Raw genomic sequence first — 68,030 nt, 5'->3', positions numbered from 1 at the left:
ATCCAGATGAGAGAAAAAAGAGGTCATTTGAGCACAAGGAGACAAGTTTGAAAATTATCAGAGTAGTTGTCCCTTATGTTTTTATGCATGATTAACAGTAGTGTAGTAGCTGCCATCCAAAGGCCAAGTCTAGCCCGCCTCTATATTTTAAATAAAGTTTTATTAACACATACTCATGTTTCATTCCTATGTTGCCCATGACTGTCTTTTCACCACAATGCAGAATTGAGTGTTTGATACAGAGATAACTCCAAACTTTTAACTTTCTGATATTCCACAGGAAAAATAGTTTGCTGACCCCAAGGTAAAATGATCATGGATATGCTTTTATTATGACAGACACTCAATGTTTTTAAAATTCTTGGGGTCAGTGAGATGACTCAGTAGGTGAGCACTTATTGTGCAAGTCTGGTTATCTGAGTTCCATCTCTGAAACCCACTTAAAGGTAGAAGGAGAAAACCTGAATCCACAAAGCTGTCTTCTGACCTCCATATATATGCCATGGCATATATGTGCTTACCCACACATCACACAAACACAAACATACATACATACACACACATACATACACACACACTAATAATAATAATAATAATAATAATAAATAAAAGAGTTTTAAAAATCATATTGGGTTGGCATTCCAAATTGAAATGTAGCCAAATAGAAAGATAGTTCATATAAGATTTGATTTATAATATTTTATGAAAAACATTGCCATGTTTTATAAATGGATGCTTGGATTATAGCAAAAACTTTAGAAGTAAAATGAAAGTTGTAACTTAAAAAAAAAGAAGATTATAGTCACTATCTTTTCTAAATAGGGAAAAACCTCTGCCAATGAATAAAGAAAACTAATTAAACAACAGTGTCCCAAGAAGGGACCATCTGTGGGTAACAGCAGCCCTGAGTATCCATGAAAATCTTCCTAGGAACTGATAGTAGTCACCTCAGCTGGTTGTGATGTCTGTAAAGCTAAACTCCACAAACAGCTGAAGATTTTCAGTGTGGACACTCCCAAAGAAATGGCTGCAGGTTTGACCACAACATACCGTATGTATGCTGGAGAAAACATTTGTAGGCTTTCTAGCTTTTTGGCTTTTAGAGAACTAGAACTCACTCCTGCCTTTTGTGTTTTCCCCTTGCTATTCAGGTGATTGACATTTCAATGATCCTGGCTGAAGCCATTCGAAGAACCCACAATGGAGAATCCGTGTCCTACTTGTTCAGCCACGTCCCACTGTAGTCCGGATTGGGATGTTGAAGGTGGAGCAAGCCTCCTCCAACTTCCTGCTGTCTTTGTCTGCCTGCTGTTTTAGTGTTAGGACTCAGCAATTCTAGGATGATCACTGGTGAAAGCATCTGATCTATGTACACTCTGAGATTCCTTGTCTCCCCTTCTAAAGTTCATGACTACTTCTTCTCAGTTTTGTGGGGGCAGGGGAAGGTGGTGGTTACTTGGTCTTTAAGTGAACTGTGGTCAATGAGAACTAGTATTCTCCCTCATTCTTTTTAGTACTTTGAGGCAGCAACTTTTAAGCCTAAAATCCCATTGTGGAAATTTGTCATATATATCTATTTTGAGGTTGCCAAAGGTGACTTCAAATAAAAGCCTTCTGTGTAAATATATAATGATAATGCTTGTGGACATTTGGGTAAAATCCTAAATAGCCTTTACTTCAGAGTGAACCTCAGAAAATTTATGGTATCATGCATTTTGAATTTTTGTTTCTTGTTTTTTAGGGAAAAATGATAACTGATTTTATTTTATTATAGCCCTTAATTGGGACTGAATTTTATTGAGCCTAAGATGGTTACTGATATATTGACTTTTCATAGTAAACATTTGACATATTGAAGACAACATAAGGCTATCAATTTTAATTTCCACTTTGAGGAAATGTCATAACTCTTAACTTACCTGAAACTCCCAAATGATGATCAGTGATCACTGTGATTTGGATACCACTTCAGGATGTAGTCAGTGAGTTCATGGTCACATTGATGTGCATCTTTGTTTATCCCAGAGGAATTATTATTATTTAGGATGCACCTCATGTCCTATCATCTTATTCCCAGACTTTTAGCACTGGCTTTTACTTTTCATTTTTTCCAATAATTTCTTGGTGTAGATATCCACCAAAAGAAAAACTCCTTGAAATCACCTCACATTTTTTTAGGCTGTTTATTTTATTTTATTTTATTTTTTGGTTTTTCACATAAATAAAATGGGAAAGTTTTAAGAGTGCCACCAAATGTATTTATTCAAACACTGTTTAATGAGCTCGGATTAAATGCTCTTGGCCCTTTGTAAGCAGAAGTACTAAATCTCTAATGGTTGATTATCATCTCTAAAGTTGTTAAAATGTAGAGATAGAGGAGGCCTGTAAAACAACAGATGCAAAAGTAAATAGGAGCTTCTTCAAAAAAAATGGTTCAAAAAGCATCGTGAAAAATTTCACTGAGGGTGGCATTCTTGATAAAATTGTCTTTTAGCAAGGTTTAGAGGTTTATGCCTATAATCCTAGCACTCAGAAAACTGAAGCAGGAAGATTACCACAAGTTTGAGGCCAGCCTAGGCTACATAGTGAGTTCAAACTCAACCTGAGCCCATGTGTCATGAAACAAAAGGCAGTCTTTAAAAAGGCATCATTTAAAGTGGCAAAGGTCACCCATTCACTGACTGATTATATGCATGTTGGTGGACAACCTATCAAATTTGCCTGACCCCAAAGAAAAGGATTTGCCTGTGTAACTAAAGATTTGGAATGCTAAACAATCTCTCTCCCTTGCTGAATCTTAAAAGTGGTAAATAAATTCCTAGCCCTAAATTTTTTGGGTAGAAAAATCCTATCCATCTGAGCAACATACTTGACCAGCACTCTAGAATATCAAACTTGAGGGCAGCAGAAGTCAAATCAATGTTAGAAAGTATCATTTATGTTATTATGGAAACTAGCATTTTGACAATACTTTATTTGTAACTGTTCTAAAGAAAGTGGTCCAATCACCTGGAATGCTCAGATCTATGGTACAAACTGTAAAGTCTTGACTAGACATGTGTAAAAACCCTATTTGACACTATGCAACTGTTATTTTTGATAAATGTGTGACGTCTGTATTTCTTGGGGTTCATGTCTGTGCTGAATGAAGACATCCCTGTGCACATCCACATGGAGACAGCTTGATATGTGTGTGCACATGTCTCAAAGTATTGGCATGACAAAAGCCAGTTGGTAATCATTTTATCTAAGGCATTTAAAGCTTAGGAGTGTATACAGTGGATCTTGCAATAATGATCTTCAGATTTAATCCCCTATATAAAAGTCTGCCTGGCTGTCCTCTGAATTGAGAACTGATGGTTTCTGGCTTTACTTGGCCTGAGGAGGTGTTTTAAAGGACCTCTGAATACACTAATGAACTGATTAGACTGAATCGAGCCTTATACAATGGAAATACAGATTTTAAATTTGTGATTGTTCTAGTTTGGCCAAAATGACAAAAGCTGACTCGTGAGCAGTCTAGACCCAGGACTTCCCTGTTCCTTGCTGCTTGCAGTAAGGAAACAAAGGGGAAATCACCAGCAGATCAGCTCTGTCCAGCTCCACAACAGGAGGGCCAGAAAGGGGAGTCAGGGAAACAGAAATATACCAAAGTTGTTTAGCCTCCAGCTAAAATTTTCTTAGTCAACTGGTAGATGTTCATATGCTGACTTTCCTTTGTTAGAGACAATGTCAACTAAGTTCAGGAGTCTGTTCTTTGCAGTGCTTGCCCTGGTTTTAGAGACTAGAGAATTTTGAGATCCTGTGACATTTACTAAGGCATTTCAATAAAATCATGCTGACTACTTTGTTTCATAGTTCCTATTATGATTTTAGAATAATTTGTTTTTTGACGAAGTGACCTGTTGATGAAGTAGCTGAGAATGTGTGTTACTATATCATTAAGACCAGGTTTGCAAAATTAAAGGAAAGCCAGAAGTTAATTAGTTAATTAAAGTGTACTCTTCATCATTTTGAAGGCTGTGCTTTGAGAAAGACTCATTAGCTATCTTCTTTCAGAAAAGCATCATAGTTCCTCCGCATAATGATCATTCTAGATATTAACATTTCAAAGTAAAGACCAAGATTGGTGAGATGGTAAGTGCCACCAAGCGACCTGAATTCAATCCCTGGGAGCCACATGGTGGAAGGAGAGAATTGTCCTCTGACCACCACATGCAAACTGTGGCATGAAAACGTCTACCCCCACATGCATAACCATAATCATGACAATGTATTATGCATCAAAGTAGTGAAATTCAGTACCCATGTATTGGAGCAGTCCAAACAAGTACAGACTACGTAGAAGTTGTTCACGTGCTTTGTTTTAAAGAATGCCAGAAAGGGTTCCTGTCCCTTTAGAACACGCCATCTGCTTCAGTGATGGTTTAAATTATGCTTGTGGGGACAAAATAACTGCATGTCTGTGTTGTGTGAGTGTGTGTGAGAATGGATGTGAACACTAGAGGTTGACATTGGGTATCTTCAGTTGTTCTCTGCCTCTTTTTTTTGTTTGTTTGGTTGGTTGGTTTGGTGGTTTTTGTTTTGTTTTGTTTTTGAGATAGCATCTCTCACTGAACCTGGAACTCACTGGTTTGGTGGGACTAGCTGGTCAATGAGCTTCAGGGATCTTCCTGTCTCCATCTCCGCAGCACTGGGATTACAAGCAACTGCTGCCATGCCCTGCTTTTTACATGGGTCCTGGAGACACAAACTCAGGTCTTAATGCTTTGGAGCAGCAAGAACTTTTTAGGCTGAGCTACTTCTCTAGCCCCAGGACAAGATATATCCACAATTATTCTCTTGTAGTGAAGCCCAGCTTTAAAGTATGGAAAACACTGCATGAGAGTGACAACCAGAGGCTTTAAAATCCCCATGCAGCCAGGCATGGTGGCACATGCCCTTAGTTCAGGCACTCAGGAGACAAAGGCATGTGGTTCTCCAAAGTTTAAGGCCAGCTTGGTGTACATAGTAAGCTCCAGGCCAGCCAGAGCTACACAGTGGAACCTGGTCTCATACCCATACAGACATGCACCAAAAAAAATCACCATGAAATGTCAAGAACTTCAATGGGTCTGAGGAAACTGAGGAAGAACACAATAGGAATGCTGGGATTACTTGAAAGGAGGAGTGGAGCAAAGGAGAAGTACAAACAACACACCGGCTTCACGGTGGCACCTGATAATGCTGTCCCCTCTTGGAAGTGGTTCTTTTCTCATGTTTGTCCCCTCTAATTCACCCATTAACCACATGCACCAGGCCAAGTGGGGAAGAGAAAGATGAAGGCTGAGAAATTCAGAGCATTGAATCCACAGGAGCCCACAAAGATCTTAGTGGAGGGACCACTGCTAGAGGTGATAATTTACCACAGAATTTTCCAGAATGTAACAGCCATCCTCCAGCACATACTTTTTGGTCCATCATATGTTAGAAGGAGGGCAGTCAGTGTAGATGGGGGATTGGGATAGAAACATCACCATATCCTTCATCTAAATGGTGTTCATAAATCATCAGGTTACCTAGAACTGGTCACTTGTGGGGCTTTCGGGGCTAGGGAGATGGCTCAGCAGGGAAAACTGGTGCTCGGCAAACAAAAACCCAAGTTCAAATTCCCAGCTCATATATTAAAAGTCAGAGGTGGCTGTTTACATGTCTATAAGCCCAGCACTCTGAGGAGTGGATACTGGGCTTGCTGGCTGCCGGCCCAGCTCTAGCTCCAGATTCAGTGAGAGACACTAGAGACACTGTCTGGAATAAAGAGGAATGATACAGCAGGACACTTGATCTCTCTCTCTCTCTCTCTCTCTCTCTCTCTCTCTCTCTCTCTCTCTCTCTCTCACACACACACACACACACACACACACACACACACACACACAAACACACACACCACACCATACCACACCACACCACACAAATGATCAGCATATGTGCCAACTTTAAATCTTAGAGCAGCCATTTTAAGTATGCCTTTCAAATGGCTGTAAGCCAGGAAGACACAAGACAGTCATGAGTTTTGCAGGTGTTCAGCCTTAAGGGGGATACAACCTCTTTGCCTACTACTGTAGAAAGAGTAAGTACATGTTCTTTGCACATGCCTGTCTGAGTCAAAGGTAGCACTGAGGCAATAACACACAGATGCATGTAGGACATACTCCGAAGTGGGCTGCAGAAATGGCAGGTAGGAATGAATGCCTCATGGCCATGGAGATGTTGCTCCACTGAGGGCTTGTTGGGCTCCAGCCCTCCACTACAGTCCCATCAGAAAGTGGTGCCCAGTTGAGTTCTGTGGCCAAAAGATAAACCAGCTGAAGTCATTTTAAATTTTAAGGGCACGATAAAATGGGAAATGAGAATGCCCCAAAATGGAAAGCAGTGGGAAGTGCCCTCAATCAGGAATGTGGCAATCTGGAGTCTGGTCCTGACATGCTATAAGCACATTGTGACCTCATGACAAATGTCTGTACTTCTGTGAAATTTAAATGTCTCTGCAAAATTCACATAAGAGAAAATAGTTACTGTACCAGGCTTTTTCTTTTGGGCCACCAACCCACGCCCAAATCATGTCACAGAAATGTATTATTAGTTTTGAATCCTTGGCCTTAGCTTAGCTCTTATTTTATTCTGTTTCTTTTTATCTATGTTTTGCCTTGGGGCTTTTTATTTTTCTTTCCTTCTGTATGTCTTACTTTCCTGCTGTCTCCATGACTGGCTTCTTTCTCCCTCATTCTCTTCTCCTTTCTTCTCTCTGCCTAGATTTATCTTCCTACTTATTCTCTCTGCCCACCAGCCCCACCTATCCCTCTCCTGCCAACTATTGGTAGTTCAGCTCTTTATTAGACCAACCAGGTGTCTTAGGCAGGCAAGGTGAAACAAATGCAACACATCTTTTCATAATTAAACAAAATGCAACAGAAACAAATAAAACACATCTTTCCACAGTTAAAGTAATATTCCACAGCATAAACAAATATAACACACTTTTCACTAGTTAAAATAATATCCCACAACAGGCTATCAATGTTCCAGCAATTTTATCATTCTATATTTACCTGAAATAGTTGGACCCGTTGCTGACTTTGGTTCCAATGAGGGAATAATAGAAAGCTGCTTCTCTATCTTCCTCTATTGAGTGGCCAACTTATTTTGGTTTGTCTGGGCCTTTTTTTTTGTTTTGTTTTGTTTTTTTGTTTTTCAAGAAAGGGTTTCTCTGTGTAGTTTTGTGCCTTTCTTGGAATTCACTTTGTAGACCAGGCTGGCTTGATCTCACGAGATTCACCTGCCTCTGCCCAGCAACTGAAACTTATTCTTAGTCTCAAAAGTGGAGGTCTGAGCTGGGCGGTGGTGGTGCAAACCTTTAATTCCAGCACTCAGGAGGCAGAGGCAGGTGAATCTCTGTGAGTTTGAGGCCAGCCTGGTCTACAGAGCAAGTTCTAGGACAGCCAGAGCTACGCAGAGAAACTCTATCAGAAAGGAAGAGAGAAAGAAAGAAAGAAAGAAAGAAAGAAAGAAAGAAAGAAAGAAAGAAAGAAAGAAAGAAAGAAAGAAAGAAAGAAAGAAAGAAAGAAAGAAAGAAAGAAAGAAAGAAAGAAAGAAAGAAAGAAAGAAAAAGAAAAATGGAGGTCTGACCTCTGGAAACTCTTCAATCCTGATCAACCAGGGATAACCATAGTTCCTGGCCCTATTGTTCGGATCTGGAAGTACATGTAGCTGATGCAGATGGAAGCTGGAGGGGATTCTAAAGTTGCTAGGTGCGTTGGTTGCAAGTGAAGGAATTAGGTTGTCAAATGCTCAGTTACAAGGAGTGAGCGTGTGTGTGTGTGTGTGTGTGTGTGTGTGTGTGTGAATTTGAAAAAGGAGTCTGAGGTCACCAAACTCTCCTATGTTTGCATGGCTCAGTAGTAGGCCTTGTGGTGGTTTGAATGAGAATGGCCCCCATAGGCTTATGTATTTGAATGCTTGGTCCCCAGGTAGTGGAACTGTTTAGGAAGGAAGAAAAGCTGTGGCTCGCTCTCTCTCTCTCTCTCTCTCTCTCTCTCTCTCTCTCTCTCTCTCTCTCTCTCTCTCTCTCTCTCCTGCCTATATAATGGTCATGGACTCACCTCAGGACCTGTAGGCTCCCATTAAATACTTTCTTTTACAAGACGCCTTGATCATGATGTCTCTTCACAGCAATAAAATAGTAACTGAAACAGCTTTCAGTAATCATATTTTAATAAATTTGAGGAAAATAATGTAATAAATGAGCAATATTAGCAGTGACAAAGAGTGATTTATATTGAGATGAATACTTGTTCTAGAGCTTTTTCTTTCTTAGCATATTATGCTTTTTAATGCCATTTAATATTCTAAAACTATGGACTGTAGTATTGTTCAATTGGTAGGTGTTTGCCTAACATGCACAAAGCCTTGGGTTGAATCTCTATAACTACACAATCAGGTACAATAGGACATGGGAAATGCTTTTAATCACAGCACTTAGGAGGCTAATAAGGGGGTTAAGTTCAAGGTCATTTTTGCTTACATAGGAAGTTTGAGGTAAGCCCGGACTACATGAAACCTTGTCTCAAAAAAAAAAAAAAATTCTAATAACACAATATTTAGAACTGTAGTATTCTTAAAAAGAAAAAAAAAATCTACATAGCAAGTTCCAGGATATCCAGGGCTACATAGAAAGACCCAGTCTCCAAAAAATAAAAATAATAAAGTTCAGTTTTATATGTATGTGTGAGTGCCTGCAAATATGTGTGTGCATCAGCTGCCTGATGGCCTTGGAGGCCCGAAGAGCTCATCAGATCCCCTGGAACTGGAGTGAGGGGCAGTTTTGAGCTGCCTGATGTGGGTGCTGGAAGTTATACCCAGATCTTCAGCAAGTGCTCTTAACCACCAAGCAATCTGTCCAGTCCCTCCACAGTATTCTCTGCTTTATTTTGTTGTTTCCTGAGAAAATGTCTCACTATGTAGTCGAGGCTAGATGTGGACTAGTTAACTTCCTTTCTCTGCCCAGCAGAGGCTTCATGATGTTTGCAAGCCAACATCCTTCAAAGAATCAGAAACAAACAAACAAAAAAAAAAAGAATCAGAAACAACAGATCTTGACCGACTGATTCCTTTACAAGGACATTGTAGTAACCCCAAGAGATGTGTTATTACCTGCATGTCTTCTAATAGACTATGCTTCTCAGTCATTGTGGACTGCCTTTCCATGGTGAGTTTGGCCTTGGGCAACAAATGAAACACTAGCAAGAATGAGGCAAGCAAAGACTTAGAATGTACTGGTCTACCAGAGATGGTTGCTCTTGAAATGCTTGCTGTTAGGACTAGCCACCATAAAAAGAAGTCCAGTTAAATCACATGGAAAAAAGAAAAGTGATCATGTAGCCCAAGCAGGCCTTAAACGCAAGTAGCTGGAACTTCAGGTCTGCCCCACCAAGCCCATCTCCTTGCTTTTCAAACTCCTGCACAGAGGCAATAGATAGAAGCAAAACCATCTGATTGACAGCCTTGTGGGAGAAGGTCTCCTGAAAGACCACAGATGTGAACAACTGAGAAGCTCCCCAGCAGAACTGTAGCCAACCGTTTGCTAGCATTAACAGCAAACTGGTGCTGTGTTAAAGACACTAAGGTTTGTGTTGGTTTTTACACAGCAATAGATAAGCAAAACATGACAGTATCTAATATGAGTAGAAACATCAAATATGGGGCAGAAATCCTTAAACTCATAACTCAGGATATATCAAGTTGCTAAAAATCCTGGCTGATTCCATAACTTATAGTAAAATATGAGGGTGAGCAGTTTCAAGACTTGAGGTCCTGGAGAGATGGCTCAACACTGAAGAGCACATATGGTCTTGCAGAGGGTCTTGGCTGGGTGCCCGACATCACTCTTGGTGGCTCACAACCACATGTAACTCCACTTCCAAGGGATCAAATGCTCTCTCCTGGCCTTTACACATACTGCACTCATGTGCACAAACTTGACATATATTCATATATACACATATTTAAATATAGAAAAGAAGCTAGGCATGGTGGCACACCTTTACTCCCAGTCCTGGGGAGGCAGAGGCAGGCAGATCTTTGTGACTTCAAAGCCAGCCTGGTCTACAGAGTGAGTTCCAAGAGAGCCAGGGCTGTTACCCTGCCTCAAAATAAATAAATAAATAAAATTTAAAATGCCAGGAGTATGACTTAGTAATAAATATATGATTCTTCAAGGGTTAGCTCCCTTGTGGGTAAATTAAGTTTAATATAGCTGCCTCCCAGGTATTCTGTTGTTAGATTTACATGGGTGATGATACCTCTAATTCCATGGAGTTGTCAACAGAATAAACGCATTGCTTGAAAGGCAAACTGAGGCATGACAAAATTTTCAAAGTGTTTATGTCACCAAACAGGATTTTGTTCATCAGAAGCTCCAAACCAAAGTGACTCAGGAATGTAGATGAATTTCTAAACAGTCTTAGTAAATAAGAAACACAGAGCCAAATACGGGGGTAATAGGCAAAGAGATCAGAGCAAGAGCCACAACTACCTTATTTTAACACCAGCAGTAGCTTCCTCAGAGAGAGAGCTTCTTCCTGTCTGACGACTTTTTATTGCCTTTCTGTTCTGCCTTCTCATTCGCTCTAAACCCAACCACATGACTTCCTCGTCACTGCCTGTCTATACAGACCTCCAGGTCTCTATGGTTGGTACTGGGATTAAAGGTTCCTTTCACCACACTTGGCTGTGTCCTTGACCACACAGAGACTCTGCCTGGAATGTGATCAGATTAAGGGCGTGTGTTACCACTGCCTGACTCTGCTTATAGCTTGCTATGACCTCTGAACTCCAGGCAATTTTATTTATTAACATACAAATAAAAACACATTTTGGCACAAATAAAATATCACCATACAGGAACTCTGCTGAGGAAACACAAAGAAAAGACGAACCTTCTACAGGATGGCCACCAAAGGAAAGGGAAGCAATGGTTGACTGCTTATAACAATGCATTAGCAAGCCCTTGCATTAATTAGAAATGTGTTGACTACTTCTGACTGTATGAGCTTAAGTTCTGAGTTTGGGGATTGTGGCTTTGAAGAATAAAATCCATATCCATTTCCATGTTAGACAATTGCTCTGTCACTGAGCTATGGCCCCAGCTCCTGATTTTTTTTTTTAATATATGCATTTTCAAAAACTGGCAGCTAAGTTTCACCTGTTTGTGATTTCATCTCAAAATGGCCTTTCCTTTCTTTGAAACCAAGTCATCTACCCTATGATTTGGATCAAGGGCCTTCTTTCCAAACATTTGCCCCTTCCGACTCATATGGTGAATTCCAGTGTGTATTTTGGACCAGCCTTCAGCCCTAAAGAAGATGTGTGTCGCATTAATTTGCATGCTCTGCCACAGTTGTCTTCACAGCACTTTCATTTCATAGTAAAATGAAACTTACAGAAGAACTAAGCAGCAGGGTATTTCATATCTCAGTTTAAAGGGGGAATGAAAAACAAAAGAAAAAGTTAATTATGACAGTGGGGCTTTACAATGCTAAAAATGCATTATACACAAAGACTTTCATAGTTTGTGGGTTTTTTCCATATGCCAGCTGCAAAGAGAATGTATCTGCAAATATATCACATAAAAGATTGTTATGTTTTAAATGTCCAAAGTTGTATCTAACTAAAGAGGTCAAAACTCTGGAACTGTTATGAAAACACTGTGATGTGTGTTTTTGTTTGTTGTTATAGATAGACCCTCACATTGAAACTCAGGCTGGTTTGAGCACACTATGTTGAAATTAGAGGAGAGCATCCTCATGCCCAGGTATTTGTCACCAAACATCTGGCTTATATCATCAGAGAGTAGAAACAACTGCAGGAATGGCAGATCATTAAGAATGTTACCTGCCTCTCACAGGCTTTCCCAAATCAGGCAAGGAGTGTGTGTGTGTGTGTGTGTGTGTGTGTGTGTGTGTGTGTGTGTGAGAGAGAGAGAGAGAGAGAGAGAGAGAGAGAGAGAGAGAGAGAGAGAGAGAGAGAGGTATCCTATACATTGGACCACAGCATTGAATGAACTTGAGCAATTCAATTAGCAAATTTATGTAGTTTAACATCAGTAAAGAATTTCTCTAGCTTTAAGAAAGCATGTATCATGGTAGCTCCTTTCTTTCTTTTTCAAAATAATTTTTAATTATATTATACAACATATTCTCCTTCCTTTTCCTCCCTCCAGCTCCTCCATGAACCCCCTCTTGTTTTCTCTCAGATGCAGAGTCTATTTAAAATTCTTGTTACATATATACCTAAATACATAAATACAACCTGCTCAGTCTATAATGTTACCTCTATGTATATAATCTCAGGGCTAGCCACTTGATATTGGATAACCAATTGGGAGGTTTTTCCTTGGGGAAGACCATTTTTCCCACTCTTAGCGTTCCCCAGTTGCCCATAGTTTTTGACCTAGGGTTGAGGCTCCAGAGTTTTCTCCTTTCCGTATTAGCATGTCTATTGGTAGCATCGTAGTTGTTTAGGACTTATTTTCATCTCTCTCTCTTCCATCCAATGACTTCTTTTGAGTTAACTTCACTGCAGAGGGCTCAGCCAATGATACAGAACCCATCATCGCCGGGCGGTGGTGGCGCACGCCTTTAATCCCAGCACTCAGGAGGCAGAGGCAGGCGGATCTCTGTGAGTTCGAGGCCAGCCTGGTCTCTAAAGCGAGTTCCAGGAAAGGTGCAAAGCTACACAGAGAAACCCTGTCTTGAAAAACAAAACAAACAAACAAACACACACAAAAAAAAGATATGAGAACCCATCATCATTCAAACTAGGGGCACCAGCTCACTCTCCAGAAGGATTTTTGTTGCTGCTGTGAACTCTGTCTTCCAGACATGACATGTCTGCTGCTGTCTTGAAATCAGAGCAGATGTAAATACCCACATGATGTTCTCAGAAGACTAAATCCATTGTAATTCCCTCATCAGGGAGGGAGGTTCATGGGATACACAAGGCACTATCCTCCTCAAGGACCTGTAAGTGACTAACAATTGCTGGAGGAGGGAGACACTGTAGCTGGAAATTTTCTGTGTCCCACCCAGTCCACAGCTGCTCAGACCCAAGTGAGCACACAGAGACTTGTATTAATTAAAACTGCTCAACCATTAACTCAGGCTAATTACTGACTATCTCTTACACTTAAACTCAGCCCATTTCTGTTAATCTATATGTTGCCCACGTGTTTCTGTGGATTTACCTGTGTGCCATTTCATACTGTTCCCTGGATGGCAGGATGGCATCTACTGACTCAGCCTTCCTCTTCTCATAATTTTCCTTGTCTGCTTATCCCGCCTATACTTCCTGCCTGGATACTGGCCAATCAGCGTTTTATTAAACCCATGTACAAAAGCATTATTCTACAGCATTTCCCCTTTTCTGTTCATTTAAAAGGGAAAGTTTTAACTTTAACATAGTAAAATTATATATAACAAAACAGTTATCAAGCAAGAATTACAGTTACAATATCTAGTCTCTTCATATTTGGCAAAATTAAAAAATATATCTTATTTATCATATATTTGTGAGTCCAAGGTTTCATATCTACTTTATCTCTTATCATAACCAAGGAAAACCATAATTATAACTATCTAGTCTTCAACTACATCAAAGACCTCAGAAGGATATGATATTACCTAAGTAAACAGGAAGAGCATTGTAAGCAACTTTCAAAACTCTGCAAATGACAGAGACAGCTGCCAGCCTAGACAGTCATCCAAAGTTCCTCTGCAGTATTGGGGCATCCATCTTCAGCCCATAAGCCTAAAGTCTCTCAGTCACTTTTCTCTGTGTCCTGTAGAATGTCTGGCAGTTTCTTCTGCAAAGCAGAAACCTGAAGAACCATTTTGCCTTGCAAAGTTCAGTGGTCACCTTTCTATGGTTCCTGCATGTACAATCGATACAACAGTTTTTCAAGTAGTCCAGGCAAGAACAGTTTCTTGCCCAAATGGCTGTTTTTGACAAGAAGAAAATAAAGTCCATATAGAGTGTCTTTGATGCCCCTCTTTCTCTCTGAAGTAAATTGATGCTGCCAGGAGCAGACATGTCTCATTGTCCAGGAAAGTCTAAGTTTTTAAAACATTTTAAATACCATATTCTGTAGGTCTTTGAAGTGTTTGAAGACTGCCTATCTAACTGAAATCAATCTATATATACCTAGAAAACTTAACTAACATGACTATAAGTTTGATTATCATAGATGACTAATTATTAATCTGTATTTCTCAACTATACACTGCAATTTCAAATGAGTTGCACAAAGAAAATACTTTAAACAAGAGTAGAAATATACATACAGTATAACAAATTAACTTTAAACTTGTATCAATAAACTAAAATCTATACCAATGTAAAACATTTTAAATAAGTTGCTCTTTAAATGTAGGTTCAATAATCCACCCTTTTATCCTATCCTATCTATATTCTATATTTTCATATCATATCCCCCTTTCTTTTTTAGAAAGAGATTGACTGTGACCAATAACAATTTGTAACCAACAACTCAAAAAAAGGCAAACATCCATAATCTATCTTTTGGGGTGTGGTATAGGCATAGTTTTCTAGACTATTTCCTGCTGATAGAGGGTGCTGGTAGTCTTATGGGGATCCTGAGAAAATTAAGAATTTTGGTCAAGTACTTACTGGAATAGTCCGTGAGGCTGTATTGTCTGAGCCAGTTGCCTTGAAACCGTTCTGGATGTTGGATCATCTGGGCCATGGTGTCATCAGAGACCTTTCAGGGGGGCTTGGCTGGTCAAGCCTGATTCATCTTAATGTGGAACAAATCCATAGCTTCCTGTGGAAACAAAAGCAGAGCCTCCTTTCCAAAGCAACATATCCTTAGATCCAAATTTTGAAGTCAAGATATCTTTAAAATATACATATTGGTTTAACTGAGCAGGCTTTACAATCAAATGTTTCTCTGTAGTTAAAAATCCCAAAAACAATATAATCCAGACTCTCTGTGTGATTTCCATCTTTATATGGCTTATTTTTATAATACTTTTACTGCCTCTTTAAAGACTTTATTTTTTTTTAAACTATTTCTTTATATAACTGTCTTTATTCATTTTCTTCTCTCTTCCAAGCCTACATACATTTTTACATACACTGTAAACTATTCCATCTTAATCTGTCTTATTGTGAACCCATTGCTTTAAACTGCAGTATTACTAGGACTGAAATGGCAGCTTTGGCTGCTGGTTGCACCTACCTCAGCTTTCCAACATGGCAGAACTAGTTTACCACCAGCTCTGGCAACCAGGCTCACAGATGACTATGGGACGCAGTGGATCTATGCTTCCATCTAGCAGCGTGTAGCCCAGAAACGTCTTTTTTTTTTCTTTTCTTTTTTTTCTGTACTAGCAAAAGCTAAATCTGTCATAACTCAGTACACTGTGCAGCTTGGAGATGCCACTGTGTACCATGGCAGAAATCTGCCATGCACACTCAAACCCACATGCCACTGCGAACCCACCATACTGTAGCTCATGGCTGGCCTGAGAGACACAACTAGGAAGCTGTGTTTAGCTCTGTTTTAGAATCTTCTTTTTTTTTAAGGTTTCTCAGGTTTTAGGTCCCATGTTTTGGCACCAAGACACTTCTTCAGTAGTATAACTAGAAGATGCCTGTGCTCTAGTAAGAAACTCCTAACCCATGTTCCTGTAAGTAACCCATTACACTTATTCATTCACCAGGGTGGACTTGATTTCAGTGGTTGTTTTGGTCTGTCATCAGTGCCCTATCTGGAGTGGCTAAACTTTTGTGCCTAGCTCCCCAAGAAAAGTCATGTGATAATTGTACTATGTGATTTGTAATACCAATGATAATTAACTATCTGCTCTAGTTCCTTTTCTGTTGCTGTGATAAAACATTGTGACCAATAGTGAGTTAGGGGAGGACAGGGTTTATTTGGCTTAAACTTCCAGACCACAATCCATCACTGAAGGATGACAGGGGAGGAACTCAAGAAAGTATTTGAAGCAGAAACCATGCAAGAATGCTGCTTGCTGTGCTCTCTCAGGCTTGTAGCTAGCTTTCTTATATTTGCCCAGGACCACAAGCCCAGGGAAGGGTGCTGCTTACAGTGTCCTGGTCCCTCAAACATCAATTAATAATGAAGGCAATATTCCACAGACATGCCCACAAGACAATCTTATCTTTAAAAAAAATCAGTAGAAACTCCCTTCTCAGATAACTCTAGGGTGTCACGTTGACAGTCAAAGTTAACTAGAACACTACCCATATGGCCATACTAGAGAAAACATGAATTATACCGTGGACTATTCACGCCAAGGAATATTTGGTGGCTGTGAGGAAAGGCTATATAAAATCTGCAGTGTAGATGCACTCCAGATTGAAGTATGAAAGGCGTTTCAACTACAAAGCCAAGAACAGAACCAAGTATGTATTAACAAATACGGTTTCTAGGAGAAATGGAGATAGGAATACATCCGAGGGGCTGGAGAGATAATGGTTCAGCGGGTAAGAGGGCTTGCTCTGCAAACACAAGGACATGGGCTTGAAGCTCCATCACCTATGTAAAAATTCAGGCCTGGCTGACATGTCCATACCTGCAGAAATATGGGACAGAGATAGGCAAGTTCCAAGAGCTCCCTGGGCAGCCTGATAAGCTGAAATGGTGAGCTTCAGGTTCAGTGCCTTATCTCAGAGAGATATGGCAAAGGGAAACTGAGGATAACAGCCCGTGTCCTGGTCTGGCCTCTGTGAAAAAGGTCATTGCCTTCTTTTTTGCCAAAAGGTCCCATTCAATCTAGTGTTCTTTCTGTCTCTCGTTTCTTTTTTATTGTTTATTTACTTAAATATTTAACTGATGTATTTATTATAAAAGAGTTTTTATGACTATTTTCTATTAAAACAGACACAGACCAATAGAATAGAATGGGAGACTCAGAAATAAAGCCATACAGCTACGACCACCTGATTTTGGACAATTATACCAAATATATGTGGTTAAAAAATACCTCTCCCACAGATGGTGCTGGGAAAGCTAGATCTCTATCTCTCACCTTGTGCAAAAATCAACTCCAAATGGGCCAAAGACCTTCATGTAAGAGCAAAAATTAAAACTGGTAGACAAAAAAGCGAGGGAAAAGTGATTAAAACATCTTATTGTTTTGTTTGTTTTGATTTTCAAGACAGGGTTTCTCTGTGTAAAAGTCCTGGTTGTCCTGGAACTCACTCTGTAGACCAGGCTGGCCTTGAACTCAGAGATCTGCCTGCCTCGGCCTCTCAAGTGCTGGGATTAAAGGTGTATACCACCACCGCCCAGCTTAAAACATCTTTGTAGTCAAGAAAATGACAGAGTGGTTCAGAGCACTGGCTGGGCTTTCAGAGGATCCAGGTTCAATTCCCAGCACCCACATGGCAGCTGCCAACCATCTGTAACTCCAATCCAGGGGAATCAGACACTCTCTTCTAGACTCTGTAGCCACCAGGCATGCATGAAGTGTACAGACATATAGGTAGACAAGACACATACATACAATAAAAATAACTTTTAAAAAAGACCTTTCTGAGTAGAATTCCAGTTGATCAAGAAATAGAGCCAACAACTGATAAACAGGAACTTGTGGAATTAAAAAAAAACTGCACAGCAAATGAAATAATGAAAAGACAAGGCAGCTCACAGAACAGGGAGAAATCTTTGCAAGCTAAACATCTGACAGAGGATTACTATCCAGAATACACATAGAACAAGAACTCAAACAAGCCAGGAAATAAGTGCACTAATTAAATGAGAATACAGTTCTTAAGAGCTGGGGTGCAAACGGCCAATCAAGGTATTTTTTGAAAAAGTGCTAACCTTTGCTAGCCACCAAACCACCCCCCACCAAAAAAAAAAAAAACACATGGGATCCCATCTCACACCTGCCAGAGCAGTGATTAGCAAGAAAACAAATAAGAGCAAATAGTAGGGAGAAGAAGGGCAAAAGGGGACCATTATATATTGCTGACGGGGATGTAAACTAATACGATCACTATGGTAGTCACTACGGAGATTTCTCAAAATACACTAACTAGAACTATCATGGGGTCCAGCTATACCACTCACTCCTGGATATTTAGCCAAAAGACTTCAAATCAACATATTATGGAGATACTAGAACATCCGCACTTACTGCAGTACTGTTCATAATGGCCAAGTTACACAATCAATCAACATGTCCAAACAATAGAGGAGTGAATGGGTAAAGGAAGCACGGTATATATGCACAGTGGGACTTTTTGAATCATAAAGAAGAATGGAGTTATGTTATTTGCAGAAAACTGGATGCAACTGGAGATCACCATATTAAGGAAATTATATCAGCATCAGAAAGATAATTATTGCTTGTTTTCTCTCCCTTGTGGGTCCTAGACTTTATGGACACACAAAATTGCATGTGTACAGATGACTGAAATGTAGAAGTGAAACTATCTGAGGAACAAGGGGAATAACAGGAGGGGGAGGAAGAAGAAAGGGGATGGTGATGGAGGGTGAGGGTGAGTATGATCAAAGTACCTTACACATTCGCACCAGAAGTGAAGAAGAAAATAGAGGCCTTACTGATTATGAATGAGTCATAAGGCTTCACTTGACTCAACTAGTTAATTCAACCAGGTAGTGACTCCAAGAAGATTACTGGCTACTTCAATGAATGAATCTGTCTAATGCTCTTCTGCTCAAAATTCACCTAATTAATTGAATTGTTTTGATTTTCACGGTCACTTCCATCATTAATAAAGAGAAAGTTCTTAAGTACCCACAATGAACAAGATTTGGGGTTCTACAATGCCATTTGGTTAACTAAGAGATGTGAATCAAGGAGAAATAACAATACAAGAAAGCAGAATATAATATCATAATCTCTCATGACCTTGGCATGTAAGTCCTAAACACACCTTTTCTGATTGTATGTCATTATCCTTCCCTTTGTAGATAAGAAATTAGATTTGATTTTTAGTCATTTATGGAGTCATTTTTCCTTCCTTCCTTTCTTCCTTCTCTCTGGTTTCATTTTTATTTTATTTTATTATTTTATGTGTATGAGTGTTTTGCCCACATGCACATATGTGCACCACATGTATGTCTGGTGCCTGAATAGGTAAGAGAAAAGCACTCTGGATGCCCTGGGACTGGAGTTACAGATAGTTGTGAGCTGCCATATGATTACAGAGAATCAAACCCAGGACCCCTGAAAGAGCAGCCAGTGCTTTGAATCACTGAGCCAACTCTCTAGCCCTCCCTATGGTTTCTTTCAACACTCTCAGTGTGCTGTGTCTTATGTTTTGGATTCTAAGAAAGTAATTTGAATGTGATAAATATCTTTACTGTTTTCTAAACTCCAAGCCAGTTGCCCAAGATTATTTGAGTTATCCCTTTTGCCACTGAAGTGACTTTCATATCCCTATGAGTGTTTTTTACCTAATTCTGACTGTTCTGTTTCCTTACTAAGTTTAGTGTCATGCTGCTTCAGGATTGCAGCATTATGGAAATACATTCATAGATCTAGGGGAGAAGCTTTTGCCTTGACCCTTTTTCATTCACAATTACCTGGCTGTTCGCAAAAGTGATCTTACCCTATCAGATTCAATGCAGAGCACTCGCTAATATGCCCTTCATTATTCAAAAGCAGATGACATTCATGGATAATGCTGCCCCATATTATTGAATAAATAAGAAGGCTTGATTTCCCAAATGTCCCCATTTCAAGTCAATCTGGCAAGTTTCTCATGAAATCCTGTTGGTATTTGACTGAGATTGCATAGCAACTACAAATCAATTTAAACAAACTTACATTTTTTTACAGTGCTGTTGCCACTGTCTCCAACACCAATATATTTCATGTCACGTAAGTGTTTTCAGCTTCCACAGCTCTGACAGGAAACAGATACCACGCTCATCTTAGAAACTGATGAGTTCAGCATAGTGGGTGTATATTTGGACTGGATTTAAGGAAATCAAAGGGATGACACAGCACTTCAGGGAAGAGCATTCCACAGTTTGAGCCCAAAGGGGGAAGGGAAAGGAACAATCACTAGAATTCAGTGGGGACAATACCACCAGAGGGACCAGAGCGTCAGTAAATAAGAGTTATAACCAATGCCAGCCAAACAAAGGGAGGAAGCCACAGGGAGAAAGACTCTACCTTCCTATGCACAACCAGGGCCTCTCTTTGCCCAAACCCAACCAGAAGGCATCAGCTAGCAAGGTGATGTTATTTGTATGGCCCAGGCTCCAACTCCCCAAAGCCAGATAGAAAGGCTGGGAGACTGTACTGGGGGTGCAGGGTAAATAAACATTATTGTAAGTCTATATTGCAGTAAGCACTTTGTCACACCACCCGAGTCCCTTGCATTTCCTGTCAGTTTTTTTTTCCTCATCCACTTTAGAATCTACTGTTTCAATGGCTTCCCCCTTCCAGAGCCAGTTCAGATCAGTTACTGTTTCTATGTGAGACAGCTGTTAATTTTTATATATTGTTTTCTAAGGGGGCATTTACTTCTTATTGCTTGCATGGTTATCCCTTGCTGTATGATCTGAATCAAGTCCACTGTTTTTCTTGTACTAATTCCAGAGTTGTAAGAAATAGGCTGTGAGGACTTTGCTTCAAGGATTGGAGAGACAGCTCCGTGGTTAAAAGTACTTGAAGGAGATCAGGGTTTGATTCCCAGCATACATGGGTTTCGATTCCCAGCACCCATGTGGCAGCTCACAACTGTCCATAACTCCAATTTTAGGGGATTACTACTACTTATCTCAGTTGACAAGGTCTCCTGTTTTGCAGGCATTATTGGTTGCCTGGGATTTTGAAGCTGATTTATCAGTTTTATATAGCCACAAATTAGAAAGTGGATCAGAGGAAGATACCCCGGGGAGATTAGAAAGTACATATCATCCAAATGAATGTGGACTAGTTGATTCTCCCTTGCAGTGCCTACTCTACTTCTCAGTAATTCAGAGTAATTGGAAACAATCAAGTGCAACTTTCCTCTGACCCCTTGTTAGGAGTCACAGTCACCTAAAAAAAAATTTTAATCCCTTCACATTTTCTTAATTTCCAGCATTGTTCATGAAAAGCAGAAGCAGAGGGTGCCATCTGGGTTGTTTCCATGGTAAATTTATTTCTGATTCTACAGGCATGCTACAGCAAATGAAGAAGAACCCAGTAGCCTTACCAGAAGTCAGAATTTGTATAGCAAACCCTCAGTCTCAAGATCTCAGCTTCTTGTCCCAGTAGCTTGAACAATACAACTTGGCTCCTCATCACCACCTGTGAGGACAACTATAGTGACAAAGGATTCAATGTCCTCTTCTGAGTTCCTCAAGTAGCAGGCATGCACATCATATATAGACAATGCGTTTGAGCAAAACAATAACACATAGTAAATAAATAAATAAATAAATAAAAATTAAAGACATTTGCATCATTATTTTCAGTATTTAATGACAGAAATATGAACCAATTACAACTGCATGTTTTGATATAATGATCCCTCAGAAAATATGGTCTACTTGTAGTTAATGTTTTCTCAGCTAACTTGGGGTACCAATGCATGCCAGCATATTAACCCTGAACATTATTAGCTGATTCTCGCATATTAATCTCTGCATCTTCTTTCTTGATGAAATAGGTATATTAAATAACTTTAAACACAGCTACAATAATTTAAGTGTGTCCACAAAGGGCTCCCATAAACAGTAAAAAAGGAAATACTTCTGTTGGGGACCACACTTTGAGAAGCAAGTCTTTCTTTATATGACTCCTACTGCAAGTATGGCTGACATTTGGAAACTAAAGTGAGTGACCCAACTGGTATCCTTTCTACCAGTATCCCTTCAAACTGGGCCAAAGACAAAGCAAATTTAGACTTGTTTTGAAGATATCTATAAAGCAATGTTTCTCAACCCAAAACACACAGCATGCTGGGGCATACTCTACAATCTCTGAAGACATCTGTGGTTGTCACAAGTGGAAGGAGGCAGTGCCAATGGTATCAAGTGAGATAAGGCAAAATGCCACCAAGTAGCCTACAATGTAACAAAGAATGATTCAGTCAAAAATGTCAATATCGAGCTGGGGAGATGGCTCAGTAGATAAGACCACATGCAGCACAAGCCTAAGGACATGAATTTGAATTTCCAGAACCCTATTAATGTGGTGATTATGGCATAACTTCTCTAATCTCAGCATTGTGGGGGTGGGGACAGGAGGATTTCTAGGATTAGCTGACCCCAGCCTAGCTTTGGATTCCGTAAGAGACTGTCTCAAGAAGGTGAGGTAGAGATTGATAGGGTGGGACATTGAAGTCCTCCCCCGGCCTCTTCATGGATCTGTACTTTCACACATACATTAACACACACACACACACACACACACACACACACACACACACACACACACCAATCAACAGTGGCAAAGTTGAAAATCCCTGTTATAAAAGAAGAGAAAGATTTGTATAAAAGGTTGTTTGGATTTAAAGATGTTGCCCCGAGTCTGGTGATAGAAATAAGAGGAACCTAGTGTTTCTGCAAACCTCGTGTGTGGGGTGGCTTAAAAAGTCATGCTCCTTCCTGCCCCCCTCCTACTACCCAGGCTCAATTTCATACTTGGTAATCCCAGGACCTGCAGGTCAGAGGTTCTGTCCGTCTGAGCTTCCTGTTGCCTTCTCTCTGTCTCAGAGAACTCCACATAGAGAACCACTCCATGCCACCAAGAAAGGTATTTTAAGCATTGGGATACATTGGATAATTTAAGTAAGTAGACGTATGTACTATTGCAAGAGAGTGGGGGAGGGGAGGGAAGGAAGCCAAGTCATATGCAAAAACCGCTTTAGAATGAAAGAAACTAATACTGTAGTCTAAAATGTTGATTCCTCAAAGACAGACTTGGTAAGATTGGAAACGGTCTCCTGGAGTCTGTCCTTGTATCTAACTTCAACGAAATAAATACTCTAAGTATTCTCAACATCACATTTGTAAAACAACGGACCCAGCATGTCTTTAAACTACTATATTTCTTGCTGCCTTTGAAATGTCACATTTGATGTCTCTGTTTCTCACAGCTGATGCCACTGGGTCCCTCTCAGGCTGTTCCTGGTCTAGCTCAGGCTCGGCTCTCCTCCACATTTTGAAAGAAAACTGAAAATGGTAAGAACAGCTAATGGAGCCCGAATTTGTCACTGGTAATCTTCGTGGTAAGAACTAACATCAGTTGGGGAAAATAATATTTGAGAATTTTTCAGGGGTGGAGATGGAGCTCAGCAGTGAAACGCTTGCCAAGAGTACATACTCCCCTAGATTCCCTCCCCAGAGAGTCCTTTCCTAGGAGAAACTGCTTTGTGATATTTCATAAGCAAGATGAATCAAGGTAGTATTTCATAATTTCAGATTAGTCATTGCTTGCTCTGTCCAACTTCCTATACAAGTTAAACACATACTATAGCAAGCAAAAGTAGATGTTGAAAGTGAGGATTTCAGTTTTTGGTTCTCTAGTTTGATCTGTAAAGACATCTAGGTCGCTGAAGTAACTTAATGCAATGCTTTTCCTACCATATGTTGTGATTGTCCCAGATCTGAGTGACTATACAGAAGAGGTGGAGCCAGGAGACACATCTATCTAGGATTTGGGGGACCCCATGCTCTACTGCTGTCAAAGATGCCCAGAGTTTGTGATTAGGTGAAATGGGATTCTCAGGATCAGCACACCAGGGGAAGAAGCTTCAGGATGCACCTGAACTCAACTCTGAACACAGCCAGAACAAGCAGGCTTTTAAAGCAAAGAGTGGGTGGCAGTCAGTGGATAGAAAATTACTAAGAGGAAACTTCAGGCATGTGGGGGATTCTAGCTAAAGCAGCCTGACAGAGTTCTTGTTGGAGTTAGGCCTGAATGGTGCACCATTTCCTGGAGAATGAGTAGGGTGAGGAATGCCATGAGAGACAATGGGGGCTGGGGCATGGAAGATGGAGGGAGTTTGGGGGTGGGGGATGATCCTAAACCAAGGTAGGATTCTCAATACGATGACTTAGCAAGACCCCTTCTCAAGGCAAAGCAAAGATGGACACAAAGACCCACACCAAGGCCTAGGGCTTAGAGAAGCCTGATTGAAATGCAGTCAAAGCGAGTCTGACCACGCCTAGCTGAGAAATTATGTACATTGCACCTCAGTCTGCTGGAACTCACTTTCTTTGACCATGTGAGCGCTATGCTATCTTTATAGTCATCTTACAGAGCCACGGGGAAATAACCATACATTTATGCAAAACCTTTGCAAGTGGTAATGAGGTAGACCAAAACTAAATCAGGAAAAGCTTCTTTTGAAAATGTTTTTTTCACCCATGCTAGACTCTATAAAGGAGTGTTCATATTAGCAGCACACTGTGATTTCCAGATCATCACGTTGGCCCCAAGCTCAATTTCTAAGGTCTACTGAAGCATTACCCACGGGACCACACTACTGCAAAGGAAGCAACTGTTTTGAGTTTCATTTCCTAGAAACCCAGATGTCTATTTTAATGCACACACATGTCCACATCTGTCTTTGCCCCCTAAGGATGGCATGCTAGAAGGATGGTGAAAAAGAGAGTCGAATTTATTGGCCACTTATGTAAGTCAAGTCTCATGCCTCTATTTTGGCTCCAAAGCTGGTCCGAGGCACAGATAAAGAAGCTGGGGCTTGAGAGGTTAAAGAGCTTGAGGACATGGTCCCTGCAGACCAACTCCTGAAGCCTCTAAGACTCTCTGAAGCCTCTAAGACTGCTCTGTTCTTCCATGCCAAGCTAACACTCAACAAATGTGAGCTTCATTGTGATAACAGTCTGTTTAAGAACTAAGAGGAAATCAGTGTACTTGGACATGAAAAATCGTAAAAGCAATTTTCAAAAGAAATACAAAAGGCCCAAAAGAACAGAGAAAATATCCAGTCTTGGCAATAGTCATGTCATATGTCTTAATCTGGAAATTCCACTTCAAGAATCTCTAGTTAAAGATGACCACGTGGGTAGTGAACTATTTGCCAAAATAGTATATGGAACAAGACAAAGGAAACAGCTCATGTCCCATGAGAGGGGAAGTTTGTTACAGAACCACCGAGTCATGTTTTAAACAAAGAGTATTTAAAAATATATAGTGTAAGGTTAATTGAAAGAAAAGGCAAAGTAGAAATCAGTATGGGCTGTGTGTTTTCTGATATTTTTAATGCACATACTAGACAAGTGCTGGATGCTTACCAAACACTGGAAAATCTATGGTTATGATTTATACAAATAAGTGTATTATATACTTTATTTTCACAAAACAGCCCGGAATTGTAATTATTCTAAGGATTTACTTTATTTAAGTATTATTTATTTATGTGAGTGTGTGTGGACCTGTGTGAGTCTATGTGTATTATGTGCATGCAGGTGCATGTTGAGGCAAGAACAGGCAGTGGTACCCACTAGAATTGGAGATATAGGTAGTTGTGAGCCATCTGGTGTGGGTGCTGGGAACTGAACTCTGCAGTAAGTGCTCTTAACAGCTGAGCCATTTCTTCAGCTCCCATTATAACTGTTTTACAAGTGGGCAGTTATAGGTAAAGTGATACCATAAAGCCAGAGTTCTTACATGGCAGACTAAGGATTTAAAACCAAATCTTTCCTCTGGCAAAGCCCTGGCTTTTACTAACACGTTCCTCACTACATGAGATACATGGTAGATTAATCAATACTAGAAAGAAAAATACCGAACTTTTTACAGTGGCTAAACAGTTTTAAAAGTGAAATATTTTACTTTTAACTACAGCTGTTGTTTTTCATGGCTAAATAAAGGGACAATAAGGCATTTACTACATTAATTAAATACAATTATTTTAAAAATTGTAAGCTCTTGGTGGAATTAAAAACATCATCCCAGATGAATCAGGCAGCCTCTTTGCATCCCAAGAATAGATTATTTCTATCTCTAATCTCACAAAAGTTTATGGCTGAGATTGAGTAATCTGCGGCCACATCCAAGCTGTCATTTTTGTAAATCCCAAAAGCTAAGAATGCTCTCTGTGCTTTTGCAATTCTTGATGGTTTCATACATGTCTATAATGACTTGAAGTCATTTTCACCCCTCCATCACCCTCTCTCATCTCCCTCCCTCTCCAGTGAAACTCATCTCCTCAAGTCCCCTTTCTTCTTGTATATCTTCTGTTCTATGTGCAACCCACTTAGAGTTCTTCACATGAGGATGGGTGGGAGGTTATTTACTGTAGATTAATGCAGTTCAGTGGTGGCATACTTGCTTGGCATGTACAAAGCATTAGCTTCAATCCTCAATGCTGCTAAACAAATACATAAACAACTGAAACATATCAAGGGAATTATTAATCTACTATACCTTAAAGTTAAATTCAAGTTTGCATGCTCACAAAATAGTATTCTTTTTGTGTCTATAGCTGTTTGGGGACTATGATGGTCAACTAGTCAGTGACAGAAGCTATATGACCTACAGAGTCTAAAATGCTCTTTGCAGAAACTGTTTTCCACTCTGTGGCTTATGGAAATAAAGGAGATAATAAAATTGAAGGTCAAGTACAGTTTAATGCCTTTAGGTCTTTGATGACTATAAAAGATGGTAGTTGCCGAGTGCCTATTTACTGAAGACTGTACATTATTTCATTCTCTTAGTTTCAAACCTGAAGCTGAAGTGGTAGAGAGTCTATGATTTAAAAAAAAGTGTGCTTTATTTTAAAAGCGGGTTATATCCTTTTGGACTTGAACTGCAATTTTTGTTAGGCAATGGGAGGTTGATATCCATGGAATCTACATTTTGCAGAGATTAGTCTATGATCAGAAATATTTCAAAATTCATGAAAAGAAGATATTGAGTCATAAATCTACTAGGGAAATTTCTTTTTTTATGTGTAGGTGATTTGTGTTTCTTTTTTTCTATTCATTTTACATACCAACTACAGTTTCTCCTGTCCTCCTTCCTCCCACCCCCCCAGCCTACCCCCCAAAACCACCCCCCATTCCCACCTCCTCCAAAGGAAGGTCTCCCGTGGGTAGGTAGCAGAGCCTGGTACATTCAGTTGGGGCAAGTTCAAGCCCCTCCTCCTACTAGGGAAATTTCTAGCAAGAACTCAATCTATAAACAGCAACTTCCCTTATTCACAGCACTTGGTCCACTCCTAGGGAGATTTACTTATTACAAATCTCATTACCACACTATTTGGTATCACATCAACTTAGCCAAAGGTCAAATTCAAATTCAAGGGCTTCCAGCAATGACTACTCACTCCTCCCATCTTTCATGTGCCTCTCTTCTCTTCTCCAGGCAGGCTGCCATCATGTCTGGATGTCCCAGGCCCATCCAGCCACAGATTCCCCAACAGGATGTAACTTCCCCAGGCTTCCTTCCACAGTTTCACTGAGCTCCCTCACTCCTTTCCCTGCTTCCTTCACCCCTCCCTGAAAGTGAATTCCAACACTTGCTTTAGACACAGGCAACTTGGATTTGTTCTGCTCTGGGATTTTGAAAGGAGATTGTAGAAGTAGTTGACTTAAGGGAACCCATGCTCTGAAGACTGACATGCAGTAGACTAGAGGAGACGCACTCTGCTGGCTTTCTTGTAAGTTGATTGAGTGGGTGGGTAAAAAAGTAAAGAGGGAGAGAGAGAACGTAATAAGGAGGGAGGGAGAAGAGGAGAGAGGGAGGGAGCAAAGGAGTGAGAAAGAGAGGGAGAAAAAAGAAATGTGAATATCAACATTAATTCCATTCTGTAATACTTTATGAAAATAATCCATTCATTTAATCTGTAATAGCTGTGTAAAAGCTGTGTGTGTGTGTGTGTGTGTGTGTGTGTGTGTGTGTGTGTGTGATAAAGACTAAAATGGGGTTTAATGCACCAAAATGTCAGTTTTGTTGAGATTGGGGTGCCCTTACTGCTCCAAGTTGTCCTTTATGATATACATTTTCCTATGTTCAACTCATGATCCGTGGGCCAACTCTACACTCTCTCCTCTCTCTCCAAACACTGAGCATCTTATCTCCCAACATCTCACTCTTAGCTTATTACCTTGCTTCCCATTTCACTAAGAAAACAAAGCAATTAGAAGAGAACTTTTCTGCATCTCCCCTTTGTGGACCTGTCTAGGACATCCTCACTCTTAGGTCCTCTCTGACTCTGTTCCATTACCTATCCCTGAGCCATAGATCACCTCCAAATGGAAAAGCTTCAAACAGGATAGTTCTATACTACTTCCTGTCATGGGTCAGTGGTTGCCTGATTTGTCTGGGTAAGTCTCATACTGACTTTCTTCTGCAGTGGCAGTTAGAGATTGTGGTCTGAGTCACATAGGAGCCTTGAGAGCCTGGGGTCCAGAGCAGTGGGGGCTCCTCCAGTGCCTCTCTCCTTGTGATCTCTGTAATATGGTATCAGTACTTCAGTAAGGCTTTTCACTAGACTCCAAAGTTGGGAGAAAGGGGGAGAGGGAGAGAAAGAGTGTGGGAAAGAGAGAAACACTACTGGCTGTGTCTCTGTTCCTCTTGACAGGAAACCCCTTGGAATATGTGTGCTGCTCAATACTTCTAACATTCCTCTAGATACTTAGAAATCATTGTACCTTCAAAGGACCTCGGATACCCAGCCAGTTCTCATCACTTCCAACATTGCCATTTTGGTTTTTGCTTGACCTCCTTAACAGCCTCTGCACTTGTCTCCGTGTTTGCCCATTTGCAGAAACTGTTTATCCTCTGTTCTCTGCACCACTGTAAAAGATTAACATCTGCTTTCAGCCATCTTGAAAACATGTAGTGGCTCTGAACCCCACTCACGAGAGACCAACATTCCCAGAATGGTGGACATGGCCCTGCATGCTTGGACTCCCTCTCTGACTTTATCTTCTAGTTTCCTTACACTTCTCCTTTGGCCATTGTGTGACTATTCCGGGATGTCTCCACTCAGGGATATTTGTAGAAGGTGCTTCCCTCTGTCTTGAATGCTTTTCCTTTCAATATCCATGTGGGCAGCTTCTTCCTTTCACAAATATTGATTTAAATGTCCATTTTTGATGGTGCCTGTCTAGGTCACCATATTTATGGTCACATTTCCACGCCTACATTCCTGATCTCCTTTATTACAGACTGTATTTTCTTTCTCTACAAAACTTATCATCTAACTTCCAACTTGGAACAGATGCATGTTTCTGTGTCTAGAGAACTTCATCTTCCAAAGTGTAAAATTCACTCCAAGCCCCAAGAAGAGCTCTTGACCTATTGATGGTATCAGAAAATTCATGTTGCTTCAGGAGGCAAAGGTATGATGGCTACCAGGAGTTTGAGATCAGCCTGGAATGTACAGTGAGTTACAAGCAAGCCTAAGCTACAGAGACACAAACCACTCAGCTCTACTTCCTCATATTTCACCATCAAATAGTTCCCAGTAGCATACATCTCCTCCTCGCACCTCAGATTATAACCACACCTCATGCATGAACAATGTTTGGAAGATAAAAATAACTATTTGCAAAGCCTGAACTTGGGTACAGTTTGGTAACTGTTGCTTCCAATTACTAGTCATATATCTATGCTTGTGGATATTGAGTGGGAATCTAATGGTAGTCTAAAATCAGGAGGGTTTGGGTCTTGTCTTGGTTAGGGTTTTTATTGCTATTATGAAATACCATGACCAAAAAGCAAGTTGGGGAGGAAAGGGTTTATTTGGTTTACACTTCCACATTGCTCTTCATCACTGAAGGAAGTCAAGGTCAAGACAGGAACTCAAACAGGACAGGATCTTGGAGGCAGGAGCTGATGCAGAGGCCATGGAGGGGTGTTGCTTACTGCCTTGCTTCCCCTGGCTTGCTCAGTCTGCTTTCTTATAGAACCTAGGACCACCAGTTCAGGGGTGGCATCATCCACAGTGGGCTGAGCCCTCCCACATCAATCACTACTTGAGAAAATATCTTATACCTAGATCTCATGGAGGCATTTCCTCAACTGAGGCTCCTTCCTCTCTGATGACTCTAGCTTGTGTCAAATTGGCACACAAAACCAGCCAGTACAGATCTGAATTCAAGCTTGAGTACCACCACTGAAGCTATGCATCTGTTCTCTTGGTCTCATCACTTTGACCAATCATCCACCTCTGAACTGATTGCTGCCCACTGCAAACAGAAGTTTCTCTGCCCTAGGCTGAGAGCAACACCAGTCTATGAGTAGAAACATAAATATTCACAAGGCAATTTGGCAGCATGACCATTTAGGAAAACAAAAGTAGCAGCTTCTACACAAGAGATTATGACCTCCCCAGCCATGAGCTTTAGACCACAGTAACAGTATCAGGCATGAAATTACCTCATGTGGAGGTCTCAAATCCAATCTAAAAACAGTTGCCCCATAACAGTTATGCCACTATTACACATCTTACCTGGAAGGTTGGTGTTGTGGCATACAGAGTATAGTGTTGGGTAAGATCATTGAGATCTTTTCTCCTGTGGCAGCTAGCGTAGCATATTCTGGCACTGTGAACATATAGGCAGTATTAACTGGACTTACTGGATTAAAAAAATTCCATTAAATTAGGAGGGGCATGTTGGGAGGGATGTGATAGAGTTCAAGGAGGGAACTAGGGATGGATATGATCATATTTCATTGTATTCATATATGAAATTCCCAAGAATAAAAAACAATTACAATTTAAAAAAAATATGCACCTGAGTGGAGTTGTTGCAACTTTGAAGACTTGTTTGTTCTAGCTTCTGTTTGAAGGGTGGCCAAGCAGCAGCACATGCAGGCCTGGCAGCCTTTGTGCCATAACCTCTTATTTTCCCCTCACATGAATTTCCCTGAGGCAGAGAGAGCTCTGTGCATAAGATGTAGCCAGCTCTCTCCATACATACATAAATAAATGGGCATGAAAGTAGAAGGACTAGTGGATCACCGGGAGGAGAAGAGGTGAAAACAATCAAAATAATTACATAAGGCAGAAAATGTCATAAGGAAACCCATTATTATGTATCATTAATATATGATTTTTTTCTCTTTAGAAAACAGATGGGCTTTGGGCAAGACAGCAGTGGAGGCCTTTGCTTCCTAATTGGGTAGAGACGAAGGCCTGACTCATTTTCTCCACCATTCCCCTATGTTGTCTAGCACTGACAAGTAGTGTTTGTTGAATGAGAACATTACTATAGAGTTCCCTTCTAAGAAGTGAATTTTAGTTTATAAATTCATAAAATGCCTAAGGGCAGCATTTATGGGCATTTCCTAAGAAATGCTGAAGCCAAGACGTATTTCTCCTTTTTCCCCTTCAATCCAGCCTCATCCAAAATGTAAGAATACTTTCTATAATTTTTTGTTTTAATTTCTTTCTGGTACTGAAAATTGAACCCATGCTAGGCAAACTCTCCCACAGATCCACATCCACAGCTTTCTACTCTGTGCTTTGCTTTGAGACAGGGGCTTGCTAAGTTTGCTAGGCTGGACTCGAACTCATGATCTTCCTACCTCAGCCTCCTAAGCAGTAGGATTACAGCCCTGCATTACCAGGCCTGAATTGAATACTTTTCTAATATTTGTAAACTGTTCCTATGAAAATGTCTTCTCCTTCTCTCTCCCAGACAATAGTAAAGAGAACCAACCTGAGATATTAGAGTACCATGAATCATTTAATCCAAAAGGAAATTAACAAAAACGCAAGCACAAGTTGTATTGAGTGTGTTTACTGTAACTACAGGATGCAACTTGCAAGTAAGTGATCGATCATAAGTGAGTTGGAATCTGAGGTTGCAACTGCCTCTCAGGTCTCTGCTTCTTCCTCAGTAAACAGGCATATTTCTGTGCCTTTTCAATTTCAGTATGAAGAGTTAGTGATGTTATCCAAATGGTATGTCTATTTTAACAACTGGCACATGCTAAGAATAAAAGGCAACCATTAGAAAGAGCATGATCATACACATACAAATGATTTGTGGCTGCTCCACATGAATTCTGCATTTTCCATTTTAGCAAATGAGGTGATTTACTGAGAGAATAGAAACACCTGTGCATAGAAAATTGCATATTTCCATTTTGACCATAATTACCTCACTAATTAAGCATCTAAATTTACCCAGTACATTCACATGTGTAATTAGTTGTGATTCATTATCAAAGCCAGGCCTGTGTCACAGTGTACTATGCCATTTTATAAATCAAATTACTAAAAGATGTATGTCTTTAGGTATTCATTGTCCCCTCTCCTCAAAGCAAGCAAAATAAATAATGTGGATGATTTCTAACACATACACACACAGAGAAAGACTTGTCTTTATATTTTAAAACAATGTTAATTGAAACTAACATATTTTTGAAACAAATAACTCCCAGTGTTTTAAGAGGTGAAGTTGCCATGAGAATAAAGGGATATTTTTTTTAAACCATGCTTTCTAAAATATCTTTTGAGTTGTGCAGCCTTGGGAAAGCATAGTTTCCCTTTAATACCAAATTTAGAAAGGCTCTGTCCAGACAGTGCACTTCCGTCCACTGCTGCTCACACAGAGCCCAGTTTTCACACGGCAGTTCAGGTTCCTGCTGGCAGGCGTCTGAGTGCAAGCTTTGCAGGTGTCTCCAAGTACCACCAGGCTTGCAATGCACCCTGCACAGAAAGCTAAGAGAAGTTTCTCATGCTTTATAATGTTCTAAGGGCCAGTTCTGCTTGAGCTCAACCACTGAGCACAGGACGCGTGTACTGGTAGCCTTTGCTTGGCTGTACCTGTTCCCAGATGACACAGCTGAACTCTGTACTCTTACTTTTCCAGCTTCAAAAAGATAGAGCTGGGAAGCAAGGACAATGATGGAGTCCTAATGGAGATCTACTTTCATGCCCTTCCATGACCCTTCTGAGCTGCGCTTCAAACCCTTCCTTTAGAGACTTGACTCCTTATGGTCTCCTTGTACTCTTGATAGACTCTGATCTTCAATCTGCACACGATTAGCCCCATAAATATTCCCTCCTGGAGGCAGAAAAGGTTCAATCCCTGCCTCCCCCTGCAAGAATTGATAGGCAGTTGGTAGTTGGTGGGGAAAGGGGAGACATTTTCCTTAGTGGTGAGGAGACTGGTAAGTTCCTGTTAATAACCCCTCACCCACACTCCTGTGAGAAGCCTTAATGAAGCACTTTGGGCCACCATTACACACACACACACACACACACACACACACACACACACACACACACAAATCTATTGTTCGGGGCAAAAGCCTTACTAGTTATGATAACAGAATGTGGAGCTTCTGTAGGATTTTGAGAAAGTTAAAAGTTTTGATTTTCTTAGCAAATGTTTCACTTGTTCTCATCATGTGGTTGGCTGACATTATTACAGTGAAGTATATGTAAAGACAAAACATAGTTTGGGGACTTAAAGGTGTTTATTCCTTGACAATATGGAGACATAGGGATAGTATAATAAACAGCGAGGAGAGCAAGCTCTGGGTCTTTGTACACCTTACATCATGTCTGCTTCTCACTCTCTTTCTTGGAAATGAATCCACTCCTTGGAACTGGGAGATGGACATAATTTTGAAATCAGTGATATGTATAGATTTACAGGCTTTGCCAGAGATATCATTTCTTTTTATCCATGGTGAACTTGGATTGAATGTGCTTAGAGTTAATGTCATGCTGGGGGTCTGAAGACTATGACCCACAGGTTCAATCTGTTCTGTGACCTGTTCTTGTTATCATTGGATCTTGTAATTCTGATCTGTTATACACTAAGTGGTTATTTAAGTATCTACACAATGAGACTATTGTAAAGTATTTACTTTTGCAATTGTTTCTTTGAGACAAGGTCTCACACTATACCCTAGGCTGACTCGGAACTCACAAAAATATTTGCTTCCATGTAAAACATTTGCCAACTCTTGGTCTAGACCAATGTCTCACAGAACCTTCTGCAATGATGAAGATGTCTCACATTTTGTGTCCTGTAGCCATAAGCCTGGTAGAGCTTTGGGGACATTTCAATTACAGTTAGTGTGACTGTGAAACTGAATTTTAATCAACTTAAATGAAATAGCCACAAAGTGACTTGTGGCTATCACATTAGAGCAGTTCCAGACTGTTTGTAGCCTAAGGACTCCATGTTCTGTCTTCTTTCTGTGTTCTCTGTTTCTCTCTCAAATGGATCATCCGTCCTGAGGCTGTGTGAGTCAAATGCAAGACAACATTCTTAATCAGATTTCTGCCCTGAACTGGGTTTCATTGTCTGCTAGCAAATGCTTAATGGAAAGCACTTGAAAACAATGTATGTGGGCAGACACTCATTTCCTCTAAGGCGCTACTTTCTCTGCCTATTATGTCTGCCTTTGTTTGTGGTAAAGTACTTGGCTTTTTCCACTTGACCATGCTCCAAATTAAAGAAAGTCTTCATCAACTCTGCACTCAGGGCAGCAGACAGACAAAATCACTCTGCACAAAACTATATTTCTTTTCAGCCCTGTTGAAGACTGGCTGACTTCTGTCTTAGTTCATTTCACACACAAAACTGGTAAACTACAGCAAGAAAGCCTCCGACACGTCTCGTTGTTGTGAACATTGTTGAACCATTTCCCCTAAGAGTAAACTTTGTCTGCACATATTCTGTCTTCCAACACAGCACAGCTATTTGTCAAGTGTCCATGCACGGCAGGATAAAGCGAGTCACCAGCTTTTCAACCTCTGATATCAGAGTCTTTCTTGCCCACAGCCTTACAAAGTCAGCATTACACGATTCAAGCTTTCTCACGGTTCACAACCTATTTCTAAATCCTATAGTTTAAAATTAGGTTTTCATGTGTGCAAGGAGAATTCAATTACTGTTAGTTGAGCAAATACCACTTTGAAAGATAATTGTATTTCCATACTCTGTTGCAGAGAAATGTGGTCATGTGACCAAGCTCTTGTCAACAGGATATTAGAGGAAGGCAGACAGTCAACTTCTGAAGCCTGTCCTTAAACAGTGGAGATAGTCCCCTTCCTTTCCATGTACTTCGACAGGATTTCTTTTAATGTTGACGTTGTTGCTGGCAGCCACCTTTGGGGGTACAAATGAGGAAAATATGTTTTGGGTTGTACAACAACAGAGTGAATGATCCAGAACATCTAAATCCACCCTTTTGGGATCTCATAAAGTGGAGCTGACACAGTGGCTCTGAATTACTGATTTCTGGATATTTATGAGAAAGTAAAACATTTATATGCTAATTTTTGTCACTGTCAGATGGAAAAGCAGGAAAAGATACCTTCAGATTTTGAGAATAATTAAAAGGATGACAGTATGAAAAAATATTCCATAGAATAAGAACAACATGTATTTAAACTGTAATAGAAGGGTCAGCATCTTGTCTGGAAAAACTAATAGTTTTACATTGTATTTTAGATTTGTATAGTTTTCCCTTCCTCTATAACATTTTGAGGTCCTTAAGTACACAAACCATGTATTTTCTATTAATTAATGTGTAACCACCAATGAGAGAATGCATATGAGTCAATTGATAGTATAGTTTGGGTGTGAATTGTCTATCACAAATTCATGTGTTTGAACACTTGGTCCCTAGCTGATGGTCCTGTTTTGGGAGGCTGTACAACCTTAATGAGGCAGAGCCTTTCTGGAGAAAGTAGGCCACCTAGGAGGTGGGCTTTGAGATTTTATAGACCCACTGCACTTCTTGTCCCCTCTAATTCCTGCCTACAAACACAATATGACTAGTGGCCTCATACTCCCACCAACATGGACTGAGATGCACTCACTGCTGTGATGATCTGAAATCCACTGTCATTGCAAGCCCAAATCAACTCCTCCTCCCTTCAGTTGCCCTAGTTGGGATTTTTGTCACAGTGATTTTTTAAAAGTAACTAATATGTTAGAATTCTGATATTTGCTCATAATTTTTTTCTTGCTGGGTACATTGCACAATCACTAGCTGAGGAACAGTTGGAGCACAGCCTAGTCTGGTGTCTATTGTGTTGGTTGTGAGATGTAGGCTGGGTACATGTTGTGCACTATATTGTTCCTGGGTCTGTCATTCTCTTGTGGGAGGTCTCCTAAGCAAAGGATCTGGCTCAGAGACAGGTAATGAACAACCAAACCAGGACTAGGAGCCAGTTCTTCTCATTCATAATCCATCACTCCCTCTACAGCTCCATGTAGACTCAGCATAGCAGGACATGAGATGATGGGTTTGAGCTGGGCATTTTGATAGCAGGACTTCTTAACCTTTTTCCACAAGAACGACTTGGGCAGATAGAGGAGATGGAGGAAACCTATGTTGAGTGTGCAAGTATAGTCTGAGGAATTTCTCTAAGGAGACACTTTTTTACTCTATTTTTATTTTATTTGTATGGGTGTTTTGTCTTCATATATGTTTGTGTATCATGTGTGCAGTGCCCACAGAAGACAGAAGAGAGTGAAGGATTACCTGGCACTGGAGTTACAGATAACTGTGAGCTGCTATGATATGTTTTTAAGGCATTTTGTTTACTTACTTTGATATTCATTAATTTCTTCATGTATTCACTGTTTCACTTGTGTATTTAGCAACACAATGGAGCACTAGTCAAGGGCAAGAAAGTCTCATTGTACTGAGTGCTATTAAGTCTAGTACAGAACATACACACTCCTCTGTGTCTCAGTTGACTTATCCATAAAATAGAGATACAATAGGTCTGCAGAAAATCCCCAATCACTTCATCCTAACCTAGTTGATAGCAACATGACACAACTGAATGCATGTGAAAGACAATCTTGACCTAAACTAGAAAGCTGCTTATTCTTTGTTTAAATCCCACCCAGAGTAGAAAACTCTGTGTACTATTGCAGAATGTTTGTGTTTTAATTAGGAGTTGCCACCCCCAGGATCCAATAGGTATCATGCAATACCAGGTATGTGGGGGTTGCTTTCTGAAGTCTTAAAAAATCCAAAACCTTTCTGCTCTTAATCTCTTTGAATAAAAGACTGAAGACTTGTCGATATCCTTAGCTGGCATTGTAAAGATCAAAACACTTCAATGGTGCCTAGCTTGTGGCAAGTGCTGTCTAACTCAACTACTAGTACTATAAGTATCACTATTATGACATGGGAGGGTACATAAGTTATTGGTCAGGGAAGCCCTCCTTCTCTGAAGATGCATCACTTGAGCAGATAGCAAAGAGGTAGAAACGACCTGGCCATGGGAAGAGGAGAAAGCCAATGTCAGAAACAGCAGGTGGCAAGAATGACATGGTGATCAGCCTGGCTTGAATGTGGAACAGAAAGCAGACCAGATGGCTGGTATGTGGTGAAAGGGAAGAGATGATTCAAGGTCAGAGAAGGCTACCAAACTCAGGCCCTGAACAAGATAAACAATGACAAAGACTTTGTGTTCTATTCAATGAGTAGTTAGAAATCCCTCTAGTTGATCTGGTTCATGTTGAATGCTCTGATGCTTTTTGATAAACGAATCCTCGAGAAGGGGAGAAGCAGGAAGATGAGTTTGGCAGCCATTGCAGAGGCCACATGAGAGCAAATGACTAACTGGGGAAGGGAGGTAGTAGCAGACTAGAAGAGTGGGCAGGTGGTAGAGAGAATTGAGAAACGAGGGAGGAAAGGCTTTCTGATTAAATTTGCATTTGATTTGTAGTATGTCAGTGTGTAAATGTGGTGCATTTCACAGTCGTTGTCTCTGTGTGTTTTAAGCCTAGTGGTTGCTAGACTCAACAAATACTGGATTACAGGAGCAATTGTATGCATCTATCCCCAACTGTTCACTGAGTGATATCATACTTGTAGCTCAAAATTGGCCAGGTAGCAATATTTACACAACTGAAATTAAAAATGCTTGGCTAGAGAGATGACACAGCAGTTAAGAGCAATGGCTGCTCTTCCAGAGGACCCGGATTCAGGTCACAGCACCCACATGTCAGCTCTCAACTGTCTGTATCTCCAGTTCCAGGGATTGAGCGCCATCTCCTGACTTCTATGGGTACTTCATGCACATGCTGCACTTACAAACATGGTGTAGACATGCATACATATAAAATAAAAATAATTCTTTTTTAAAAAAGAAATTGAGAGTGCTAACAAATCAAGACTTAGCAAGTGAGAGTTTTTTGTGGTGGGGGCAGATGGTTGTTAAACACCCGTCCACCACTAGTTAAATCCTGACTTCATTTGCCTGTGATTAAGCTTCCTTAGAGTCTTCATTTTTCTTTTTTAAAAATGGATTTATTTAAAATAGACCTATGCCCCTTCCTCCTCCTTTCCTCCTCCAGACCCTCCCAGCTGCCCTCCCTCAAACCCTTCCCATGCTCTCCCACTCTCAAGCTGATAGCCACCTTTTCTTTGATTATATTTGTTGTGTACATATGTGTACACATAAATACATAAAAATACAACCTGTGGAGTCCATTTTTGTTGTTTGTGTGTTTATGTTTTGCAAACTGATGACTTTACACTAAACAATCAATAAGGGGCTCAGCCCTGGGAGAGGCTAGTTCTCCTTCTCCCAGTAATCAATAGCTGCCTGTAGTTCTTTGTCTAGGGGTGAGACCCTGTGAAAATTTCCCTCTTCCCTGTTAACATTTCCATTGATGTTGCCATTATTCTGGTCTTTTCTATTTCTATGCAGCTATTTCTAAGAAAGACTATTTCATAGCAGACTTCCCAAGTATTCTGACTCTCACAGTCTTTCTGCTCTCTCTTCTGAAGTGCTCCCTGAGCCGCAGATGCAGGAGCTGTCATGTAGATACATCAGTTTGGGCAGGGCTCCCAGTGATCTGGTGATCTCTGCAGTGTGTCCAGGTTTGGTTTTCCATGATAGACTCAGTTTGGTGTGAAGAGAAACTTCTCTGATGAGGGGTGAAAGCTACAATTATCTAATATTTGAGGGTATAAGAATAAGATTCAGAATATTGTAAGGAATTGTGCTGGTCTAGCTATAAGTGATGGTAATAGACTTTTTTCTCTAAGATCCATGACTTTGCTATTCCTAGGAAGCCAACTAGGTTTTCAGCACCAGGCATGATTTCCCTCTGGTCAAATGGGCCATAAATCTAATTAGATAGCTGTTGGTTGCCATTAATATGTAATTGCCACTTATTGCACCTTTATGCATGTCTTACCATGTTGGTCATTGTCATGGCTCATAGGCATTGTAGCTGAGTAGGGATGTTTAATTGCTTCCTTCTCTTGGCAGTTTGCATAGTATTTTCTGGTCCTATGGAAGCTAGACTGCAGAAAAGAGACTTTAATGTCATATCTAGCTCCAGTCATCTGAATCATGTGTCCTAAGTATGTGGTGTCTTCAGCAATAGGGTCCCCCTTCAACCCCTGAAAAGCAACCAAGGGCTACATCAATAACCTGTATCCTTTAGACTACCCTGACCAACACACACACACACACACACACACACACACACACACACACACACACACACGCGTGTGTGTGTGTGTGTGTGTGTGTGTGTGTGTGTGTGTGTATAATATAACTTCAGGTAAATATAAAATAATATGACTTCTTGAGCCTTTCACATACAAGCATGATATTATTCATCACTTCTTCCTTACTGACCTTCTTTCTTCCCCGGTAGAAGTCACCTCCTCGTTATTCAGTTTGTCACTTCATATCACCTGTATCCTGGTACTTCCCTCCCACCCACCCCAACCTATGGTCCCTTTTTCTGTGGTTACTCCATGTTGTATATTCACATCTGAAGATTTGGAGCTAAGAACCTCAGATGCTCAGATGAGAGAGAGAGAGAGAGAGAGAGAGAGAGAGAGAGAGAGAGAGAGAGAGAGAGAGAGAGAGAGAGAGAGAGAACATGTGTGGCATTTGTTTTTCTGGGTCTGGGTTATCTCACTCAACATAATCTTTTCTAGATCTACCCATGTACCCGAAAAGTTCATGATTTCTGTTCTATTTGCAGCTGAATAGCATTCCATTGTGCATTTGTTCACATTTTCCTTACCCATTCATGTGTTGAAGGGCATTTAGGTTGTTTCCATTTCTGGCTATTGTGACTAAGATAGCGATGAACATGGCTGAACAAGTGTCTGTGGAGCAGGATGTCGAGTCCTTTGGGCATATGCCCAAGAGTGGTGTAGCTGGGTCATATGGTAGATGTGGTTTTAAGTTTTAGAGCATTCTCCATACTGATTGACAGAGTGACTGTATCAAAAACAGTGAATGAAGGTTCCTCTTCCTCTGCAGCCTCGCCAGTATTTGTTGTCAGCTGTTTTGTTGATCTTGGCCATTCTAACTGGTGTAAGATGAAATATCAAAGTTAGGAACATTTGGGGAAACTTAGTTTGCTGGTTACTCTACCACTTCCCTCTCTTAAATCAGTTAACTTGGGGATGTCCCACTTCTGTTCTTCAACAGATCTCATGGGAAGAGAGTACCCAATGAACCATTGTCCTTTTTTAAAAATAGATTTTAGTTTCTAATTACATGTACATTTATATGAATGTGCACATGAGTTCTGGTGCCTGTGGAGGACAGAAGGGGGCACTAGATCCCCTGAAGCCAGAATTACAAGTGGTTGTGAGCCACCTTACTTGGGTGCTGAGCATCAAACTTGGATCATCAGGAAGAGCAGCAAGCGCTCCTCATCACTGAGCCCTTGACTGTTGTCCTTTATCTGGATTGGCCTCTTCTGGAATACAGCTCACTTCTCTGGTCCACACTATCACATCTAACAATACATTGTATCTTGGTTGCACAATTATCATGTCTTCCATCATACATGCATCACATCTTCTGTCAGAAGCATTGTTGTGGTTGAGACCCAGGGTCTAGGATCCTCACTAAGAGTATACTCTACTTCTCTCTTCTAAGGTCCATTCTCCTATCTTGACTCTCTCATTTAACTGTAGTGAACATTTCCCCTAAGTCTCTATACTGATATTTTAGGAGGATGTCCATATCTATCACCATATTTATCTAAGGGCTTTTTGTAGCTCCTGGGCTACTGCCATGTAATCCAGGTATCTCTGAGTGTTCCAGTTGGACAAATATAACTTTGAAGGGTAACTAGATTAAAAGGGCTAAAGGGTTGTAGGTAGATAGGTTGTGGACCCTAAGGGAGAACTTAATACTATTATTCTCCTAAGTGAATGCAGTACTAAAATGATTCCTAATGACTTACCACTATAACCAAAGATCAGTGCATCTCTCATCCCTCATCAGAGAAACTTCTTCTTACAGTAGATGACAATTAACACAGATACTCATGACTGGACAATGGGTAACCCATACCTTGAAGCTCAGGGAAGTTTGCAGAAGAAGGGGCAGAAAGATTGTAAGAGCCAGTGATGGAGGATGACTTCAAAGAAATAGTTTCTCAGTCATAACAGGGCAGATGCACATACAAACTCACAGCAATTGTAACAGCATGTGCAAGTAAGCAAGCTCATGACAAAGAAAATTCCAGCATGGAAATGGGAGGTAGGTATGAAATCCTACTACTAGCTGAGGGGTGATTAGCCTTTGATAGGTGCTGGGAGAGGGAGATTCCATTTTTTGTAATGACATGGTGCCTGGTAGTTTGACCACACTCCAGGGCAGGCCCCACTCCCAAGCACAAATCCAATGCCTTCTACTGGACTCTGCACCTGAACAGACATGTAATTCACACAGAGAGAAACACAGACTGATTCTCTGTCTCTGTCTCTGTCTCTCTGTCTCTGTCTCTCTGTCTCTGTCTCTCTCTCTCTCACACACACACATACAGAGAGACAGAGACAGAGACAGAAATCTTTTTTTTTTTTTGAGACAGGGTTTCTCTGTGTAACAGTCCTAGCTATCTTGGATCTCGATTTGTAGACCAGGCTGACCTCCAACTCACAGAGATCTGCCTGCCTCCCAAGTGCTGGGATTAAAGGCATGTGCCACCACCACCCAGTGAGAAATCTTTAAAAAATTATCTATACAGGCAAGATTTTGGTAATAGATAAAAAGCTTGAGTTAATATTATAAAAAAGAGAACCATTTGAAGCATTATACAGTAGGATAATGATTGAAGGCTGGAAAGCTTATTGGATAATGTGAGTTAGAAGAATAAGATCCTAGAGACAAAGTTTTGGAATAGTCATAGCTAATACTGTGTCAGCAAAAATGGGAAAGCATGGGCTAAAGAGATGGCTTAGTGGTTAAGAACACTGGCTGCTCCTCCAAAGGACTCAGGTTTAATTTACAGCAACTACATGATAATTCACAACTGTTTTTCTCTCTAGTTTCAGCAGGCATCAGGCAAATCCATGGTATACAGACATATATGTAGCCCAAACACCCATACATATAAAATAAAAAAATAAGATAAATACTCTAAAAATGAGAAAGCAAAAAGGATGTTGAAAAACACAATGAAGGAGCTCATCCAAACTCACTGTGTGTGTGTGTGTGTGTGTGTGTGTGTGTGTGTGTGTGTGTGTGTGTGTGTGTGTACATGTGCGTACACTTGTCCATGAACAGGTATATTCCTGTGAAGGCCTGAGATCAACACTGTCTTACTCTATTGCTCTCCACATTATTGACTGAGAGAAGGTCTCTTACTGAATCCAGAACTCACTGACAAGCTAGACTGACTGACTAGCCAGTGAATTCCAAGCATCAACCTCTGTCCTAAATTCAGGTCCTCAAGCTTGTGTCAAGCACATTATCAATAGCTCCATCCCTCCAGCCTTTCTGTGAACAATTTTAATTATAGGGAAGAAAATAGAGGGCACTGAAAGAGAAGGAGGGGAGACAATTTTGCACAAACTTTAGGTATGTGAAGATCAGTAAAAACAAAGCAAATCAAAACAAACAAAAAACACTACCACAACCACAACAAAAAAGCCCTATGAGATCCTTAAGAGATAGATTGTGCAGTGGTTCTGAACCTTCCTAATGCTGTGAATCCTCAATCCAGTTCCTCACGATGTGGTGACCTCCACCATAAAATTATTTTGTTGCTACTTCATATCTGTAATTTCGCTACTGTTATAAATAGTAATATAAATACGTGATATACGACCCCTAGATGGGTCTTGACCCTCAGGTTGAGAACCACTGATCCTGTGTTAAGGAAGAGAAAGATGGAGAAAATTTTGTGGCTTGTTTGTCCCCTATTAAAGGAATTAAGGAATGTAAACATTTGGTTTATTAGATAGCACCAATAATATATTGTCAGACTCAGTCAATGCTAGGACATAATCAATAGTTGAACTAGAAGTCTGTCATAGCAAAGCAGGCTGGATCACCCCGTGTACAAGTATTAGTGAATCTGAAAGAGAGTTCTGGAGTAGACTACTAACAGACTCCTGAAACATAAGAGCAAGCCTGTGCTTTAAGCCACTCTGCCTTGGTGCCAGTGGGTAAACAGACCTCTTCAGTGTCTCTCACTTATCACTGGAAAGCCTCCTATGCTACACTTAGATTTTTATAAGGATTGCCTTTAGAAATGGGTGCCTATATATTCCATTTTTCTTGAGAGGTCCTTGGCTTATTTAGTCTTAGCACAATGACTAACTATGGTCTCCTTCAGTCCTATTAGACATCCCATTCTACCAGTAGTGTGGCTGATGTGAGTATGGCTCACCCAGGCAGTGCCTTTCCAGTGACATCGTACAGTCCACACCCTCCAGGTGCAGTCTCTTTTGTAATCAGCCCAGCCACTGTTGGAAGCTGATAGGCCACCCCCAGCTGTATCCTCCCTCCCCTCACAGTTCTCCCCTCCTCAGCTCCCTGGGAATGGGCTCTTCCAGATAATGAAGCCCTAAATGGAGTCTAGCTAACAGGCAGGAAAAGTGACCACTGGATACATCACATACTAACTAGACCCATTTTTTTCCAGAAGCTCCTTTTCCAAGAATACCCTTGAGACTTTTCAAATACCCTCCTCAGAAACACCTTCTTTTTTCAAAAGGAAAAAGAAAGTGTCTCTAATCTAACAACGGTGATGTCAGTAAACCTTGCACCCTATCCCAATGGTCCAACGCCTTCCTCTCTTCCTCCTCTCTCACAAAGACCCTTCAAAGATCAGGCTCCACTCTCCCCAAGCAGGGTAATGCTCTCCTTCACATCCTGATGCATTGTCAGCTTGAAGCAGCAGTTTGCCTCAAGGTTGGTGTAACTCTGTGTTTTCTCCCCCAACTAGGTATCTCAAACCCTAAAAGCTAACAAAACCCGTGTACAAGGAAAGCATGGCAAATCATCGTGGAGGTGATTTCTGCAGTGACTTCCAAAAACAATCCAAGGGGAGACCCAGATTACAGAATGGCAGAAACACATGTTTAATAATCGAATGCCATTTGGAAAACCAGTTACTGTTGCTGAGCTGTGTCTTAATTTGTAATAGAGAATGGATCTTTTTTTTAAAAAAAAATTGTCCTTAGAATAGTATGGGACTTGACAATCATGAAAGATTTTTGCATATGTTCCAAGGAAGGTTGAGCAAGAAAACATTAATTATACTGGAGTCTTAATGCTTTGTTCCTCTCAAGAGTATATATTTTCAGCATTTCTTAGCCCCCAAATCTTGTAGCTTAGTGCCTCTCTGTTGTAGCACTCTATGTAACAACTACGAGACAATGCTGCTTCCGAATCTTCAAAACTGTTTGGGGCAGCAAGGAAGAAGGCTCGGTGGAGGTAATTCTGGTGGTACGAATGAGAACGGCCCCATAGGCTAATGTTTGAATACTCGGCTCCCAGTTAATGGATCTTTGGGGAACAATTAGGAGGTATGGCTTTGCTGGAGGAGGTGTAGCCTTGCTGAAAGAGGTGTGTCACTGGGGCTGGGCTTTGAGGTTTCAAACTTCCATGCCCGTCCGAGTCTGACTGCAATTTGCATATCACATGTGAACCCTCAGCCACGGCTCCAGTGTCATGCTTACCCACCATGATGATCATGGACTCACCCTCTGACACTATAAACAAGAACCTGACTGAATGTCTCCTTTTATATGTTGTCTTGGTCATGGTGTTTTATCACAGCAATAGAACGGTAACTAAGACAGTAAGGCCACTTGCCAACAAGCCTGAGGACTTGAGTTTTATCTGCAGGACCCACAAGGTGGAAGGAGAGAACAGATGCTCACAAGTTGTCCTCAGACCTCCACAATCTTGTCTTGCTGTATGCATACCCACGTGCATACACACGCATGTATACTCGCAAAAGATGAATAAATTCTGTAAGATATTTTGTTAGAAAGCTGAGATTCTACAAGCAAAACATAAAAGCAATTTATCAGAAACATCAGTGGTTGACAAGTACAGTCACAGGACCAGAGGTGCTATTGACACTAATATATATATGTATATATATATATATGTATATATATATATATATAAAGAGACCTATGCTGTTTATTTTTATAATTTACTGAGAGAGAAGAAACAAATGGGACTTTTGAATTGTTCCTCAGTATATTTTATAACAATAATTTATTCTTCCTTTTATTTTCAGGTATTTCCAATATGGACATTGAAGAGACAAATTTTCATCTTTTTAAATATGACCTTAGTTTCTAGAGTCCTTGGGTCTCGATGGTTTCCTAAAACTCTACCTTGTGATGTCAAGCTAGATCTCGAAAAGACCCATGTGATTGTGGACTGCACAGACAAGCATTTGACAGAAATCCCTGAGGGCATTCCCACTAATACCACCAACCTCACCCTTACCATCAACCACATACCAAGCATCTCTCCAGACTCCTTTCGTAGGCTGAATCACCTGGAAGAGATCGATTTCAGATGCAACTGTGTACCAGTTCTACTGGGGTCCAAAGCCAATGTGTGTACTAAAAGGCTGCAGATTAGACCTGGAAGCTTTAGTGGACTCTCTGACTTGAAAGCCCTTTATCTGGATGGAAACCAACTTCTAGAGATACCTCAGGATCTCCCATCCAGCTTACAGCTTCTGAGCCTCGAGGCCAACAATATCTTCTCCATCACAAAGGAGAATCTAACAGAACTGGCCAACATTGAAGCACTCTACCTGGGTCAAAATTGTTATTATCGAAATCCTTGCAATGTTTCCTTTTCAATTGAAAAAGATGCTTTCCTTGTTATGAATAATTTAAAGGTTCTCTCACTGAAGGATAACAATGTCACAGCTGTCCCCACCATTTTGCCATCTAATTTAATAGAACTCTATCTTTATAACAACATCATTACAAAAATCCAAGAAGACGATTTTAGTAACCTCAACCAATTGCAAATTCTCGACCTAAGTGGAAATTGCCCTCGCTGTTATAATGTCCCATATGTGTGCACACCGTGTGAAAATAACTCCCCCTTACAGATCCACGACAATGCTTTCAATTCATTGACAGAATTAAAAGTTTTACGTCTACACAGTAACTCTCTTCAACATGTGCCCCACACATGGTTTAAAAACATGAGAAGTCTCCAAGAACTAGACCTCTCCCAAAACTACTTGGCCAGAGAAATTGAGGAGGCCAAATTTTTGAATTTTCTCCCGAATCTTGTTCAGTTGGATCTGTCCTTCAATTATGAGCTGCAGGTCTACCATGCATCTATAACTTTACCACATTCACTCTCTTCACTGAGAAACTTGAAAATTCTGCATATCAAGGGATATGTCTTTAAAGAGCTGAACAACTCTAGCCTTTCTGCATTGCACAAGCTTCCCAGTCTTGAAGTTCTTGACCTTGGCACTAACTTCATAAAAATTGTTGACCTCAACATTTTCAAACAGTTTGAAAACCTCAGACTCATAGACCTTTCGATGAATAAAATATCCCCTTCAGAAGAGCCAAGAGCAGTTGGTTCCTGTTTTAATGCCCGAACTTCTGTAGACCGGCATGGGCCCCAGGTCCTAGAGACCTTACATTATTTCCGATATGATGAATATGCACGGAGCTGTAGGTTCAAAACCAGAGAGTTGCCTACTTTGCTACCTTTGAATGCAAACTGCCATGCATTTGGGCAGACCTTAGACCTAAGTAGAAATAATATATTTTTTATCAAGCCCTCTGATTTTCAGCATCTTTCATTCCTCAAATGCCTCAACTTGTCAGGAAACACCATTGGCCAAACTCTTAATGGCAGTGAATTCCAGCCACTAAGAGAGCTGCGCTACTTAGATTTCTCCAACAACCGGCTTGATTTATTGTACTCAACAGCCTTTGAAGAGCTCCACAAACTGGAAGTTCTGGATTTAAGTAGTAACAGCCACTATTTTCAAGCAGAAGGAATTACTCACATGCTAAACTTTACCAAGAAATTACGGTCTCTGAAGAAACTCATGATGAATGACAATGACATCTCTACCTCTGCTAGTAGGACCATGGAAAGTGACTCTCTTAAAGTGCTGGAATTCAGAGGCAACCATTTAGATGTTTTATGGCGAGATGGTGATAACAGATACTTGGACTTCTTCAAGAATTTGTTCAACTTAGAGGAATTAGATATTTCCCGAAATTCCCTGAATTCCTTGCCTCATGGGGTGTTTGAGGGTATGCCACCAAATCTAGAGACTCTTTCCTTGGCTGAAAATGGACTCAAAAATTTCTCTTGGGAAAAACTCCCATTACTGAAACGTCTGAAAAATTTAGACCTCAGCCATAACCAACTGAAGAATGTCCCTGAGAGATTAGCCAACTGTTCCAAAAGTCTCGTGAAACTGATTCTTAAGCATAATCAAATCAGGCACTTGACAAACTACTTTCTAGAAGATGCTTTCCAGTTGCGCTATCTAGACCTCAGTTCAAATAGGATCCAGGTCATTCAGAAGACTAGCTTCCCAGAAAATGTCCTCAACAGTCTAGATAGGTTGCTTTTACATCACAATCGCTTTCTGTGCAACTGTGATGCTGTCTGGTTTGTCTGGTGGGTTAATCATACAGATGTTGACATTCCTTACCTGGCCACTGAAGTGACTTGTGCAGGGCCAGGAGCACACAAAGGCCAGAGTGTCGTATCCCTGGATCTATATACGTGTGAGTTAGATCTCACTAACCTAATTCTATTTTCCATTTCCGTATCTTCAGTCCTCTTTCTGATGGTAGTTATGACAGCAAGTCACCTCTTTTTCTGGGATATGTGGTACATTTACTATTTCTGGAAAGCCAAGATAAAGGGATACCAACGCCTGCAATCCATGGAGTCTTGCTATGATGCTTTTATTGTGTATGACACTAAAAACTCGGCTGTGACAGAATGGGTTTTACAGGAGCTGGTGGCTAAACTGGAAGATCCAAGAGAGAAACATTTTAATTTGTGTCTAGAAGAAAGGGATTGGCTACCAGGGCAGCCAGTTCTAGAAAACCTTTCCCAGAGCATACAGCTCAGCAAAAAGACAGTGTTTGTGATGACACAGAACTATGCCAAGACAGAGAGTTTTAAGGTGGCGTTTTATTTATCCCATCAGAGGCTCATGGATGAAAAAGTGGATGTGATTATCTTGATATTCTTGGAGAAGCCTTTGCAGAAGTCTAAGTTTCTTCAGCTCCGAAAGAGGCTCTGTGGGAGTTCCGTCCTTGAGTGGCCTTCAAATCCACAGGCTCAGCCATACTTTTGGCAGTGCCTGAAAAATGCTCTGACCACAGACAATCACGTGGCTTACAGTCGAATGTTCAAGGAAACAGTCTAGCTCTTTGCAGAATGTGATCACATGTGGCAACAGGCCTGGTTGCCTGAATCTTTCAAAAAGCTTTCAATAAAAGAATGTCGGAAAATTTCCTAACAGCTGCCATTGCTCAAATTAGTGGGAAATCATCAATGCATGACGAAGAAATTAGAAAGAGGGGATTGATAGACCAACATTTCTTCTTTCTTTGTGTCACCATCCATATTTCAACATCTCCCCCGGCTCATCTATAAAATATTTTTTGTAGAAGAATGGCTAGGAGGAAACATAAGGCTCTGACTCATCTTCATGCAATTGAGAAGAACCCTGCATCTGCCCTTAAGAAGTACTAGTATTTTCAATAATAGGTCAAAAAATACTCAAGCTCTTTTCTCTGATACTAAACTGTCCCAGAATTCAATGCAATAAGAGCAGAGAGATGTTCTCAGCAAATTGGGTCACTATCATAGAGCATCCCCTGCGGTACACACCAAATGATGGTACTGGACAGTTGGTAGCTGCTTCAGTGCTTCCTACTCATTTCCCTGGGGGCTACTGATGGGTTCTGTGGGGAAACAGAGAAACGTTTTTGCCATCCATGGACATGGTCAATTTATAAACGGAAAAAAAAAAAAAAACGAGAATGATATCCCCTCAGGCAAAACTACGTTCTTTGCATTTGATGATAATTATCTGCTGAAATATGCTATGTGTGTGGCAAATACTGTTTCCAAAGTAAAATGTTCTCTAAAATGACTGTGTTAATTAATGTTATTTTGTGAACTCGTGCCAATATTTGTAAGTATCTGCAACCATGGTGCATAATGATTAGATGGCTTCCATGATAAACCCAAAAGGGGGATTGAAAGCATATGTGTTTAGGGTTATCAGGGATGACAAATTAGATGGATGTCAATTGTCTCACTTTATTTCTGTTTGTAATGGAGAGGGGAATGGCACAGACGATAGATGAGCTTAGCACAGGGCAATCATCAGGGGGGTTATGTGTGTGTGTGTGTGTGTGTCTGTCTGTCTGTCTGTCTGTCTGTCTGTGTCTGTGTCTGTGTGTCTGTGTCTGTGTGTGTGCACATGCGTGTGTGCGTGCGTGCGTGCGTGCGTGCGTGTGTGTGTGTGTGTGTGTGTGTGTGTGTGTGTGTGTGCCAGCCACAGGACAAGCTCAGGTGTCCTCCTCAGGAATGATATCCACTTCTTTTAAGACAATGTCTTGATCCCTGTGTCTTTCTTGGGATCCTGTTTTCTAGGTAGCCTCCCTGGAGTTGTGAGTAGCAGTCTAGTCATCTTTGTTTCACATCTAGTATCCTCCTATGAGTGAGTACATACCATGATTGTCTTTCTGAGTCTGGGTTACCTCACTCAGGATGATTTTTTTCTAGATCCATCCACATGCCTGCAAACCTCTACAGAGAAATGGATGAGATCTACATGAACAACCTGGATGTGAGTGGGGGTAATGAAGGGCAAGAATCGAGGAAAAGAGAGCTTAGCTGAGCGGGAGATCCCAGCTGGATCAAGAACAGAGAGGGAGAATAAAAAATAAGAGACCATGATAAATGAAGACCACATGAGAATAGGAAGAAGCAAAGTGCTAGAGAGGTCCACAAAAATCCACAAAGATACCTCCACAATAGACTACTGGCATGGTCGAGAGACAGCCCAGACTGACCTACTCTGGTGATGGGATGGCCAAACACCCTAATTGTCATGCTAGAAACCTCATCCAACAATAGAGGGAACCGGATGCAGAGATCCACAGCCAGGCCCCAGGTGGAGCTCCAGGAGTCCAAATGGCGACAAAAAGGAGGGTTTGTATGAGCGAGAATTGTTGAGACCAAGATTGGATAAAGCGCAGGTACAAATAGCCAAATGAATGGAAACACATGAACTATGAACCAATAGCTGAGGGGCTCCCAACTGGATCAGGCCCTCTGGATAAGTGAGACAGTTGATTAGCTTGATTTGCTTTGAGGCATCCAGACAGTGGGACCGGGTCCTGTCCTCAGTGCATGAGTTGGCTGTTTGGAATCCGGGGCTTATACAGGGACACTTGGCTCAATCTGGGAGGAGGGGACTGGACCTGCCTGGACTGAGTCTACCAGGTTGAACTCAATCCCCAGGGGAGTCTTTGCCCTGGAGGAGATGGGAATGGGGGGTGTGCTGGGGGGAAGGCGGTGGGGGGGCACGGGAGGGGGGAGGATAAGGGAACCCGTGGCTGATATGGAAAATTAAATTAAATTATAAAATAAAATAAAAAATCGTTATTTCCTAAAAAAAAAAAAAAAATGTCTCCTATTGACCTGGAACTCAGCAATTAAGCTGTACCGACTGAGCAGTAAACCCTGGGGATCTGCCTGTCTCTGCCTCAGAGCTTAGAGTGTGTGTAACGAAATCTGGTGTTTTTACAGAAGTTCTGGGGATAAAACTCAGGCCCCCATGCTTACAGAGCCAGGGCTTTACTGACTGAGCCATCTCTCCATGCTGAAAACATCAATTTTAATTTCAGCTTTCATATTCAAAGATAACAGAAAGAACCCAGATATTATTAAGATAAACTTGGTATAAATTTACCTGAGTCCAAAGTTTGAAATATGACCAACTTGCCATTTGGAAAATAATGTGTATAGGTTTCAAAACCTGAAGTGTTCGCTTAGGGGAAGTGTATTTTCTTCATATGTGGAAATACCAAAAGTTTCACTTTAGGTGTATGTGGGAAGAAATAGTACATAAATTGTTTCCAAAGGAAACAATTAAGAAGGTTTGCAAATTTCCAAAATAACCTCTGGAACCACAGAGAAGCAATTAACGTTACTACAGCCAGGCATTTCACAATTTCTCTGAGCTTCATTGTGGTTTAATAAATGATGCTCTTCCGCAAAAACACAGATAATGGCACGAAAACCAGCCCTTCGCTGCTATACATTTTCTTCTACTAACACACCTAAATTCGTAAAGTTTACGCTATCTTGATGATTTATAAAGCATAAATCACTTTGAGAACTTAAGTATCTTCTGAAAAGCATTAAGAGGAAGGGAAACTAAAAATGCCACAACTCACGAACCAGTATATTTCCACATGATGTTAGGTACAGTGGTTTGATGTGGGAAAACGACTCAGAACACACCAACAGATGTTTATTGTTGCATAGCTTTATTGTAATGAGGAGTCACTCTTTTAATGGCCTAATGGCTCTCTGTGAGGGTCAATAGGAGTGGAGCTGTCCATAAAGTGCACAGATCAAAGCTACCACGTCTGACTACCATGAGAACTTTACTTCCATAGAAAGCTTTGAACAAGGAGTTTCCCTGTTGATGTCCTATGTCCTAGGAAAGACTTGAGGATTCTCCCTAAATCTCAGTCCACCATCAATATTTGACTTCTGGCTGCTTGCAACCATGGCCCTGATGAGGTTTTGTCTTTTGGTCTTGGATAGATATTGTACCTTTGCAAGATTTGGATATTTCAAATGATCCTGGACACGGGGCATTGGGAGGAGCACATGATATGGCTGAGAAAAAGACAAAGTGAACAACTTCAATTTGTAGCAGAGAGAAAAGATGAATGTGATGTAGCACACTATTTCTGACTCAGGTTCTCTGGGTCCAGCATCCTAATACTTGCAGCTCTATCTACCTGAACTTTTTTAGGTCTCCTAAAGTAGTCAAGGAATATGGAGTACATAAAGGAATGCAGTGATCTAGGAATATGAGCATCTTGAATCATCACAAAAGAAGCTATGATGAGGGTAATGAGGACACACACTTCTTTGGGGGTAAAACCTGTTCTCCAATCTTAGAACAAGCCTTTTAGAACTGGAGAGAGGGTTATGAGTTGTTGAAAGCATGGACTGCTCTTCCGAAGAACCCCGGTTCAAGCCCCAGCATCCACAAGGTGGCTCACAGCTACCTTAACTACATACAGTTCCAGTGCTCTCTTCTGGCCACACTGGTGCTGCACAGATGTGTAGCACAGACATACATCCAGACAAAACACTCACACACATAAAATAAAGCAAAACAAATCTGTTTTCAAAAATCAAAATATAATTCATAAATTTCCCTTTCCCTTTCTTCCCTCTAATCCCTCCTGTGTATCCCTCTTTGTTCCCTCTCAAATTCATAGTCTCTTTTCTTTAATTATTATTCTCTCTCTCTCTCTCTCTCTCTCTCTCTCTCTCTCTCTCACACACACACACACACACACACACACACACACACACACACACACACACAACCTTCTCAATCCATTTAGCATTACTTGTGTATATATGATTTCAGAGATAACCACTTGATGTTGGATAATCAGTCAGGGGGCTCACTCCAGGGAAAGAACTATCCCTCTCATTCTCAGGATTCTTTAGTTGCCTGTAGATCTTTGTCTAAGGTGAAGCATGTCTATTGGTGTTGTGCTCTGTTCAGACCTCCTTTAGGCAGCCATATTGTTGGGGGTAAAGCTTCCCTGTCATTTCTAGGAAACAAAATCTCAGAGCGGATTCCTCTTCCCAGAGCCTTAGGTACAGGAGTGGTGTTACGGGGGTATCAATTTTGACTGGGCACCACACAATCACTTGTTCTCTGCGTTTTGACCAGTTGTGGTTTTTTTTTTTTTCTGTAATGGTCTTTTGTCTGCTACAACAGAAGTTTCTTTAATGAGGGGTGCAAGCTATATTCATCTGTGCATATGGGGATAAATATTTAGAGTGGGGTTAGTAATTGTGCTGGTTTAATAGTAGATTCTCCTCTAAACTCTATGACCTCACTAGCTGTGGGTAATTGGCCAGGTTTCTAGTACCAGGCATGGTTTCCCTCATGTTGAATGGGCCTTGGGTCCAAGTAGAGAACAAAGTTAGCACCAGGATATGAATGTCACTATTGCATCATTGGGGTAATTGTGCCATACTGGTTAGTGTTACGGGTTCATAGGCACCGCAACTGAGTAGGATTGTTCATTTCTTCTTGGAGCTTTGGGTTGTCAGGCTCTAGGATGTTATCAATAATTATGAGTGCACTGACAGTTGTATCTCATCGAAAGTTGAGCCCTTGACCCTAAGGAATGTTGGGGACTTATTTGTTCAAACTGAAAGCCAAATAGCCAGCAGGGAGTGTGAGAAGGAAACAACAAAAAGATCAATGTGATGAAGATAATATGAAACCAAGCACTACAGAGAAGGGTGAAGGTCGAAAGGAGAAAAAGTGCCAGCTAGACTCGTGATGAGATGGTGTGGAGATCACTGGTGAACATAGGCGGCTAAGGTTCTAGTGAGACTGAACTTACAACAGGACAGTTTCATACCCTAGTTTCTGCCATGATCTACATGGCTTTGAGATAAAGCTAACTGGGACAGTGAAGAGAATGAAGACATAACAGACACGTATATAGAAAAGCTGGGATTTGGTGGGCTGCCAGCAACAGAGAAACTCAGGGTATTTATTATACACAGCACAAAGGAGGAGGAGGTGGATTAGCTAATCCCAGTAGAGAATTTCTCTGGGCAGTCTCAAGCTGCAGCCATCCAGGAGGAAGAAGCTTTGCTTCATACTTTTTGCACATACCATCAATATCCATCCATACTTCCACACAGAAAAGGCCTTGCCATTGCCATGGGTCTGAGGCATTGGAGGCCTTGACATGGCCATGCACATGTCAATAACACACATTCACTTGGGACTTAATCCTCTCCCCACCCCCCACAGATGGAGTTCTTTCTTTCCCTTTGGTTTTCCTTTATCTCTCCATTTGCTCTCAGTTTCCTTTTGGTTTTAGAAGGCCATAGAAAGTCTCTAGGAATTCCTGAGAAAGAGAAGGTAGTCAGGGTTGTAAGTGGACTCTTCATTTGCCAATTATCTGTGTGTGGACTGTGGGGAAAAATCTATTTCACATACCTACTTTAGTGAGCATGATTGTCTATAATTGGCTTAGTGATATCTTGCTCTACCACATTCAAGTGAAGATTATTTCCTCTTTCTTTTCTTCTTTCTTTTTTTGTTGCTGTTTTTTTTTTTTTTAGACAGAGTTTCTTTGTGTAGCTCTGGCTATCATGGAACTAGCTCTCTGTAGACCAGGGTGGCCTCAAGCTCATAGAGATCCTGCTATCTCTGCCTCTAAAGGCATGCACAGCCACCACCTGGCTCAGATTCTTAATTCTTATTGCAACTTCCAACCACGGGAGTTAAAATACTGGACACAACCAGGTACGCTGCCTTGAAGGTTCCCTGAATTTCAGGTACTAGTTCATCTCTAACATATTTTTATGACATTCCAGTGACTGCATTTCTTTGCATCCTCATCCCTGCCCCTTCTTGATGGTTTATATTAATTGAAACTTTTAGAAAAGCTCACAGACTTAAAATGACTGAAGAGGTTTGAGTCACAGTGTCTCAAAATGAACACTCTCCAGAACTCATCTGATAGGATCTGCAGGGAAAGAGGAAATCCTCGTGGCCTTGTAGACGACATCCCTAAACCTACCAGCTGCCAGTGGGAAGCAGGCAGTTGCCGCCACAGACAGAAAAGGACTTTGAGTGTTCTTCCAGCTGGATGCAGCTCCCAAGGCTAAGGATAGTCAGAGATGCATAACCAGAACACTGTCTTGCTTTTGTCAGCCCAACATAGCACATGATATTGCCATCAGAGGCAATGCAATAGAATGAACATTCCAGGGACTCACGTAGCAGCAAACTGTAAAAGTTGACATCTCGTGGGGCAGGGGAGAAATTCAGCTACATGAGCCCATATTTGTGGCCCATTATCCAAGAGGACCACTCTGGTATAAAGATCCCCTGAGCTCTGTGACTAATTGGGACTTGGTTGCCCTCCTGCAGTCACAGTGAACAACATTCTCCTGCAAGGTCCAGATGGATACCCAGCATACAAGGCATAAGTACTATGGTGGTTTGAATGAGAATAGCCCCCATGGACTCATACATTTGAATATTTGTTCTCACTTGGAAGAGTGTTTGGGAAGGACTAAGGGTATGGCCTTGTGGGAGGAGGTGTGTCACTGGGGCTGGGCTTCGAGGTTTCAAAAGCCCATGCCAGACCTAGTCTCTTGTTCTCAGCTTCCAACTTTCTGGTCAGCTACAGCTTCAGTGTCCATGCCTGTCCTGTCAACCTGTTGCCATGCTCCCCACCATCCTGGCCATGAACTAACTCTCTGAAACTGTAACAAACTCCAGCAAAATGCTTTCCTTTCTTCTCTCTTGGTCACTGTGTCTCTTCACAGCAATAAAACAATAACCAAGACAGTTACCCAGTGATACTAATTAAATAAGACAGATTAAAGTTCTTATGTCTTATTCTTAGGCCTGCATTTCCCACAATGTAGTTGCCTTTAGTTTAGGGTATCATGGCTGAAATTCCTGGGTAACATAAGCCACACGGGACTGTTTTTAACACATTATTGTTCTTGCTTATTAACAGATCATGACAGAATCTTTGAGAAGAATCCAAGTCAGGCTAACTAATGAATGAGAAGGATGCATATTGTTTGGGCCAGAGATTTGGGGCTTTGATTTTGTTTCTGTTTTTCTGAGATAAGGTATTGCTATGTAGCCCAGGCTGGCCTCCAGTTTGCAGTAATCCTTCTTCCTCTGCCTCTTAAGTTCTGGAATTATAGATGTGTGTCACCATGCTTGCTTCTTGGAGAATGTGTTTTCAAATATTCTATATTTTTGTTCCTGTTCATGAGGGCTGGATCATAAAAGGGATTAACAGGCTAAGAGAAAGTGATTAGGATCTTAGGAAGAAGGCTACAAGATGAAGTCACTGGTACCCCAACTCTGTTCTTCAATGGTGGGGTGGAAGAGAAAGAAAGAAGCTCCATCTATTAAGCAGCAAATGCAAATGAAGTGCTTCATTTATTCCATTAAATCACTGTATCAAGTCTTTGAGATGGGTGTTAATGGTTCTATCTTACAGATAACAGGATAACTCAGAAATGAAGGAGTGATCAGAGAGGTGAAGGTGACTGCTCAAGGCTACAGAGGAAACAACTGACCCATCAAAATGGAATTATCTCTATCCAACACGTCTGCTTGGTTATCTTCATTTTATCTGGGGCTAGATCTTCCCAAAGAGCTTGGAAACAATGTGAATCCAGGCCGTACCAGACCAGAAATTCTGGTCTCTGGGGCCCAGGAATGTGCACTTCAGCAACGATCCCAAACATTTGTGAGGAAGCGGACCCACAGAGAAACTTAGGAAGCACATCTTCCTCAGGGGCACCAGTAGCTATTCATATGTAGATCTCTGTAGTAAATAAAGCTTAAGACCCCAAGGTGCCTAAAAGCTCCTTCTCTTCTGAGTATGACCCGTGATTCTCTTATCCCACTACCAGCGACTAGAACTGTACTTAAACACACAAATAGAGCTCCCTACTAGGCACCATTTGTGGGTGGAGATAGACTTTATATATGGAAGCAGCAATTCTGCTCAGGGCTAAGATATGAAAAAAAATTGAACAAGAGCATTGGGACAAATTTAAGCTAAAAGAATATTAGCCCTGGAAGAGCTGGTCAATGAAACGACTACTTAAATTGCATGTGGGGGTGGGGATTGTGAAATAGGTTTACTATAATTCTCCTAATAGCTTCCTGAATACCTAGGTGCCAACTGTTGTTCTGTATGTGTGGTGGAGAGTGCCATCTAGTGGAGCATGGGATCCCTCTTAGGTGCTGATGTCCTGTTTCTGAGCTTCTTAGCTGAGTCTCCCAAGTGGAAAGAAAATACCACATAAAAACAAACATACTCCTCTCCTTTGTAGGCAGAGTTTTCCTGTCCCAGGAGCCACTTCCAAATTATCACACAGAGGCTTATATTAATTGTAAATGCTTAGCCAGTAGTTCAGGTTTATTACTACCTAGCTCCTACATTTTAAATTAACCCATATTCCTTATTTACTCTCTGGCACGTGGTAATAACTCTTTTAGTGTGGCACATTCTTCTTGCTTCTCTGCTTCTTCTCTCAACTCTCTTACTCCACCCTTCCTTTCTCCCTGTATTCTCAGGTTGATCACCCCATCTATACTTTTTGCCTAGCTATTGGCCAATCAGCTTTTATTAGCCAATGAAAGTAATACATATTCATAGTGTACAAAAGGATTGTTTCACAGAACTCCTTAAAACATATATTTGTGGCTATCATTTTTTCATACCCAGTGTATTTGTGCAGCAATGTGCCAGAGGCGTGATAAGCATTGTTTACTGGTAAAAGGGCAACATAAAAATGGGAGCACAGAGCATCAAATCTTTTTCTGCCACTGTATTGGTTACTTGTTTGATTTCTGTGACAAAAGGATGCAAGGAAGGGATTGTTGGCCACCAGATCCAGAGAACAGTCCATTGTGGTAGAGAAATCACAGAAACAGGAGCTGGACAGCAGCTGGTCACATGGTATCTGTAGTCAGGAAGCACAGCATGATGAATGTTGGTGCTCAGATAACTTTTTAAAAGACCCCTCATGATGTCCATGTTTAGGGTAGGTCATCCCTCTTCAGTTAGCCCATTCTAGAAAATCCTTCATGGACATGCCCAGAAACATGGCTCCAAAATGATTTTAGATGCTGTCAAGTTGGCAATCTATATAAACCCTCACAACCATTTATGCCCATTGTTTTTCCCTAATGTTTCAAGGTGGGGCTAGAGTCATACATGACCTTCTGGGAAAACCTATGTAGATGAGTAACCCTGCAGTAACTAGCTGAGCATGCTTCTTTTCACTGCAATATATTCTCCTGTTTTCCTAGAATGTAGCCCCTATTTGAGTATTAAGAGAGCACACACCCCTTCTTCACCTCTCTCTTTTCATCCACTTTGTAGCTCTCATCTGTCTGACCTAACCAATAGCTTTCCTCTCCTACCACAAGCTATCCACAGTCTAGAAATGGTGCCTTTGAAACTTGCTGTGACTCCATAGTTTGAGAATTAGCCATCTTTTCCCCTTGCTTGACTATCAGTTCATAAAAAAAATACTGCTGAATAGGCTGATGCTTGGATACTCCATGCCTACTTTCCAGAAAGGTCAAAATGAGTCAAAGATTATGCCATACACACACACACACACACACACACACACACACACACACACACACACACTGTACTTCTGCATATACATACATATGTATATGTATATGTATATGTATATGTATATGTTTATGTATATGTATATGTATATGTATATGTATATATGCCCATGTATGCTTGTATGTATATGCTTACTGGTCATGTGTTATAAATACTGATAAGGCCAGCCCACCTTATACATATGTTAGTTGTGAGGCAAAGTGAGATAATCTATGAAACTATCCAGCACAGGGCTTGATTATCTACCAAATGCTTTGTTAAATATTAACTATTAATTTTATTCTATTGTTTTGGATTTATGATCAAATTAGTCATCTCAAGAGGTAAATTTCATATTCCTCATGAGGTGAATTTTTGAAATTTGTTTTCTTTTAGCAGACTATAACTGGGAAGATTTTTACTAATAATAGCTACTGTACACAAAGTGCTATACAGTATATTGATAAATTATATAAATTCTAAATTTATATTTTTTTAGATTTTGTTTTTATTTTATGTGTATGGGTGTTTTGCTTGTATATTTGTAGAGGATATCAGATCCCCTAGCACTGGAGTTACAGAATCAAACCTAGGTCCTTTGCAAGAGCAGAAGTTATTATTTTTAATTGGTGAGCCATCTCTCCAGCCTCTAAATGCTAAATTTAAAAGAAAACAATTACTTAGCTCTTCTATTCAACATATATTAATATATTGCTTTTGTTGTTGTTGTTGTTTTGTTTTTAAGACACAATCTCATTGTGTAGCCCTGGTTAGCCTGGAACTATGTAGATCAGGCTGGTCTTAAACTCAGAGATCTGCCTGCCTCTGCCTCTTGAGTGCTAGTATTAAAGGTGTGTGCCACCACCACCCAGCTCTCAATATATATTCCTAAGCTTGTTTTGGTCAGTCTTGCTTTTTATTTATGGTCTTAGCTCTGCCAGATATCCAGAGATTATCTCTGTAAACTTTCTTCTCTTAAATACATATTTCATTTTCTATAACCTTTCTTCTGCCATAAGAATGCCAACCATTTCCTGCTGAAAGCTTATCTGAGGAAAGTCCCCTTTTCTTGGTCCAAGGTCCCAGATTTCCCTAGTTCTCGTGGTTCCTGTGATTCCACACAAATGAGGGGGAGGGGAAAGAGGAGAAGGGAGAGAAGGGGAAGAAGGAGGAGGAGAAAGATATAAAAGTGTGAAGTAGTGTCAAATGTTGGTTTGCAAAAACACGATAGTTCCTTACTCTTTTTTTAATGAACTTTTAATTTTATTTTATTTTACTTAAATACAATTTTTTTCATTTATTTTACATACTGACAGCAATTTCCCTTCCCTCTTCTCCTCTCGTCCCCCTCCTCCCACCTCGCCTCCACTCCCCACCCCCCACCTGCTCCTCTGTCTCCATTCAGAAATGAGCAGCCCTTGAGGCAGGACAGAGCTCCTCCCCATGCATCAAGGCTGGCTTATGATTCCTTCTCTAAAGAATGAGAAATGACTTTGTCTTATTCTTCCCTCGCTCTCCCTTTCCTGAGATTTTCTCTGATTCTGGATATATGTGGTCTTCTTCACTGTCGTATGTGTGTTTATGTTCTTCTGATGTAGCCTTTTCTCTTAAAACTTCTTCTATAATGCAACCTTAGGGACATCATATCAAGGTGTGCATATACAAAAATATGAAGTGATTTCTTCCAAGAGTGTGATGGGCAAGCTTTACATCTTTTGAGGTGGTGCTGGCCTCCATGCTTGTGCCAAGTTTAGTCTCAATGGAGCTTACTTGGGACTTTGGAAGTCTACTCAGCAAGATTGAGGTTTTCCGCATTGTTAGGGTTTGAGGGGGCTGCTTACCCTCACCACTCTCTAGGTAAACACTTCATGCTGGCGTCAGGTAAAGAGTCAGTATTCTTTGAAAACTCTACTTGATCAAGAATAGGATCTCTGGCCTGGGTAGACCTAACATTCCAATGGGTCAGGGTCAATCTCCTGGCCAAGGAACCATTCCTAAAAGCCTGTTCACTGAAAACCATGGCAATGCAATAGAATAATTATTTCTTTGTAGTAGAGGCCTGGCTCTGGTTATTGAGTCAACTATTACTAAAAAGATACTATCTCCCTATTAGATTGGATGAAAAGGAGGCCTGACTTCTTAATGAGTTTGAGGAAAAATAAGAGGAAGGATTTGCAAGAAATTAAATAGGAGTCCTTTCTACCAAATACTACAAAACTTTAGGACAATGTATTCAAATCTTTTTATTTTCCTCACTTTGTAAGACTATAATGCAAATTTTTAATCCCCTCCAGCCAGGAAAACCTTTGTTTACACAAAGGCACCCTGCTGCATATTGATGGCCTGAAGCAGTGACCCTTTTGGAGTGGTGACACCTTTCCCAGACCTCCTTCATTTTCTGTGTGTCAATTCTTTGTGGACTGGCCTAAGACTGTGAAGTCAGACCCCAGCCAGTGAGGAAAAGATACAGATGCCCCCTGAGTTAGAGTGATACCAAATGTACCACTCTTAGTATGTTCACTCTTCTGAGCATACCCTGTTGATCAAGAGTGAAGTTTTGCCTTGACCAAAAAAAAAGAAGCTCGTGCTATGCCCGCCCGTGTTGCAAGACCCCTGAGCAAGACCACCACAGAGCCAATACCCTATGCAAAACACACAGGAGTTTACTGACAACAAGCAAGCTGTCCATGCCCAATACTCTGACACAGCGGGTGGAGGAGGATGGCCCTGAGCTCTCAGGATGAGGGGTTTTTAAAGGGAAAAACCACAAGCAGAGTGGTACAAGACTTTGCATCATATGATTGGGTGAGGGTGTGTAACCTTTGAATTTACTGGTTGGGGGTTACAGTTATTATTTCTAGGCAGGCCTGGACAAGTCCCAGACTTTGTCCTTGAGCTGGCATGGAGGCTGGCTGGCCTAGCACGTACTGACTGTGGGGACTGGCTCAGTGGTCTAGGCTCTGTCCTCCACTCATGTACATAGCTTTAAGTAGGTGAGGGGTCCCAGACAGTAAACAACTGGCTGAACCTTGAGCAGTCAGAGTACATGCAGAAAGGGAGCTACTGCAAGGACTATGTCTTTTGTTCTTGGCCCTCGCAGAAACTGCTTGCTCAAGTCTCAGGAAACTGAAATTGAGGCCTGATCAATGAGAGAAGAGTGAGCAGCCTGTTATGGCATCTGCTTGGTCCTCTCACTAGTATTCTTTACATTTGAAAGACTACTTGGAAATGTCATCTTGCAAATCTCCAATCTCTCCACTCAATTGAGATGACCCACTCAGTCATGCATGGAAAAGTAGAAATGCAAGCCTTTCATCTAGAGTGAAGGCTCCTAATCCTGGAGCTTATCTAGGGCAGAAGAAGCAAAGACAAGGCACTTTCCTTCTGGGCAGACTGCCTCAGGAGAGTTGAAGCCATGGGATTGTAGGGAAAAGGTGAAAGGACCATTCCCCATTGTCATCCGTGGAACAAATCACTCCACCTCTCCTGAGAAGCATAAGAATTATGGGGGAGGGGTGAATCAGGGAGAAGTACCCATCCTTCCTCATAGGGATTTGTGTTGAAATGAAGAGAAAGTGCCCTCAGAATTACTATTCTGAATCAACAATAAGTTCACAACCAAGTTGTCTCTATAAATAAATGAAGTCAGAAGGGATTAACTTATAGATCCAAAACAGCAGGATCTCCATGACACAGGGCAACTGGATATCCAAAAGGAGCCCAAATGAGAGCCTGCTATGGGTGTTAGAGCCCAGACCAGAGGCCTACAGACAGACCAACGACTCAAGGCAACCTTTACTTGCAAGTAAAGATGAAAGATGAATGGACTTAAGGGTAAACTGTTTGACTTGACCAGCCACATTACAGCTTCCATGACAAGAGTCTTCTTTTTTGTGTGTGTTGTTTTGTTTTCTTTGTTTGTTTTGTTTGGTATTTGATTTTTCTTTCAAATTTGGTTTCGATTTGTGGGGAGAGATTGCAAGGGCACAGGGCAGATGCAAGGGGATAGGCAATAAGTGGAATCTACAAAGAATCAATAAAAGTTTTTTTTTTTAATGAAGTCTGCAAAACACGGTGTTATTCTTGAATTCATTCAATGAGGAAGATCCTTCCCTTTCAAGCAGATAGGAAACTTATGTGTTTCTCTTCACTATGTATCTACCTTCAGAAGGCTAAAGCTATAATTTCTAAGACTCAGTATTATCAGTGGGCTTCTATTGCTTTTCTCTTCTATTCCTTACTACAGGAATTTGTGAGATGGTGACGTTTGTGTTCTGCATTGCATAGCTGTAATAACCGGAGGCTATCAACTCCATTCATTCTTCCAGCCAGTCAGCAAATGTGTGCCTGCCATGGGCCTAGCATGGTGCTGCTTGTGATTATTCAGAAAGTGTTCATCTGACCAGTGCCATAAAGGAAAAGAAAAGAAACAGAGGAAGAGGTTTTGGTAAGACTATATAATTCTCAAGAACTGGGTGAGAGTGAGAAGTATGAGGGATAAACTGCCCCAAGGAAGGCTACTTGAGTGAAAGAGGACCTTATTTGCCTGGGATAATAAGTGGAAGATAATGATCTGTTTTAATAATATTAAATTTGGAAGCTGTGGTAATATTTGGTATATGCTCTAACAAATTAAGTTTGTCTAAAGATCAGAGGACAGAGCCAGCCATAGAGTTAGCCATAAAGGCCATGCAGTGGTGGCACACACCTTTAATTCTAGCACTCAGGAGGCAAAGGCAGAGGGATCTCTGTGACTTCAAAGCCACCCTGGACTATGTGAGATTAATCCAGTCTAAAAGAGAAACAGAGCCAGGCCACCACAGAGCCATTATCCAATGCAAGCACACCACAGAAGTTCTTATTAACAAAACAAGCAAGCTTGGTCTGCCATCCAACATCCAACACAGCAGGTAGAGGAGAATGACCCTGAGCACTCACTTTAAGGGGTTTATATAGGCAAAGTTTACATGCAGCTTGGTATTGGACAAGGGGGCTAGGGGTGAGGTAGCACAAGGTTACTAATTGCTAATAGGATTCAGGGTATCTATAGAGACATACATTTTGATTCCCTATGTCCTGCTTTTGTTGACACATTCAGATCTCTTGTTGCAGTCCTACACTCCTCTAAGGTCAACTTCTGGCCAGTTGAGTCCATTACACCCTATATCTTGTTTTGCCAAGTCCAGGATACATAGATTTATTAACCCAGCCTCATAAGTTCAATTTCTGATCACTCCTAACACTGCTGGTCAGCAAGTATCTTTGGAGGAGGGGAGGGGCAAGAGTCTCTCAAGATGGCTACTGATTTTTCCCTTTCAGTGGCACAGACCTTTAATCCCAGTACTTGGGAGTCACACACCTTTAATCTCAGCACTAGGAAGGTTGAGACAAGACGTGATATGGCTGGGCTTAGAGAGGGGAATACAAGGAAGGAGATGACAGGAGTTCAGCCCCCTCCTGTCACCTGAGGACTCAGAGACATTCAGCTGAGGAGTTGGTGAGGTGAGAAGTGGCTGTGGCTTGTTTCCTCTGATCTTTTAGCATTTACCACCAATACCTGACTCCAGATTTTTATTATAAGACCAATTAGGATTTGTGCAACAGGGAGCCCTCAAATAGCTGAACTGGAGATGCAAATTCAGTCATTTTTAGTGGCCTATGAAGTCCAAGAAAATGAGTTGAATTCGAGAGAGGCTGCTGGAGTCTCCTGTGACAGTGGTGGTGATAGATGGGCATTTGGAACAGGACCTTGCTATTCAAACTGTGGTCCTCGGAGCTGAAACGTTGGTATTCGCTGGAGGCATGTTAGAGATGCAGTGTCTGGAACTGGAGAGGTGGCTTAGTTGGTAAAGCACTTGTCTCATCAGTATGAGAAACTGGGGTGGGGGTTGATTGCCAGAACCCTCATTTTAAGAAAGCCAGGGAGAGGAGAATGTCCATGCCATCCTAGGAAGGGAAGGGAGAGGGGAGAAGATGGATACGGCACGATCTCTGAGGCTTCCTGACAGCCAGCCTAGCCAAATCAATGAATTCTAAGCAGTCGGAGAGCCTGTCTAAAAAAAAAGAGTGAATCGTGTTGCACAACACACACACACACACATACACACACACATACACACACACACACACACACATACACACACATACACACACACACACACACACACACACTCGAAGGAAGGAAGGAAGAAAGGGTAGAAAAGGGGCGGTACAGTATCTAAGGCTCCACCACAGATCAGCTAAATTAGAATCTAAAAGTTAACAATAAATTCAGGTGCTCCCTAGACCCTAGGAAGCAGGTCTATACCTCTTTATGGTAGAATTCCTCTGTCTCTACACTGTTGGCAGAAAATTCATTATTGTGGTGGGATAAGAACTTTTTTGTGCATTCTGTGATATCTAGCAGTATTCACCACCTCTCCAAATCGTGACAACTCAAAATGTTCCCAGACAATGTCAAATATCCCCTAGGCAATACAACAAAACTTCCTCTGAGATCTGCCAACAACTGAATAGGCACAGGGTAGGGAACAAGAGGGAAAAACGATAAAAACTGTGCTTAGAATTGTCCTCATCTTCCATGGTTTGTAGATGAGTCTGGAAAAGAAGGTCAAAAGAAGAGACTGGAGGATGGAGGAGTCCCAGGAGAACAGAAGCTAAGAGATCAAGAGACCACAAACAGGTAGATGCTGCCAATGAAGAGGTGAACTGTAGCATGTTCGCTTTACCTAGAGGAATGGAAGCTACCTGTTACCCTCAATAAGCTCTGTTAATAGAAGAGGGAAATTCAAGTCCTGTTGGAAAAGGAGTAGGAGTTGTGGAAACCGAGACTGAGAGTTAGTTCCCTGAGAATTAATATGGTCCTCAGAGAGCAGCATCAGAATGTAGAAGCAGATTCCCAAACCTAGAGTCGTAATCTTCAGGCGCTAAAGAAGAGCCTGAAGTTCCCAGATGACTCCTAAACACATTAGGTGTTGGGAAACTCAACCAATGGGAAATTCTTGAAATCTGGTTAGTTTAGGGGAGGAAAGAAGCTGCCCTTATACAATGGGTTTGCAACACGTGAGTGCCTTAAATATGCTACTCTCCACAGATTTAAAAGGCTCACATACGGTTGAACATGTTGGCTCTGTAAAAAGGAAAACGTGTGATTTACAAACTCAGACATCAGAACTCTGATTGCATTTCTATTTTTTGAGATGCTAGCTAGGAGTACTTTTTAAAATAATTTTATTAAAGTCTCAAAGATACTCAATAGTTGATACTTTAATTCAGACAATGAACGCCTATGAAAAAAATACAAACACATTTGAAATTGTTACTGTCACAGTGGGGTCTCCTCTTGGTGACTGCAAAGTCAATAAGCACAAACAGAAGATTGAAAACATGGAGAAAGGGAAGAGAATACTGGTATCATTCCTTGATAAAGGAAGCACCAGGATTTTATTCAGGGGGTATATACATATTCATATAAGAAAGCACATTGGGACCAGCATCTTCCTGGGCATGCTCAGTTTAAGATGTGCATTGCTAAGCATTCTCAGTTGAAGGTCATAGTTGAAGAAGGAATGAGGGTACGGTATTACTGGGTGTACTTGGATTAAGGTATGAAGAAAGAAATCCATGGAGCACACATTCAAAAGGTTAAAAAAATGGAAGACAGAAACACTTCTGGGCATGATTAGCTGCATTATCAAGATGGTAGACAGAAATATACCACTGGGCATATTCACCTTCCCCCAGGCCCCAAAAAAGATTTTAGGTGAAACCAAATGGAAAGACACACACACTGAAATAATGTACGAGTTTGCTCCTATAAGGGTGCCTCCCTCAGCTAGCCACTAACAACCGTTTGGCATTTGTGAAAGTAGAATATTGAGCCTGACATGGTGGCACAGAGCCTTGTAATCCTAGCACTTGGCAGACAAAAGAGAGAAGATCATAAGTTCCTTCCATACCAAGCAAGATCCTGTTTCAGAGAGGGGAGGGGACAGAAGGAGGAGGGTAGTTGTTATAGCTTCTTGTATTTTTTCTTCTTTAAGTATTTTTTTTTATTTTACATACCAACCACAGTTCCCCCTCCACCCCACCCCATCCCCTACCCACTCCTCAGAAAAGGGTAAAGCCTCCCATGAAGAGTCAACAAAATCTGGCATATCAAGTTGAGGTAGGGCCAATCTGCTCCCTGCTGCATCAAGGCTGAGCAAGGTATCTCTCCATAGGGAATGGGCTCCAAAAAGCCAGCTGATGCACAAGAGATAAATACTGGTACCACTGCCAGGGGCCCCTCAAATGGCCCAAGCCACACAACTGACACCCACATTCAGAGGGCCTAGTTTGGACACATGCAGGCTCCCCAGTGGTCAGTCCAGGGTCCATGAGCTCCCACTAGCTTGGACCAGCTGTCTCTGTGGGTTTCCCCATCATGATTTTGATCCCCCTTGATCATATAATCCCTCCTCCCTCCTGGACTCCAGGAGCTCAGCCTGGTGCTTGGCTGTGAATCTCTACATCTGCTTCCATCAGTTACTGGATGAAGGTTCTATGATGACAGTTAGGGTAGTCATCGATCTGATTACAGGGGAAGGCCAGTTCAGGGACCCTTTCCACTATTGCTTGGAGTCTTATCTGGGGTTGTCCTTGTGGACTCCTGGGAATTTCCCTAGCACCTGGTTTCCCTAACCCCATAATGGCTCCCTCTATCAAGATATCTCTTTCATTGCTCTCCCTCTCTGTCCCTCCCCCAACTCGACCATCATGTTCCCTCATGTTCTCATTCCCCACCCCCACCTTATCTCTATTCCTTTCCTAGGGCAATCCATGTGTGTCCCTCTTAGGGTCCTCCTTGTTACTTAGCTTCTCTGGAGTTGTGGATTGTAGCCTGGTTATCCTTTGCTTTATGTCTAACATCCACTTATGAGTGAGTACATACCATGTTTGTCTTTCTGGGTCTGGGTTACCTTACTCAGGATGATTTTTTCTAGTTCCATTTGCCTGCAAATTTCGTGATGTCATTGTTTTTTTACATTTACACTCCATTGTGTAAATGTACGAGATTTTCTTTATCCATTCTTTGGTTGAAGGACATCTAGGTTATTTCCAGATTCTGGCTATTACAAATAAAGCTGCTATGAACATAGTTGAGAACATGTCCTTATGGTATGATTGAGCATCCTTTGGGTATATGCCCAAGAGTGGTATTGCTGGGTCTTGAGCTAGATTAATTCCCAATGTTCTGTGAAGTCACCATACTGATTTCCAAAGTGGCTATACAAGTTTGCATTCCCACCAGCAGTGGATGGATGTTCCCCTTACTCCACATCCTCTCCA

General features: G+C 41.1%; 2 protein-coding genes across 4 annotated transcripts in view; both read left to right on the top strand.

The window, feature by feature from the left end:
* Window positions 1-3,845, top strand: part of Prps2 (phosphoribosyl pyrophosphate synthetase 2) — a 36,676-nt gene extending 32,831 nt beyond the window's left edge. For both annotated transcript variants that reach the window (XM_006973179.4, XM_015992027.3), the window contains exon 7: window positions 1,152-3,845. In XM_006973179.4, the coding sequence (XP_006973241.1) occupies window positions 1,152-1,244 (93 nt within the window). In that variant the 3' untranslated portion in view covers window positions 1,245-3,845. The remainder of the gene's footprint in view (window positions 1-1,151) is intronic.
* Window positions 3,846-22,687: 18,842 nt separating this feature from the next.
* Tlr7 (toll like receptor 7) lies at window positions 22,688-49,381 on the top strand. Of its 2 annotated transcripts, none has more exons than XM_006973180.4 (3): window positions 22,688-22,808; window positions 23,152-23,236; window positions 45,500-49,381. In XM_006973180.4, exons 2-3 carry the CDS (start codon window positions 23,234-23,236, stop codon window positions 48,647-48,649), a joined length of 3,153 nt encoding a protein of 1,050 aa, XP_006973242.1. In that variant the 5' UTR covers window positions 22,688-22,808; window positions 23,152-23,233; the 3' UTR covers window positions 48,650-49,381. The 2 variants fall into 2 exon arrangements, with proteins under 2 accessions (XP_006973242.1, XP_015847514.1); XM_015992028.3 differs by having other exon boundaries at window positions 22,688-22,843.
* Window positions 49,382-68,030: the final 18,649 nt, after the last annotated feature.

Source organism: Peromyscus maniculatus, chromosome X (genome assembly GCF_049852395.1).
Source record: "Peromyscus maniculatus bairdii isolate BWxNUB_F1_BW_parent chromosome X, HU_Pman_BW_mat_3.1, whole genome shotgun sequence".
In the NCBI taxonomy this organism is placed as follows: domain Eukaryota; kingdom Metazoa; phylum Chordata; class Mammalia; order Rodentia; family Cricetidae; genus Peromyscus; species Peromyscus maniculatus.
The sequence above is the reverse complement of the archived record's forward strand: the minus strand, read 5'-3'. Positions and strand labels throughout refer to the sequence as shown.